The sequence below is a fragment of the Pogona vitticeps genome, chromosome 2 (genome assembly GCF_051106095.1).
Source record: "Pogona vitticeps strain Pit_001003342236 chromosome 2, PviZW2.1, whole genome shotgun sequence".
NCBI lineage: Eukaryota > Metazoa > Chordata > Lepidosauria > Squamata > Agamidae > Pogona > Pogona vitticeps.
The window spans coordinates 260,922,549-260,994,637 of NC_135784.1; the positions used below are offsets into that span (position 1 = coordinate 260,922,549).

Sequence of the window (72,089 nt, forward strand, 5' to 3'; positions counted from 1 at the left end):
GACTTGTTTCCTCCCTCTACTCTCAATTTTGTTTCGCAAATTCCACATAGCATTAATCCACATGGGAAATTAAAGAAAGAAGCTCACTTTGGTTGGATCCTAGAGATTACATATGCTGGAAATGAAACAAAATTGAGTAATCCTACCTGTACCAAAGCAAAGCAAAGCAAAGCAAACAACAACAACAGAATTCTGTGACAGAGACCCAGAAAAGTCTGGGTAGGAATGTTCTGGCAGTGGGTTGGTTTGTTACAGCAATTACATCACCTGATCACTGGAAAAAGAAATGAAGCAGCCAAGGTTCCCTTCTAAGGTGCTTGCCTGCAGACACATGAGCAACTCCACCTCCCTCTGTGCAGCTTTCTTCCTCCTCTGCTCAGCCATTGTTTTCAGTCCCTTTGGTTTCATTCTGGTCATGACAGAATCCCACCTTGGGGGTGGGGACGGAGTCACGCATGCACACGGGGGTGAAGTCATGCACAAGAGAGGTGGAGCCCCACCCAGTGGGGCTGAAAATTAGAAGGTAGGTTGGAAGCAGCCCATCAAACAGCGGGACAAATGCCCATCTGATTACACCTAACTCATGTGGTTCATTAGAAAGTCTATTTTGGCTACATTCTTGAAATGGAAAAGAAGTCTCTTTTAAGTAAGTCAGGCTCAAATATACCTATTTATCTGGGGAAAGCCCCGCTGAACTCAGTAGGATCTCTTTTTAAGTAAACAATATTTTTAAAATATTGCATTCAGCTACCCCTCTATTCTGCTGTAAACCTCCATGAAACCTAATCTCATCTAAGAGATTTTTCAAAGTGGGTATTTGACTGCACTCTTGTAATGACACTTAATTGGGATTTTTTCCCTTTTCTGCCATTTTCAGTCAATTGGAGTCATTATTAATGTGGAGCACAAATGGAGCTGAATTTGAAGAGGCACTCATTTAAACTCTGTTCTCATAATGTCAACAGAGCATAGAGCAATCTTTGTTACTCCTGTGGCTGCTAATCATCCGGATCTGATTAATTGCAGAGACTGATAAAAATCTCTATTTGCTGGACAGATAATGGCTTTGTCTCATTGCTTGCCTTTGAAAAAGAAAAATAACCAACCCACCAAAACAATAGAAATAACATCTGCTGAGTTCTCTTGATTTATCTCGGTAGGGAAAATATTTGAGGCAAGCGCAGTTAGAAATGTTGTGAGGTGGGTGTGAGTCTGACTGTGAGCATAATAAATCACAGGGGGGATTTTACTTCAGAAAAGGTGTGTAAAATGTAAGCAGCATTGCCCCTTTAAAACTGCATTTAAATGTGCACTCTTGTCACAATGGGATACTAATTGTAGGCAATGCCATTTATTTACACCTTTCACATTATTTCCTACTTTTTAAAAGTATTTTCCTCCTTTGCCCTGCTTTTCCAAAGCACCCAATATGCCCTCAGATAGATGGAGGGACAAGCTGTAGCATCATGCTAGAGCTGATTATTCAGCAAGTGACAAGTGACCAGTTTCCTTCCTGCAGGGATGGCATGATTTATCTCACCAGTGATTTTAGCCATTGGCAGCCTAAACACAGGATGCTCTGAATGTTAAGGCAGGTTGTTGCCTGAGATGCATAGCAAAGTTATATTGCACATAGATCAGAAACATATCTGCCACTATTACCGTTCTTACTGTGCTTCACTATGCTGATTTTATGCTGTAGGCTGCCCTGATATCTAAATAAGATTAGGGTGGTATGTTTCTCTTTAACAGTAATCAGTGTTCAAAAGACTTTCACAGAGATGATGCAACAAACCTGTTTTCTGCAGCTCCAGAGGATAGGAACCCAAACTAGTGAATTCAAGTTCCAAGAAAAGAAATTTCAACTAAACATGAGGAAGTACATGTGAGGGTTCAAGAGTAACCTCAGGCTGGTTGGACACAAACACAGGATGCTCAGTTTTTTGAAAAACAGAACTGGGGGTTATTGAAACATCAAAGAAAGAAGTATCAACATTAAACTTGTCATTGTTCTTTTCTCTCGTCGCCAACGGGTCAAACGAGGATGTCCATAAATCTTATAAAAAAGGATTGTAACTTGGGTCATACCAGGGTCCTTTAGAGAAGGGGTTAGTCTCACCCTGGTCCTTAGTGTCAATGTCCACTTCAATCAAGGGTAGTTTCTCTTCATCTCCCCTCTCCTGGTCATAGGGGTCATTTCCCTCTGCATAGGGGTCTGGTCCCAGGGTCCGGTAAATACCTCCTCTGGCAAACCTCCTCCAGATGCCATGCTCTTCTTTCTTGCTCCTCTCTTTCAACCACCTGCTTTTCTTCCCTCAAGCATCTCCACCACTCTCAGGCTTCGGATTCCCCCCAATAAGACGGTTTAGGGGGCAAACCCCATCCACGCCTATAATCAGCCTCCTCTCGAGGCACTCTCACTTTTTCACATCTACCTGTCCAGGGATCCTCTACCCATATTAATTCCCAACCCCTGGGTATGTTGTCCAGCTCTCCTTTTATACCTCCATGTCCCACCTCTACCAACGGTCGCACCCCCACCCTTGTTCCCGCCTTTTCTATTCCTGTCTGGGTGGCCACCGACAGTCTTGTCAAACCCTGTTCCAAGTCACAGGTGTCTATACCCTGGTGCATGACCACGACACGGGTAGCCGTAGATTCTGTTTGGGTCTCCTTTTCTCTCTTAAAGGAGGACGACACTCTGGCGAGCGTTTCTATAGCCTTGCCTTGGGTCTTACTGTATATACCCCCCTTCCAAGAGGGTCGTCCTCTCCTTTTCACTCTTAGCCCAAGGCCCCTGCCGAGAGAAATAATCTACGTTAGCCTCGCCTCGGGTCTCACAATACTTTGCCCCCTTACCCCGGAATAATGATGTGAGACAAGTATTATGGGATAAACATGGGCCACACTTTATTGAATAATCATTATTTCCCAAAATAAAAGGGGAGGTCCTGCCATAGTGTGGAACCAGGTTTTGCACAGAGGTCTCAACAGACCCCTTACCAAACAAATGGGTGAGTCCATGGCCCCAAGTTCTGGCAGTTGTGAAGACAGCGAGAGCCCGGTTGGCCCAAATGTTACTACCCCTGGACCTCGAGCCACCTTCTCTTTGATGACTGTTAGTCTGGGTGTGGCCCCAGGACATCTCCCCTCTCAAGCACTGTAATTGCACAATCCGCAGCACTGGGAGGTCAGATGAGCTATACATTACCTGTGACTGTGATGAGACTCACCGAAACCTGTTCTATCTGCACTACTCACCACAGCATAGGGAATAGCACCACTAAGTCCCATGCCCGCCAACCAGCTTTTCAAGCTCCAGCAGCAGCAAACCCCCCCTGGATGTCTGTAACAAAAATATCGAAGCCTCTGTCCGAGAAGTACACTTCGTCATGCCAAAACAGCTCAGGGCTATCAGCATGTGTCTCCCGGTGAACAATCACTGATCCAAGGCCATTGCATACTTCCCTGTTAACACTTATCCATGCAGTGTTAACTTGCTGAACATGGCGTAACGCCCTCCCTGTGAGCTGAGGGATGAGTGTGGACCATAAAATGTTCAAAGCAGGGTACGTTGCCCTCAGCCATCTGAGGTCACTTATCACATCCAAGATCAAGGCCTTTTCACTATACCTGGCCAGATCATTACCTCCCAAATGTATTACCAACACATCTGGGGTTTGCAATCCAAATGCAGCCGCTCTGCAAAATTGGTCCCATTGCACTCTTCTCATAACTTTGCTCCTCATCCTCACCCTGACACTGAGGTCACTGTTGATACATCTGATTCTCTTCTGAATGGCCCCATGGCCTGTCGATCAGCTTCTAAAGCAGCAAAGCAAGATATTAAATTTTCCGCCACGGCCTTAAGCTTAGCTCTCCTATGGCTCTTGGCCTCCCTGACCGAATGGTGCAGTTGAGGCTTGTTATGTTGTGAAATGCTTTGTGCCAGTCTTTTGGCCTCTAAAGCTGAAATCTTGTCCTGCAGCTGTTGCCAAATAGGCCAAATCTCCTCATCTGAGGATGACTGAGGAGGCAAAACTTGAGGAGCTGCATAGCAGGCTGCTTGCCTTTCTTATTGCCTTGGCCCTTTCTGGAAGCCATTCTAACTGTGCAGACTCCCCTTTAAGTGTCTAGCCTCCCCAATTGATTTGTGCCCATTACCTAAGCTCAGCTCAAGCTTAATACTACCAAGTAACTGTATTAACACCCCAAATAAGTGTCAGTCAATAGGTCAGTTAATAATGTAGAAAATTAATGTCAGGAATTCATCTAAAGCCCTTTTGCTGAGCCTCTCCCAGCTGCTGCCAAAGTTAAACTAAGGTCCTTCACTATCCCCTTCCTTTAATGACTTAAGCTTACCAATCTTCTTCTTCTTCTTAATTAATCTACCTCTGGGTAGTGTGGGCAGCATATAAATTGAATAAATAAATAAATAAATAAATAAATAAATAAATAAATAAATAAATAAATAAATAAATAAAATTTATTTATTTATTTATTTATTTATTTATTTATTTATTTATTTATTTATTTATTTATTTATTTATTTATTTATTTATTTATTTATTTATTTATATAGATTACAACCCACTGGGTTAATTCAGTGAATGGCAGTGAATGGTCCTTCCCTGGATTTTTTTTCCCACCACTGCTTGGAAGTTCCACTTTAAAGGAATTTGCTGCTTCAACCATTACTTCTCAGAGTTTTCATTATTATTGTTCAGATTATGGAAGTAACATTTTGATAAATGTTGCATTGTTTTTAGTAGAAAATACAATGGGGGGAATTTTCTGCTTCACTCTAATGCCAATTCTAGTATCATATAGGGATATATTTATAAAAAAGAAAAAAGATGAAACCGGAGAATACATCTTATAATTGAGAAGAACATAGCTCAGATTCTGGAAAATTCCTGTCAATTTGTTTTTCAAAATACTCTAAAATGCTGTGTGACAGTAATTTTGGATGTAACTAGGTGTTATTCATGACACCTAAGTAAACTGAGTGTTGCTGTTTGTAGCTTAACCCTACCCCACCCCTTCATATTTACTGGTTACATTATTTGCCCACAAGTAGCTAATTGCTGGTAACTACATTAGTTGCAACAGGTTTCTTCCAAGCCTGAGGCTTGAAACAGAGATTGGGTGGCTATCTGTTAGAGATCTATTAGCTGTGGATTCCTGCACTGGCAGGAGATTGGCTTCAATGACCCTTGGGATCCCTTCTAGCTTTATCATATGATGCAATTTTCTTCCACTATATGGGAAGAAAGAAAATAATGTTCTTCCTTGGTTGCAAAATCAGAGAGAAGAAAACTCAAAAGTGATATGACAAAACTGATGCTAATTATCTTAAGCATATCTATAATATATACTTAATAACATAGCTCTGCCAGTGTTAGTCTGTTGCACCAAAAACAACATAGACTTTTGTAGAAGCTTAAGACTAATATGTTTTATTTGGCATAAGTCTTCTGGACTGCACCTCATGCATGTGATGAAGTGGGCTGTAATCCAAGGCTTATGTCAAAGAGAACTTGTTAACCTTAAGGTGCCACAAGACTCTTTCTTTTAATGACATGAGATTTTATTCAATAAAAATGCCTAAAGCCAGATCTTTAACATTCAGCCAATTGAATACTTGCAAAACCAAATTGTCTGGCTTGTTGTTGGTTCCTTTGAACCTGTTAAGAATTAAATACAGCTATCGAGTGCCAAACTTAGCATTGCATGGCAATACTATATATAGAGAGGAAAGCAAACAAATTTGCTGGTCAGTTTAAACTGGCAGGATGTACAGTGTGGCTGTGCAAAGGCCAAACGGGGCAATTCTGTAAGCATTGCATTTCTGAAATCCTCATTTATCTATTTGAGATTTGTAGGCAGGTCACAAATGCAGCTGAATGGAGTGAACTCTAGGGATTGTTGGAATGACCTTGGGGATCATTCCAAGGCTTGTTCCCGCCCCTCCTGATCCATAGATTGGTGAATAAATGTCATTATTTAGGCACTAGCTGTGCTGCAAATACAAAGATAAATCATGCTTCTATTTTAGTAGCTACAAGGTATCATAAACTTGCCTTGGAAGTCAGTGTCTGAAATCCTGTTGTTTAGCCTGTATATCGCAATTAGAGTAGGCCACTGAATTTAGTGGGGATTTTCTAAGTCACCTCCTCCATATGTTCCATTAATTCAATTGAATGACTCTAGGTTACTACATCAAGCAACAGGATTTCAACCATTGTTTTTTAGAACATCAGATGAGACAATAATCTTACCAAAAATAGTCTTCTCCATGGTGTGGGGAAGAGACCAAAGATGCACCTTTTCGGTATGCCTAAAGCATACCTGTTTAGACTAACATTATTAGATGTCACTAGAAGCATGAATACAACATACCTGAAAAGATGTATACAACTTCAGAGCATCACATCTAGGCACAGGATCACCTGTTTAATACATGTTTTACCTGATATATTGACTGTGCTGTCCTGCCCTGTGTATACTGGATTTTGCACATGTACACCTTCTTAAACGTTATACCTGTATGTATATGATGTGAACTTGGGTGAAGTGTGAACTCAGATGATACCCCCATCCAGCATCAGGACTCATCCAGGATTTGTGCTGTTGCCGCAATGGCAAGAGAAAAAAAGAGAACCATGTTCAACCCAGCCATTGTGCCTGCTGAGAAAGATGTTTGAGCAGCATTCAGGAATGCTATATGCCCAAGGCACAGGCATGCATCTCCACTACCAGGAGGAAGCAAGAGGGCAGAAAAGAAAGAATGCATGGATGGGGATGGAAATTCTACAAGAGAAACAGAAATCCAAAGAGAGAGGGAGGAAAGGAGAGTGGAGGGGAAGCACAGAGGGAGTAGAACAAGGAGGAAGGTGGGAAGAAGTGTGGAAGCATCTAGGGACAGTAAGTGGGGTCTTTCCAAGGAGAAAAAGGGGGTGTCTCCCTGGATCTAAGCAATCTCTTGTAATGGGCTAAACCATTGTATTGACAATGCCTTAGAATGGTGGGTGAAACCCCTTTTCATGGAAGAAGTCTTTGCTGCTTGGAGAAATTAGTATCTCACTTGGCTCACCAAAATCCTTCCCCTTCACGGTCCCTTCCAGAGACAACAGTGTTAGACTTATCTTTGTCTGATGGTTTTCTGAGTGTGGGACATGGTAATCAAAACAAAAATATTCAGTCACAGAGAAAGCCCAAAGGATAAGAAACTGGTAACCTAAGTAGGAAACCATGCCTTGCTGAGATCAAAGAGACCCAGGAAACCTTGTAAGGGATTTCAGGGATGGGGAGCATGGAACAGTGTCAGGCCATCTCAAGGCACAAGTAAGAAAGACAGCAGGGTAGCTCGTCTAGGCTATAGAAGTTGCACTTGCTCAAAGAATAATAGGTATACTGCAACCCCAAGTCACAAATGCAATTTACTTTCCTCCCAACCCAACAGGCAATCCTACAAGAGACAGTGATATCAGCAGCATAACAGGTACATCTGCTGGACAGAAATAATCCATAACTGGAATAATAGTAAGATGATGCTACCATTTAAGTTTCTCATTATGTAACCTGTGATGGAGTTGAAGCAATGTGGGATATGTAGTCAGAGAAATGTAAGGTGAAGTCAGACAGGTTCTGTGAGGAGATGATTTGACAGACATTGGAATGTGTTTTTCTAAGTGCTATGAGAGGATTTTCTGAAGACTGGTATAGCGTGGTTCGAGATAAATCTGAAGGTTGGAGAAAGAGGCCCATGGAAGACTCAACATTCTGAGGAAATTGGAGAAGAGATAAAACACCTGGATTTTCATGGGAATTGAGGGTGGAGGAAGGTGTTACAGCCCCTTGAGGCTAATTGGTTAACAGACAGGAAGTGTCAAGAAGAAGGGATGAGGTAGAGAATGTAGAAAATGGATGATAGGTTATGTGGGAGAAGTTTGATTCCATGATGATGGGAGAGAAAAATAACTTGATGGTTTGAGCATGTGGCTTGAAGGAGAGAGAATGTAAGTAAAGAGAAAGAAGGAGGTGGAGCTAGCCCACCTTAGCTCAGCTGAGTAATTTTTTTTTATTTTAATGGGGATTAGTTATTTTGTTTAACTGTAATAATCTTTGAATATGTTCTTTATGCTAAAGCTTGAGCAATATAAACTGATTCTATGAAACTATTTTTCTAATAAAAAATAATTATAAAAAATTCTTACAAAAGTGCTGGTCTCTTCAATAGCAGGGTCTGGCTAAATCCAGGGTGTGGAGAGGACTGCAAACTAGCTATCATTAAGAGTCCTACCTAACTGAGCTGTTGTGAGTTCTAAGCCCATGTGTTTGTACTTGCAAAGTACTGGGTAAAAGTAAAGTGTTCTTTTAAGGTCAGACTTGTTCAAGGGGCTTATGCTACGCACTGCTGAGGTCTTGGGACTTGCCTCAGTGCAAAGGTGGCAGATAAGTGGCTTGTCGAAGTCTCTGACCGAGTGCTAAGCACTCCTTATGGAAGCTTGGGCACCACATAACCAACATAGCCTCACTCTGTGAAATCTGGGGAACTGAAATGACAGCTCCAAGACTCACTGGTGGACATCCAGTGCTTGCAGCAGAGGTACATATAGTGCCAGTACAACATAAGCTTAGTAGGGCCCACTAAAATAGGCCACAACCTAACAGTGAACATTGGACTGGAGCCTTCACCCCCCCCCCAAAAAAAACACCCCCACACCCAACCCTGGAGTTAGTTCCTATATTAGGTAGCTGCTTTCGTAGTGTAACCAGCACAGTATGGTTTCATTGAGAGAAAAAAGAAGATTCCCACCAAATCAAGATAATTTAAAAAAAAACACCTCTTTGCAGATTTTATGCTAAATACTCCATGACTCAGTAGAGAGCCTCACCTCCACACACTGGAAAAGTAAAGCAAAAAGTAAAAACGACAGGTATGTTTTAAGAAATGCACTGTCTTTTTCCAGTCAGATAGAAGTTGAAATCTAGGAGGGTCTGTATTCTTTTCATTACTATTATCCCCCCCCCCATCCTTTTAAAAAGGTAACGAGTCTATTTTGCCACTGGATAATAAATCAAAAGTTTAATAGCCAGAGCACATGCTACCAAGATGTTTTCATCCTCGGTCTGGCTGCCAAAAGGTAAAGAACAACTGTAAAATTTACAGTCTGATCTAAAGCCTCTTGAGTGCAGATGTGTGCTAATAGATTCCAAATGGAGAGAGGGCTACAATCCCCTCCTGATTGATAGGGAGTGTAAGGAATCTTTATTTTTCAACGTGTCTTTCCTCTGACTTTGAACGCACTAATGCTACACTTTTGTCCTCACTTCTGCCTCCTTCTGTTTTTATTATTTTTAGGCTGGACATGATTGGGTTTACCCAAGTTACAGCATCTTGAAAAAAGCATACTATTTGGTTCATGAATCCTATCACCATTTTAATTGTTATTCCAATAAACCGTGTAAGGGAAAAAAATGCACTGTTGAAGGGAGAGATTGAGAGAGAATGATCATGGAAAGAGGTAGTTATTTTTGCTTCTCCTGTTTTGGGGCCCAAGAACAAGACACTAAATGGATTCTGTCCTCAACTGTGAGATGGTGAGTATCAGTCAGTTTCCACAACTGTGAGAATGTTGTTGTTTTCAAATAGTGTAGCTAAGCTGTTTTCTGTTGCCTTGTTGCATGAAGGGTTAAAACACAAAACCATCTGATGGGTTGTTTGCTTCATTTTGATCAATCAGCTGGTACTTCTGTACTTTGCTTCACAAAGGAAAAAGACTTACTTTTTTTGCGAAACTTGTGAACACCGTGAACAGCAACAACAAAACACTCAGCTCGTTCTCTGCTGGTTGTGAAAGGTCTTGCTGGGTCGGGAATCACCAAAATCTCCTCAGGAGGAAGTCCTTTATTGATATTTTCTTCAAATCTTTAGGTGTGGTTGAGAACTATTTGACCGCTCCACTATGGTGCTGAGTCACCATGGCGAGAGGCTTTGCTCTCCTGCCCAGAAAGCGGCGTCATGACGCTACTTTACGAGGAGAGGAGGGATGGAGCATTTAATAAGGCATGGTTCCTCTGGCTCAGCCTCTTTGCCGTTTTTCTTGCAAACCCATCCACCCATCCTAAATTAATAATGAGATTAGCTGGTTGCCTGTTGGAGCCGGATGAGAATGTTTGGCTTGTATCCTAGATTGTTGGATGCAGGTGCATTTTCGCTCATCCCATTGTTAACTGATGGGTGAGCTTCAGAATAAAACTTCTTAATTTAGTTAAAGTCATTGATCACAGCCTCGGGTGGTGTGTGAAGACAAGAGCTGGGGTCGCGGTTAGCATGTGGTGCGAGAATTATGCCATCTCTCTGTCAGGTAGACCCAATTGGACATCTGAGGAGAGGTGGTTTTACATAGGGTAGCTTCCCGGACAGTAGCCCACTTAGGATCACGAGACTCAGTGGGCTGAGAAGGTGGGCTACTGTTAGCACAAAGCACCTAAGGCATGCTGTCAGCATGATCCAGAAATAGGAACTCACCATGTTCTACTGAATTGTCCGGAGGTCTAGGCTACTCCATTCTGTGAAGGAGACTGCACTACAGTCAGCCCCCCTTGTATTTGGGAGATTAGTTTTAAATAGTTAATAAAGTTGTAGCCCAAGTTTTAGCCTAGTGACCTGTGTCTTGCCTCTTTATTTCTGGGCTTGGAGGGCAATGTATTATAAACAAATGTTTATCAACTGAAAAGTGGCAAAAATTTCCATGGAGTTTATTAAAATCAGAACGTTCTTCTTTAGCAGTGAATTCCACTTCATTCAATGGGGGGGAACTTCTAGGTAAGCATCCACAGGACTCGAGCCTGTATATGTTTCAGCCCTTATGAAGCATGAGAATTCAAAGAGTTCTTCAGACATAATGTGACCACCTCTACTTGGTGGATCACCTTTAAACTGCCCTTACTTTTACTAGGTTTGCCATAAGCCCAAATCATAAGAGTCCAAGCAGTTTTAAGCTTGAAACATGAAAATTAGATCTTTGTTAAAACATAACAACAGATGAAACTACATAGATTTCAACTTAAGTTTACATTGACGTACATGCCTGCTTTCGCACATCAGACCTTCTCCCTTGTAGATACAAGGTAATTGTTTACTAGTTACAGCTTACTCTAAAATCCAATCTCCCTCCTTGGAAAACAATTTAACCCTCCCTTCTCACTCTCTCTCATTTTCCTTTTATATCCTGCAGGCACTTCTTGATTGGTTCTCCTCCTGCACTCTTTCAGCCAACCAGGTAGACTTGGTGAGGGATCTGTCACATATATCTATAGACATTTTGGAGCTCTCTGGAACGGTTGACTATTTCCCTGCTATTAGAGGTACTTGCGTCTTCCAAATTATTTTCAAACCACTCCCCAGTTCCAAAAATCAATTTGTTGTATGGCAGGTGGACTTACTGCCCCTAGAAAATAAGCTAAAACTCTCCTTAGGCTTATGCAGGAGGTAGTTTTATTGCATTTCTGGCAGAGCTTTTTTTTTTTTTTTTTTTTTGAAATGCTGATTTGGTACACCTGGCATCAGTTAACCATGATGGACCTCACCAAAGCCTGTGTTTCTACGCCAAATGGCAGCTGGAAAGCTAGGAGGAGCAAGGCTGGTGACTTGCTCCAAAATAAAATACATGGAATCTGCTTCTTTGTTGGTACACAATTCTCACACTTTGGTTTAACGGTTTCTGGGTCAAACTGCACATTGCATGAACAGAGGAAACACAAAGAGCTACTTTTTCCATAAATAATTTGGGATATACCTGTAAACAAATCTGCGTGTTTCATATCAGAAGAGCACTTACATCTGCTTCCGAGGATCAGGGTTTTTTGGAAAAATTCCACAGGACTTTTTCCAAAACTCTGATAGTACCAGGGGCTTATTTTATATTTCAGGGGTGAAAAACTGGTCATTTAAATCTGTTTTTCTGTTTAGTCAGATGTCAGTCTGTTGCAGTGAGAACAAGGAGTCATTCTTTTTTGCTTGAAAAATACCTTTAAACTTTCTTTTAACCTCACCCCAATGGCAAAATGAGCAGATGTTTCACAAAAGTTCATGGTTTACCACGTACCTTTTCTTTATCAAAAGAAAAATGTAAATGGGAAATTGCTGAAATGCAGGGAAGTTTGTTTTATTTCATTCTGTAGGAGTGACTGTGTTTTAGAAGGGCTGTCATTTGGTATGTGTCAATCAAAACACACCTAAGGTAAGACATTACTCCATACTGGTATGAACAATTAATTATGCTTTTTGAGAAATGGCATTTAATGTTACCACTTTTATTTTGAAGGAAAAGCAGGTGCAGGTCTGCATTCCCAATCCAGTTTAAAGTGTAGCATCCTTCCTTTAAAAGAGCGTAATTGGTGGAATACTGACGTTCCTCTGATGAGGAATATGTTTTTTCCCCCCATCAGAGTAAAAATGGCAGTATTAAACATGCTTTTAAAAAGTTTGATGTAATGTGTAGTTTGAGATACTCAGTGTGGTATAGTGGATAGAGTGATAGACTAAGACTAAGGGGGCCTGGGTTTAAAACCCTGCTTAACCATGGAAACCCACTAGGGATGTGGAACTGATAACACCACTTCTTGAGTATCTTACTTCCTTGAAAAGCTGTTTGAGGGTCACTCTGAGTCAGTTTTGACTTGACAGCACATGTCAACACCATATAGCCCTCAAAATCAAAACGTGACCTCTACAATATTGTTAAGAAAAAATGCCTTGTTTGTTTTTATCTTTCTTTTGTCTTATCTTTCTTTTGCTTGCTTTTATAGGTGAACATTTTTTTTCTGATTTTAACCCATTCATTTGAAGCAACAGCGCAATATACTGAATTTATGGTATTATTAATATGAACTGACAATTATCATAATCCAATAGTTAAACCCAACTCGAGTAGACTGTTGAATGAAATTGAATTGTTAAATCTGCACTTATGTAAATCCTATAGATTCATTAGGGCTACAAGTTCAGGCGAATGCTCGTATCAAACCCTTTAGATCAACTTAACAACCTACTTCACACTGATTTTCATTTCATTTTTTGCCGTTTGTCCAGGAGCAGAATTTGGGTAAAACTATAAGTCTCTGCCTTACATCTCCCACATACAGCCTCTAAGAAGCAGCTCTGAAGGAATTATGATAGTTTAATTTTATGATATTTCATGTAATGGAATGGGGATGGAGGACTGTTTCTTCATTCTCTTACCCTCCGATTCTTCTTCCTATGATTGATAAAATTCCTCTTTAGAAATGCTTTTGGATGGCAGAGAGGAAAAGTCAGGAAAAGCAGGGAAATTTTTTCCATTGCACTAGCAGAAGTTTCTTTGAAAAATACTGCATTTAAGCCATTAGAAATATGTTTAATTTCACACTGGCAAACCAAAGCTGAATATATTTACATGCATATGTATTTATTTTCAAATACTCTATACTGCTATTCATTTAGATTTTTCACAGTGGTTCACAAAAATTAAAAGCATGTCCAAAATGCAGCAGGGCGTAAACTGAATCAAATAAATTGAATGTGACCTACCATTATTTAGTAGTTTGTTTGAAAGCACAATGGCTTTTTTTAAAGACAAAAAAAAAAAAACAGTTCCCAGATTGATATGTGGATCAATTAAAAACATGATGCAACAGAAAAGGAAGAAGGTGGTTTTGGCGGAAGAAAACAGGCATAGGGACTGGTTTTTAGAGTTGCAGATATAAGAGTGGGATGACAGATCTTTTTTTGAGAGGAAAGAAACTGAAAAGAACTAGTCTCTCTGAATAGCCAATGCTGGAGTTGCTGCCAAGCCCAGGCTTCAGCAGCGAGGCTCACCCTTTGCCTCCCCCCCCCCCACGGATAGCACGAGACCTTAAGGTCTCACAAGAGTTGCTGAGGAGAGGGGGAGAATGCCAAGTTACTTAAGGGTATTCCCCCCCCCTCTAGCCACCCTCTTCCTTTTCTGGCATTGGGAAAGAAGGAGCTCTGCTTATCGAACAGCTTCATTGCTGAGGCTCAAGTGTTCCTGGAGGAAGGGAGGGTAATATTGGCTCCCTCCCAGGGTTCTGTTCTGTTCTGTTCTGTTCTGTTCTGTTCTGTTCTGTTCTGTTCTATTTATTTATTTATTTATTTATTTATTTATTTATTTATTTATTTATTTATTTATTTATTTATTTATTTATTTATTTATTTATTTATTGTTAAAATATTTTAGAATAATTAAATCATGTTTTGGGAGGACTGTGAAGTGCCAGTGGGACATGTTATAATAATAATAATAATAATAATAATAATAATAATAATAATAATAATAATAATAATAATAATAATAATAATAATAATAATAATAATAATAATAATAATAATAATAATAATAATAATAATAATAATACATATAGTTAACAAAATCATAGGCTGGGGTTGTGGAGCTGGCTGTAGGTTTCAGGGCCCTAATGGCGGAGGCTTGGCTCCAGTCTTTTTGAGCAGCAGTTGGGCATGAGTGGGCTTGGTGTGACTCCCAGGCCTTGAGCATTATCAATTTAAATTCTCTTTGTTCTCAGTGGTTTTGAGTGTTTAGAATCCCCTACATTAAAGATTCTTTTAAAGGGCTGGGGTTTTGGGAAGAAATTTAGGGGGATAATAGACCAATTATATGTGGAGAATACTTCTGCAGTAATAGTTAATGATGGGATGATAGAAAAGATAGCTATAGGCCAAGGCACTAGACAAGGTTGCCCTCTTTCTCCAGTTCTGTTTTGTTTGATTATTGAAATGTTACCGAATGTAATAAGGATTGACTATTTATTTATTTATTTATTTATTTATTTATTTATTTATTTATTTGAAGGTATGGGAGAAAATAATAAAATAAAGATTAATTTATTTGCTGATGATTCCCTATTGACAGTGAAAAATCCACTAGAAAGTATAGATAGAATTAAAACTTATTTGTAAAAAATTTGAAAAATAACTGGATTATGCATAAATTGGCAAAAATCTGAAATAATGGTGTTTAATCATAATAAATTAGAACAAGAAATGTTTGCTGATAAATATGACTTTAAGATATGTAAATCAGTTAAACATTTAGGTATTGACTTAGTAAAAGATATTCAAAAAATAAATGAACATAATTATAATAAATTAAAAGAGGAAATTAAAAAGCAATTACAGGAATACAATAATTTAAAACTTTCCTGGTTTGGAAGGATTGCACTGATAAAAATGAAAATTTTACCAAAAATAATTTTTTATTTAGAATGTTACCAATACAGTTAACAGAGAATAATTTTACATTTTGGCAAGGAATGATTAACAAATATTATAATGAAGGGAAGAGAACCAGAATAAATAAAAAGTATTGGTATAAAGCAACAAAAAGGGTCGTATAGGTTTACCAAATACAGTGGTGCCTCACGTAGTGATGTTAATCCGTTCTGGAAAAAAACATTGCTAAGTGATTTAATCGCTAAGCGATATTAAAAAGCCCATAGGAACGTATTAAAATGTGTTTAATACGTTCCTATGGGCTAAAAACGTACCTTAAAGCAAAATTCCTCCATAGTGGTGGCCATTTTGGGTTTCTCTAAAGTGATGCAAAACAGCGGTGGCCATTTTGTTTTTGCGGTGGCCATTTTGGAACTGCCGATCAGCTGTTTAAAAAAGTTCGCTTTGCCATGATCGCTTCCCCGCGATCATCGCAAAGCAAATTTTAGCCATGGGGACATCGCTAAGCGATCGCTCCAGCGATGGCCAAAAGTCCATCGCAAAGCGATTTCATCACTCAACGGAGCAATCGCTAAGCGAGGCACCACTGTATAAAGAATTATTATTTAGCTAATCAATTGAGGTTTATTGGTGAAATTATATACAATCCAGAAAGATTAATTTGGTAGAAAATGGAATCATCATAATTACAGGTAGATATCGAAAAATGCTTATTTGGTATGGTCAAGAAATATAAAATAAGTGAAATTAATAACCCATTTTTAAAGACAGTGTTAAACATCTGGTATAAATATAGAAATAATTTATGTCCATTTAACTCTCTACTAGAATTAGTGACTGAATTAGAGAATTTTCCTGTCAATATAAAAGTGTATGTGGAATTATTTAAAGAAAGTGATTAGACTGAAAGACTGGTTGCATAAAATGAGATTGAAAGATCAAATGAAACAAATCCTTCAGAATAAGAATATTTCATGATTATATGCAGTTAGAAAGATGGATTAATGAATGGGTAAAGAAATATAACAAAGGTAGAGAATACACAAAGTATGAACAATTTCTGTTATCATATGAAGATATTCAGATGACTGATTCAATAAAGGGTACAGTGAGTAAAATTTATGGATTCCTGCTTGTCTTAGAAGAGGAAGAAAGTGAGAAAGAAGGATTGAAGTTATTGTGGGAACAAGACTTTGGAAAAAGAATAAATAAGGAAGAATGTAGGAAGATGTGGAAAATGAGGGTTTTAAGATGTATGTCAGTGAGAATAAGAGAAATTTTTAAAAAATTGGGCTTAAGATGGTATTTAACACTGACAAAATTAAATAAAATTAATGCTAGTCTGTTGGAAATGTGAGAAGGAAATTGGTACATACTTTAATATGTGGTGGGATTGTGAAAAAGTACAAAAATTTTGGAAATTAATCTTTAAATAATGCCTTAAATGACATATGTGAAAAAGATATAGAATTTAAGCCTGAGATTGCTTTGTTATCAATATATGAGAATGTGTAATATGATAAAATGACTAAAGAATTGATTACAAATTTATTAACAGCAGCTAGACTAATAATAGTTAGGCAATGGAAATCAAAATCTGAATTTCGAAAGGACGGATGGTATAATGAAATATGGAAGATAGCTATAAATGATAAGCTAACTTGTAATTTAAAGGTTAAGAAAGGAGAGTTGAAAAAGAATAACTTTTATGATATATGGGGTAGATTTTTGGAATATCTGTTAACAAGAGGAAGAGGGAAAGCTCCAAATCAAGAATCAATGCAGTTCTGGAGAAGGAGACAATAAAAGAAGAAGAATAGATGGAGGAAAAAGAAGATTATTATGGTGGTGGGGAACACAGTCAATTTGTATTTTTGTTTATGTATTTTATGTTTATGTTTATGCTATAGTGAAAATAAAATAAAATATTTTTTTTTAAAAAGGAGCAGGATAGCAATACTATTGCAGAAGCAAAAGATGTCTCTGCAGGAACTCCAAGAGACTGTCTGGCACCGAAACTTTGCTTGTAGAGTGGTAACACCTGGGCGTGCATTTCTGCGACGACTATGCAATGCCATGAAGGGTCTGCAGCAACCAGTGCATAGGACCAGGGTCACACACAGAATGAAAGAAGATCTATTAGTATGGAGTCAGTTTTTGGCAGAGTTTAATGGGATGTCCTTTTGGAGAGGCGAAATTGGGCTGAAAGTTCATTTGGATGCAGTAGGTTCTCTAAGGTTCGGAATTGCTTTAGACGAAGGTGATGTGCTGGCATGTGGCCCGATGAATAGCATCAGAAGGGCATTACTAGGGATTTAACATTCTTAGAATTCTTCCCAATAGTGGGTGCGCTTTGGCTGTGGGCAGAAGAGTGGTCAAACTGAGTGGTACGATTTTGGTGTGATAATCAGGTGGTTGTTTATATTATAAACTACCTTACGTCACATTCAGAATGGGCAATGACATTAGTCAGGGCATTTACACTACAGGCACTGCAGCTTAACATACTAGTGCATGCCCGGCATGTACCAGGTTTAGAAATAGGATAGCTAATGCATTCTTGTGCCAACAGATCAAGCTGTTCAGGGAGCCAGACCCAGGAGCCAAGGTTCTACCCCCTGAGGTCTGGCAAATTGGCGCAAAGATGCAACAAGAGCGATAGGCTTGGCTCGGGCACCAAGAACACGGAAGGGATACTCGGCCGTGAGTATAGAGTTACAGGAATTTAGGCAAATGGTCAACCTAGAGCTGGCTTGGCCGGCACCAGTTGAGCATTTACAACAATTTGTCGTGCATTTAAATAGAAAGGGACTGGCACCTGGAACTATACAGGGCAGGTTGCTGGCATTAGCTTTCTACACTAAGGTTAATGGCTACCGAGATTGCACAGGGGATTACCATATAAGAAAGACGATTGAAGGATAGTCCAAAGAAAGGGGTAGAGTCCAAGACACCAGGGCCTCCATATTGCCTGTGTTGTTAGAGTGCATTTGCAGGCAGTGGGAGCTCTTGTGTAGGGACAAATATGAGATGGTCCTATTTAAAGCAGCATCATTAATGACATTAGTTGCATCCAGAAAGACGGACAAGGCTAGGCTAGCCCTGCAATGGCAGGACATTACGGTTGAAGAAAGGAAGGTGCAAATTAGCATTGGGCAGGGTAAGTGTCAAAGGTATGAGTTTTGGCACACAATCCTTCAGAACTGATGCAGCTTATATCGTGGCAGCCCTGGGATTTAGCTTGGAGGAAATTAAGCATTTGGGTAGGTGATCTTCATCCACTTACCGCAGATATATAAGAACACTCCCTGACATCTAGGCAGGGGCCTGGTCTTGTTATATTTTCACAGGTCCCATAGGGTCGATGAGACAAAGGCACATTGTGATTATCGGCCACAGCTATGTATACTGGGCAGAGCATTATGCAGCTTCATCCTCATGGGGGAGTGGCCTGGGTCTCAGAGGCAGAGGACATGTTGTATGGAAAAGGCTGTGTGGCATGCCGTGGAGCCAGCAGAACAGGGTGGCAGCCTTTGGCCAGTCTCCACCGGATGTGTTGATGGTACACCTTGGCGGCAATGCTGGTAAGACGTTGATCCTGGATGTTATACGTGACCTGAAATGGTTGAAAGCCAGACATATCCTGTGATCCACGATCATCCCTCAATTGGCATGGAGGGATGCCGGGTTTTTCCCTCAACGTTAACACGGCACACAAGCGTGTTAACTGTGAGGTCTGCAGAGCGGTCTGCAGCAACCTTGGACTGGTGATTGGTCACCAGAGGATCCGACTGGATAGGCCTGAGTTTTTTCGGAACGATGGTGTACATCCATCTGAACAATGTTTCATGCTATGAACATTGTATGGCCGTTGACCATCCCTCAGCTGGTATGGAGAAATGCAAGGCAATTTTTGGCCCGCTAATGTTGCGTGAAGTAATGTTAGCAGGGTAGTCTGCAAAGTGAATCCAGTTGCCTGGGATCGGTGATTGGTCACCAGATTATCCAGATGGATATGCCTGTTTTTTTCGGAACAACAGCATACATCCATCCAATAGGGGGGCCTGCTTGCTGAGCTTGATATGCTCGATAGCAGACATGGGACTTAGCTGAGCTGGTTCCTATGCTGTGGCGGGTAGTGTGGGAAAAAAAAACAGGTTTTTTAATGGTGGGTCCCACTGTAAAATCAGGTAAGCTAACAGCCCATCAGACCTCCCAGCGCTGTGGATCATGCGATTACAGTGCTTGGGGGGAAAGATACGCTAGGCCACTACCGGATCAACAGTCATCAAGTAAGGACAGCTTGAGGTCTGGGGGTGGTCAAATTGCAGCGGGTTGTGTTCTTGATGTCTTTAAGACCGCAACAACTTGGTTTAACCCATACTATTTGTCTCGCGTCTTTATTCCGGTGTTGGGAGGGCAATGGCTTCATTGCTATCCTCTCTCTCTCTTCTGCTGCAACTTAATGGAATGGCTACTGCTATATATTGACCTCAAGGGAGAGCCAATGAGCAGTCTGAAGGCATGGTGGAGAGTACAGCACTAAAGAGTATAGCCATGCTCCTGATATCACTGCATCTGATCAAGAACATATTATAAGGTTCTTGTTCTGACATTTAAAGCATTACATTTTTTCTTGCCCGAGCTATTTAGCGGAACTGGTGGGGTGGCATATTCCTCATAGGAGGAGCAACATATCCACTGCAATTCCCTCTTGTAAATGGAACAAGGAACAGTTAGTTCACTGGCTATTTATAACTCACCCCATACCAGTTTGAAACAGGGAGCATCATCTACATTGTACAACAAGAACAAGAACACACACACACACATTTGAGATGAAAATATCCAATAAAATCAAAACAGTACATTATGAAGAGTCTAAATTATCTCATGCCAGCTTATCCTCAGGGACTAACTATTGATGAAACCAATAAATAAATAAATAAATAAAAATCTCCTAGCATGTATATAGAGTACTTGGCCTTGGACAATGAGAATCTCCATGGTAACAGACCTCCACAGATGTGTGGCGTGCAGCCATCAAGGACACTACTTCTTGGTGTACTAGTCATTTGAGTATAATCGAGAAAACTCCATTTTTAAAAATACCTCCATATAGCTTTGGGGGAAAGTCTATAGCGCCTTTGTTAGTACCTCTGAATTTAGAGGGACCAATCATCAGTACATTTTGTATATTTTAGCCATATAATATGTTTTATGAACTGGTTGTACATTGTTTAAATTGCATTTTGTATATTTTAGCCATATAATATGTTTTATGAGCTGGTCATCCAACTCTAATAAATACTCATTCAATATGTAGTCCTATATTCCTATCAGTCTTCTGTTAGATGTATAACAATTCCAAATAGAAGATTATATTCACATTAGGACAACTTGTTCCCTTCCATTATGTGGGTGAATCTGCTATCCATGCCCCTGCACACCACTTATATATGCACTAATCCTTCCACTGGCTATTTTTTTTAATGAGAATGAAAAGGAGTCTTATGTGCTTAGAGCTCCTCTACCCCTTCCTAAACCTCCTCTTATAATGATGGGTCAATTGGACCTGCAGTTACTCTGAGAACCTATCCACACTGGCATATAGTTATGGTATATTGTTCTCATATATCACTGTTTGGCATGGGGGGAAAAAGCCTTGTCCACTTGTGTTTCTAGTTAAAATGATCCATCCTTCCCCTTTAAGAGCTGGCCCATATTTTTCTGGCACAGAACTAGGATGTGCAATCTTTGGGGGATGATTCATTAAGATGCAGAATAGTTCTTTGTTCTGCCTTCCTTGATGAGGGCCAAGAGCTGGAATAGATTACATTGAAGATAAGGAGTTTTTAAGCACCAGTCAGATTATACCAAATTTCACAATGTAGACAGGCCATGAGGCTGCCTGTCTAAACAGTAGTAGTACTATGACCATAGGCTAGATTATATTGTATTTATGATGGAGCAAAGGGTAGCTGTCCTCCATCCTTTGACGTATGCATTCACAAGGAATAGTTGAAGTAGTTCTTGCTGGAATATTGACTCTGATCTCCTTTATCAATATGTTATGGTTGCCTCAATATGTATATAAAGTATATACTCCAGCCTATACTTCCAATACTTTACTGTTGGAATTATTTTAGCATGGGAAAAATGACCCTCAAGTTATTTGAATTCAGAATGTCCCAATTGGGATATTTCAATATGCAGGGTGTGAGGAGACATTCCTTTTGTGAAATGAATTGTTGTCTAGAGACTAATTCACCACACAAATTCTTCCCCCTGTTTATACCTTGCAATGACACATTTTTCACAAAATCAATACCCAGTATAGATATTTTACAACTGCTTGGAAGCTAAACATCTTAATCTGATCATGGCAGAGAGCAACAGGAGTTTCAGTGTAGATTAATATTCATTAACTCTATTTTATGACTACAGTCTGGGAGAGACAATACATCCTATGAAAACTATTAATTCCAGATAGTCTCATTGGTTGCACTAATATTTTGGTTGGCAAAAAGAAAGTATTTTTCACTGAATCGATTCCAGAAATGGAAAGACAATACTCATACTACTGTAGAAGGAAGCTACTATTTACAGAGAGGCAATGCAGTCACGAGCTGAGCACCAGAAACCATTGGCGGTACATAAGCTGCAGCTATAGGACTCCAATCTGGGAGGTAAAATATGGCTAGCACATGGAATGTGGGACATATACTGTCGTGCCCCACTTAACGATTGCCCCGCATTACGACAAATCTGCTTTACGACAATGTTTTTGCGATTGCAATTGAGATTGCAAAACAATGTTTTAAATTTTTTTTTTTCACTTTGTGAAGATCGGTTCCCTGCTTCGGGAACCGATTCTTTGCATTATGACGATCAAAACAGCTGATCATCGGGTTTTCAAAATGGCCACTGAGTGCTAGAAATGGCTCCCCGCTGTGCTTAGGGACAGATTTCTCGCTATACAGCCACCAGAAATGACCGCCATATGGAGGATCTTTGCTGGACTGTGAGTTTTTAGCCCATTAGAACACATTAACTGCGTTTTAATGTGTTTCAATGGGTTTTTTATTTTTGCTTTACAACGTTTTTGCTCTACAGCGATTTCACTGGAAAGAATTAACATTGCTAAGCAAGGCACCACTGTACAAGCATCCAGTTTCCTTCATTAATGGCCATTGATGTTCCAGAGGCCCCATTTCTCCCAGTGGTGGGTTCACCAGCGAGGTCCCCTTTGCTGCTTGGAACTCTTTGCCGCACCCTCCGGAGTAGCGCAAGACAGTTGGCCTGTGTGAGTGCTCTGGGAAGGCGGGACTGATTTGCATTAAAAGAGAGCCCTGCCCCTGATTCGGCCTCTTTCAAGGCTCTCAGCCCACTCACCCACCTTGTTTTCAGTGTGAGTTTTCTGGTCACCATTTGGGGGCGGATAGGAATTTTTGATCCGCTACTTGCTTGGATGGTAGTTGCGTCGAGTTTTCACCTATCCCACACTGATCAAGATGAGGCTGTTTTATGGGTGTTGTTGTTAAGTTTGGTCATGCTGGTGTGTAGTTTGGAAGGAAGTTGGATTGGTGAGTCCTAGTAAGAGCACAGGAAGGTTATAGCACATCGACCTTCCAGCGCTGCGGATCTTAAGATTACAGGGTGCGGGGGGGATGGTGCCCTGGGGCCTCTCATGGACCAAGGGCCACCAAACGTGTGGGAGCTTGAGGCCTGGGTGAGGTCAGTGCCAAGCCAGTTGGGGTTGCGTTGTCTTGGCGATCATGCAGGCTTGGGGCAGAGGACTTGCCCGTATTGGCAAATGGTTCTCGGAGACCCAGTTATTTCTTTCTGCACTACTGCAGCACCCTCTTCTTTGTTATAGTTTAATAAAGTGTGGCCCTGGTTTAACCCAACTATCTTGTCTCGCATCATTATTCCAGATGGGGTGACAATAAGGGACTCAAAGTGGCACATGGATTATTAGCAGTGTGTGTATGTGTGTGTGTGTGTATGAAAGAGAGAGAGAGAGAGAGAGACCCCATTTCTCCCAATAGAGGACTCAGGGTGGCTCCAAATATTAAAAAGAATAGAATTAAAAGCACAATACATTAAGCATTAAAAATGTTGAACTATAAAACTGATTAAAATATACTGAATAATTAAAAACAGGTAAAACATTAACAATGTTTAGAGTGGTCCATTGGTCCAGATAGGCGGGGTATAAATCAAATTAACAACAACAACAACAGCAGCAGCAGCAGCAGCAGCAGCAGCAACAACAACAACAACAACAACAACAACAACAACAACTATCTTAAGTAAAAAAGATCTAGGGGCTGAATTGTGATTATTGGAAGCTCGCCTGAAAAGATGGGTCTTCAGCTGTCAGCAGAAAGATAAAAGGGAGGGGGCCAACCTGGCCTTCTGAGGGAGAGCATTCCATAACCTGGGAGTAGCCATAGGGAAGGCCCTCTCTCATGTCCCCATCAACTGTGTCTGCACTGGCAATGGGACCAAGATGAGGGCTTCCTCTGATGATCTTAAGCCCCAAGAAGGCTCCTATGGGAATCTACAGCTCTTCAGGTAGCCTGGACCTAAGCTGTATAGGGCTTTATAGGTTAAAACTAGAACTTTGAATTGGATCCAGAAACAGGTAGTCAGTGCGGTTGTTAAACCGTATTGGATCATGCTAATAATCCATGTACCACATGCTCCTTATAGATGGCCCCAGTCAGCAGTCTGGCTGCTACATTTTGAATGAGCTGAAGTTCCCAAACCATCTTCAAAGGCAGCCCCATGTAGAGTGCATTATATGTGGAGCGCATTTGCCAATATTTGCAATACAGTATTTGACATGGAAAGAACTTGAGAGTTGGGGGGAGTGGACAGATGTATATGAGAGAAACATTCATCAATTTTTTAAAAAATTATCTTAAAAACCTGGTTTGAATCCATGTAAATTTGGCCATGTTAATGCTGAGCTGGGGTTGTCACTTCTTTATTTTGAGACATTCAACATCTATAGCCCCATCCAGTTGTAACTTACCTGGTAGCCAGCAATATACTTATAGAGGAATGCTAGCCCCTTCATTCTATCATCACTTTTTCCATGTGGAGTAATGTGTTTGAAGAAGACAGGTTCCTGCTTATGTGTAGGTTTTCCATGGGAGCAAGAGCCCCAATTATTTAAGTTTCTAAATCATATGAAGAGCCCACATGTGAACGTGACCTTTCTTCTTTTCAGATATGTTACTTTCTGTGAAGAGAAGGCAACAACAGAGAGGTGAGGCAATAGGAGAAGTTCATGTCAGTTCCTTTTTGAAGAATGTATCAGAAAGTTTGCAATTTTTCTCCTCTTTCTGATGGAAAGACTTTGAGGTTTAAATAATTAAAATGTGGAAAAAGCAAAATTGGCAGATTCGCTGTTATATTCTCGTGTCCTTTGGATTTTTAGGCTAGAAACGTTTCAAAGAACAGAACCTGGATACCTGTAACCTCAGTCATCTTCTCAAAGGATGTTGAATAAGGGGCTTCTGAAAATGCAGAGACTAGATAAGTGAATTTCATCGCCTGTTACAGTGTTTATCTAGACATTTTGATGGAAGTTTATTCAGAAGATGTCAAGGTTATCACACTCTTGGCCTCAAAATGTTTCAAAATATTTCCAACATGTCAAAATGCATCTGTAGCTTTAGGACATGGCATTTCTTGTCTTTAGTATCTTGAAGATCATTATGTTGTATCTGACAGGATCATGCTCTTTGTAATTTACACCAATGACCTGTTCGCAGGGTGAAGAGCTGTTTCCATCTATTCAGCACTTTCTCCCCAGATGCCTTCATTGCTTTATTACAGGCTTCATTGTACTGGTCCCTGGAGAAAATTGGGCTGATTTTACTCATGTTTTCCACACTGTGCCAGAGAACGACAGCATACAGATCCTTAATGCACTGTTTTGCCTTCGCCTTTTGCTGTTGTTTATACTTTTGCATCAGAGAGCAAATTTCAGTTCACGTTCAAAAATGTGTAAAATGATAATGCTGCTGTCTTTTAATAAATCAGTTGTCAGAAAAATGTGTTAATAAGAAACAATCCTAGTGTCACCATAGATAGAGATAGAGATGTATGTTCATATATACGTACAGTATGTGCACATATGCCCATGCACAGACATACCAACACGCATATAAAAACATACAAACACACATTTTTCTCTTGGTGACAAGCAGTATGTGAATGTATCTGGATCTCAGAAAGGATGCTCTGACCACTATTATTTTATATGTTTCATTGCTGTTGCTACATCAATGTTCTTTTCATTTCTAGATGGCTTTGCAGCTCAAAGAATGAATTATTATGTTGAATGAGACAAATATTTTGCTGGCTGTAAATTCCAACAGCAAAGATTTGCAAATACTACCAAGGGATACTGCTGTTTGTATCTGTATGAGCTAAAATTACATTAATAATTAATCTGCCATGCTTATCACAACTCCTAACCTTTGACTTCATTTTTAGGGCTCTTTTTCTCTTGCCTAAGTTTCTACCCTGAGTTAGTTTAGGCAAGCTCTGGCCTGAAGTTACTGGCACAAAGAGGTAGGCTTCCATGGATCCTAAATGACTGCCTATGTCTCTTCAGGAAAATAGAGGTGGAGGGGGACAGGGCTGCAGCTTGAGAATCCTAAACAAATAGTCATGGAATACCTTATTACTTTGAATGAATTCAGATCTCCAGGGCTTGATGAAATGCACCCAAGAATATTGAAATAAGTGACTGAAGAACTCTCAGAACCACTGTCTATTATTTTATTAAGCATGAAGGATGGGTGAAGTGCCAGATGATCAGGGAAAAGGAAACCAGACCCTAGGAGGAAAGAGTTAGGCATAATTAGCCTTGAGAAAAGAAGACTAAGGAGAGATATAAAGGAACTCTTCAAATACTTGAGGAGGCGCAGGATCACTCCAGACTGCCGAAGATGTAATTCTGGACTCAGGTTATAGGAAGCCAGATTTGGGTTGAATATCAGGAAAAATGTCACAACTGTTAGAGCAGTATGACAATGGAACCAATTACCTCAGGAAGCAGTGAGAGCTCCAACGCCGGAGGCTTTAAAATGAAGTTAGACAACCATCTGTTGGATGGTTGTCTATATATTCTGATTTGGATTTTTGCATAGAGCAGGGAGTTAGACTTGATACACCCTTCCAACTCCATTATTCTTTTATTCTCTTGGTGGGCGCTTAGTACATGTTTTCTAGTGCTATTAAGGATGTACATAAATCAACCCTTGGGGGGAAAAATTTATGGGGCAGGAAATTATGGTTTACTTTTGTGTATTGGGCAAATGTCCAATATTCACATCATATATTTAATTCTGGGGAACTGAGGTAAATTCTTCTAATCCTCTGAGTGCTGAAATATATGAGTGTTTATCTGAATCTAAGCCTGATTATTTTGATGTTCATATGAACTCAGAATGCACCATTTCTTTTAAAAGAGTAAACAAAAATGGTGTCTAAATTATGTTTCTTTCCATTTCAGGCTGCACTGCAACGGGAGTCTTCTAGAACAGAACGGGAGTCTTAAAGAACAGGAGTCTTATAGAACAGAAAAACTCCCTTTCCAATGGAAAATGAATACAGAAGGCTTCTAAGCTAGCCTTACACTGTCGGATGTTGAAAAAAAAATTCTTGGATGGAGGGCCATTGAACTAGTCTATTAAGGACTAGGCCTAATTTGAGCAATGAAACCAGAAGTTTAAGAAGAGGAGAGTGCAAAAACGGTCTGAAGCTCAACATCAAAAAAGAACTAAGGTCATGGCCACTGGTCCCATCACCTCCTGGCAAATAGAAGGGGAAGATATGGAGGCAGTGACAGATTTTACTTTCTTGGGCTCCATGATCACTGCAGATGGTGACAGCAGCCATGAAATTAAAAGATGCCTGCTTCTTAGGAGGAAAGCATTGGCAAACCTCGACAGCATCTTAAAAAGCAGAGAAATCAACTTGCTGAGAAAGGTCTGCATAGTCAAAGCTATGGTTTTTTTCCAGTAGTGATATATGGAAGTGAGAGCTGGACCATAAAGAAAGCTGACTGCTGAAGAATTGATGCTTTTGAATTGTGGTGCTGGAGGAGACTCTTTAGAGTCCCCTGGACTGCAAGGAGAACAAACCTATCCACTCTAAAGGAAATCAACCCTGAGTGCTCACTGGAAGGACAGATCCTTTAGCTGAGGCTCCAATACTTTGGCTATCTCATGAGAAGAGAAGACTCCCTGGAAAAGACACTGATGTTTGGAAAGAGTGAAGGCAAGAGGAGAAGGGGACGACAGAGTACGAGATGGTTGGACAGTGTCATTGAAGCTACCAGCATGAATTTGACCAAACTCCGGGAGTCAGTGGAAGACAGGAGGGCCTGGTGTGCTCTGATCCATGGGGTCATGAAAAGTTGGACACGACTAAATGACTAAACAACAACAGTCAACAATTTTGACTTGATGTTTTTTCCAAGCAATAACATGTAGATGGTACTGTTCCAAGAGATGACATGATTGGTATCTTCAAGTATTGAGGAACTGTAACGTAGATGGCAGAGCAAGTTGTTATGTATCATTGCAGAGGGTAGAACCTGCTCTGATGGGTTTAAATAAGAATAAATTAGATTTTAACTCAGTGTTAAGAAAATAATGATTTTTTTATTTTTTGTTTTTTGTTTCTCTGTCTGTCAATCTAACATTGGATGGCCACATCTGTGGCAATCAATCTTTCTGTAGCTATCAGTTTTCTTCATTGGCAAGTCATTGGAGCACATACCATCTTGCATGTTTCTTGTGAGACAGATTTAGAACAAAGGCTGAGATGCAGACAGCTTTTGAATACCAGAATGTGGTTCTCCAGTTGAAACAGAAGTTTAATTCAGATCATCTGCATCCAAAGCTAAAATTAGGTCTACAAGATCACATGGATCTTCGTGACAGGATGACATTCAGGGTTAGGGTTAAGGCTATAACTTCAGCAACAACATATACTGTACCGGTTTAGAGGAGATTCACATGTATGCAGACTTAATGCTTGACTATTGCTACATCTGGTATTTACAGATGTGAATGGACCATCATAGTACTTTGCAGTAGAACCAATCTCTTACATTTATCAGTCATCATGTGTAGGTCTGAAAAGGCAGCACCCAGTTCACCAACATATTTGAAGGGGATAACTTGTAGGTGGGGGCCTATGATTTTTGTTTGTTTGTTCTATTTTGGTTTGTTGCAGCAGAGAGCAAGGAGAGTTTTGATGGCGTGGCACTCCAGAAAGGAAAAACAATGTTAGTGGCGAACACAACTTCCATATCTCTCCTGTTACATCATTTCAGCTATCTCCTCAAACCTTCCACACTTTATTTTGCTTCAGGGGTTCAGTGAAAAACCTCCCCAAATATAACCTAAACCCACAAAATCTGCAAAAGTACATAGGATAACTTAACATATAGTTCTTCATAGTAGGCGGCTGCACAAACCAACCAATCTGGCTTAATGACAACTCTAACATTTGGATAGATGTCATTGTATTTTCCAGCAAAACAATAATTTCTAATAGCCATTTCAAAAGCAAGCCAAAGTTATCAGTGCTCAACAGCTACATCTGAAAACTTGGATTGTATTAAATTGTTTACCTTTCCACCTGAACTATTATTGAGATTGCATGCTATGCCATAAATTAGCCACAGTTTCTAAGTTGCTGATTCATTTACACGGGTGAAAGGTGAATGCTCAATGATTTCCACCACAGTTAACATAAACATTGACCTGATCAACTGCAGTGCTCTTTCTGTGCTATAACATAGTCACAGATTTATCATTCTTGCCTTAGCTTTGCTCCAGGCACCTGATTAAAAAGCCCAGACCAATGTTTGCTTTCATCTCCTTGCTTTGATTTTCACTTTGGAGCACTTTACCAGGACTGCACTTCTGCCCACTCCTGCTGCTAACATGCTTTCTGGCATTTATTGTCTGAGTTTGCTTCTCGGTGTGGCAGCAACATCTAACTGCATAATATACCTTCTGCATGCAAGGATAATCCAAATCTTCATCATCACTCCACTTCACTAGGCATGGTTCTTACACCACTGCGGATATAATGGGAAAGAAAGCAATCATACAGGCCCCCGGGATTTTCATGTTGCCTCAAAAGCCTAATAAAAATCACCATATGTTTCTTCTATCTGCTGTGAACCCAGTTTCACTCCCTAAATACATGCAAGATGCTGAAGGCTTAGTGTGATGATGTCAGCTAGATGAATAGTTTGTAGGAGCTGCTGCCATGGGTTACTCATGGTTTGTTTTATCCCACGTGGGGTCTAACACTAGCACTGGAATGCTGATTTTTTAAAAAAGTGGAGAGAAAGAGAGAGAGAATGGCTTTTGTGTAGTCAGAATCAATTTATACCTCTTGCTGATAGGAGAACATTGCTTATTCCTAAAGGAGGGTGCTTCGTGTCTAGGAACAGAAAGTGGGACCATCCATCTTAAAGCCCTTTAATATTCATAATCTTTGAGGTACCTGATATTTAAATTTTAATTATGGGCCCTTAAATTCTTTCTGACGTATGGCCACCCTTTACACGGGTTTCTAGTAGACATAGGGATGAATAATAATAATAAAAAAGATCGCGATATTTATAAAAAAATCGCTGATTCACTGACTATTCATCCCTTCATATTTGTCATAGAATATGAAGGGATGAATATTTTCCCCATTTTTATTTGTTCCCCCATAGGAACATAGGCTAGCCATCCCTCTCTTCCTATGGCCTTCCCATTCTTCCTATGAACCCACCAATCAGCTGTCTGACAGTCAGCCAGACACCCCACAGTCAGCCACCCCCACAGCCTATACTCCAACCCCTTCCCTTCCCTTCCCTACCCAAGCCACTGCCACCATCCATCACCACTCACTGCGGTGGCCTCTGCAGCCATGGACTGCAGTAAGGGACACTGGCTGCCCTTTGCAAAGATGGTAGCTGTGGCTTCTTTTAGGGTAGGTAAGTTGCAGCCACCATCTTTGAAAAGGGCAGCCTGGATTCCCTTAGCCTGCCTTTTGCAAAGATGGCAGTTGCATCTTCTCCAGGCTGCCCTTTGCAAAGATGGCGGCTGCATCTTCTCTTATGTAGGAAAGCTGCAGCCACCATCTTTGCAACGGGCAGCCTAGATTCCCTTAAGGCAAGCCATAGCAGCATAGGCCATCACAGCAAGTGGTGCTGGATGGTGACTGTGGAGGCTGCCATGGCACAGGCCTCCGTGGATGGTGGGGGAGGTGGTGGCAGCACTAGCAGTGGTGGCAGTGGTGCAGACTGCAGCACCTAAGTAGGGAGGTGACAGGGGTAGTGGAAAGGGGGCAGGCTGTGGGGTGGAGGGGTCAGCTTGTTTTAGAAAGCTTCTGGCTGTCTAACCCCCCATGAACCAATGAAAAAATTCATGTTTCATCGGTTCATGGGGAGGCGATTCGTGCTTCATGCTTCGTCAACTTTGACGGATCACAAAGCAGGACGACTTGCCAAAATCGTGATTCGTCCCCATCTCTAGTTTCTAGGTATAAAGTAGAAATAATTCAGAAATAATTCACCATTGCCTTCTTTTGGAGGCATTCTGGGACTGTGTAGATTGTCCAGGGCTATACAGGTTGGCTTTCCCTCCAGGATATACAGATTAAACTAAAATCTGGCTCCACTGCCAGATTGTTTAATTCATTGAGCTATCCAGCTAATCAGAAGTGAATAAAAGGCAATTACTCATTTTATTAGCACACTGTTCTATTAAAAGTGCCTTCAAGAGTTTGGTTCTGTCACACCATCTAGACATGTATCAGAATGAAATGGCAACAAGGAGGAAGAATCCTCATATTTTAGAATAATAATTGCATGTTGTCAAATTATTTCTGACTAATGGTGACACTTCTAGATATAAAGTACTCAGGAAAGGTTTGTCAGTTTCCCCTTCTGGTAGCCCTCAGGGACCATGAAACTGGCTCAGGCCTGCACTTAATTCTATCAGCTATACATGCTTCGGGCGATACATGGCTGGTTCCTCTCCTGTGAGGCAACATGGGAATCTGAACATCCATCACCTGGCTTTACACTCAGGGACTTCAATTCTCTGAGCTATATTTTTTCTATAAGAGGGATGGTTATTTAATCTCATAATAGAGACAATAATCTCTTCACACTAACCAGGCTCCCTATCCCATCACTCTCAGGGCTTCTGCTGGGGTAGGTGTTTGGCTCTGTCCTTCTGTGCTGGACACAGGGTACAATTTGGTTGTCTTATGTTCATTGTGTTTTGGGGACAATTCACTCCCATTGGGTGACCACCTGACTCCAGCCACAAAAGAATGTATATGGAAAGGTGTTTTTTTTTTTTTTTTTTTTGGATGTATTTGAGCTGCTGAACTGAAAGGTAGACACCAAGAAAATGGAAAAAGAAGATGAAGTGGATAAAGAGAGATGCCAATGTCAGAAGCTGGAATGCGCTGAGGCCAATTGGTTGCCGGGCTTTCTCATTTATTTTGGCATCATAGTTAAGGCACAACCCTGGAGGGTGCAGTCTTTGGTCTTCATTTATAGGGTTTATGTGGATTTCCCAGGACACACATGGATTTTCTAAGATAAAATTTTTCATATGAGGGTGTCAATCCACCCAAATATGAAGTGGGACAAGCCACACCCTGGCCTTTGGTTGGAAATAATGATACCAGCCCAGCCAGTGCAAGGCAATAGGTTTGACAGTGGCCACCTTATTAGAATGGATGGGCTAGCTGATCTACCCTATTCAATGGTGGGACAGGTGGTTCAACCCCACCTGCTCTGCTGGGAAATTAATTCACAGGGCTCCTGTTTCAGGAAAGCATGCCACTATAGGAATGAATGCTCCATCCACAGGGGATATCATGGAAGATCAAAATGCTTCAAAGGGCATCCCCCAAAGGGGGTAACAAGGAGGCCCTTAGTGGTAGGAAACCTGATAGCTCCACCACTGCTAGAGGCCCAGCCCCATTAGAGTGGCTGTCCTCACCAAAAAATTGAATAGATACCCAATGAAGGGGGTGCAGCATAACTGTTTGATGGTTTTCAATTTGCTTTCCGTATTCCAGTGTTAGGTGAGCACAGAGCTGCTTTTGCCAAGAATTTAAAGTCTGTACAGCGAATGGAAGATATTGTTTGGGCAAAGATAGTGAAGGAAGTCAGTGAGGGAAGAGTTTTAGGCCCCTTTACCCAGCCACTGGTCCCTCAACTTAGGGTATCATGTTTGGGGCTGGTGCCTAAAAAAGTCCCAGGTGAATTCAGGCTGATTCACCACCTTTCTTGTCCAGAAGGTGAATCAGTGAACAATGGTATCCACAGGAGCTTTGCTCAGTATGGTATGCCTCATTTGATGATGCAGTTTGTATGGTGCGCTCTTGTGGCATAGGGGCAGAGATGGCAAAATGCGATGTTAAATCTGCATTTCGCCTTTTCCCGATGCACCCAGATGATTTTGAATTGCTTGGCTTTGCATTTGAAGGAGTCTTTTTCATGGATAATGCCCTGCCTATGGGTTGCTCTGTGTCCTCTGCTGTGTTTGAGCATTTCAGCTTCTTTTTGGTGTGGGAGCTATGACACAGGGCTTGATAATAGCATTGCTGATGCTCTGTCCTGTCAACAGATTGAGCGCTTCAGGGAGTTGGCTCTGGGAGCTTGCAAGCAGCCCGAGGTTCTTCCAGGTGAGGTATGGCTAACTGGAAATGGGAAGATGAGCAAGTGATAGGGTTGGCACTTGCATCGCATACTCGCCGGGGTTACGCTGCCACGAGTGAGGAGTTTTGGGTTTTCCGGGAGGAAGAAGGCCTTCCACAGGCATGGTTGGTGCCTGTTGAGGACCCACAGCAGTTTGGGGTGTATTTGTTCAGAAAGGGATTAGCACCAACCTCTGTTTGGGGAAAAATGTCAGCTTTGGTCTTTCCAGTCAAGGTTTTGGGGGTCACTGACGGGACAGCTGATTTCAGGACATGTAAAATGATCAAGGGGTGGAGTAAGGAAAGGGTTGGAAAGCCATATGATAGGTTACTAATGACTCCAGCCATTTGGTACAACTTAGCCAAACATGGAGAAGCGTATGTAGGGACAGTTATGAAGCTGCCGTTTTCAGAGGCAGCTGCAGGCTCCTGGCAAGGTGGCAGATGGATGCACAAAAGTAGCAGCCTGGCTTCCTGGAGCTGGCTGTTGCCTCTGCAGTTGCACCTGCTGCCCAGCAGATAGGCGGGCACACCTGCGAAGGCAGTGGGCTCAGCAACAAGACCTGGTAGGCAGAGGCAACGGGGGCAGTGACAAGGAGGCCATCGTATTTTACTAAAGGAAAATAAAGAACCAAGTAAAATAAAAGTTCAGTGCTTTGTTTTGCTTTGGCAAAATGGGATTTCTGAACCAGGTTTGTCAGTTTTTCTGGTTCATGGTTTGGTCCTTGCCCATGTCTACATAAGATTATATAAAGTGCACACACCAGTTTTCTCTAAGTTCCTTTTGAAGTAATCCTGCTCAGAGAAGGTGGCAAGTTCATACTGAACAAGTAGAGAAAATGCAGCTTTTTGTTTGTCTACCGAGCTTTAAATAATCGCTATGTGCAAAATAATTGCTTCCATAGTTTCTATAGTCCACACAGAAATATAATTTGCCCTCATTATTTCTCTATCAGCAATATAAAGGAGGGAAAAAACAACAACAAAAGAAAATGTGCTACTAGAGACTAAACAGAAAAAAGGAGACGGAATATCAGATGTTGAAGTTCAAACTGCAGGCAGAATATTTGCCCCAGGAAAATATAAGTTATTGGTGTGATACATTTCTATTTAACCCATTCTTGGACAAAAATCAAACATTATGCATCACATTATGGATGAATGGTTTAAATGCATATGCTGCTTGCAATAGATGAATTAATACAGACAATTAATAACCCACAAAATCTTTAGGAAACTTAGACATTTATGGTCTCCTTTCTGAATGAAATCAGACATATGTTTCTTTGATGATCTATGGGTGACAGCACCCTCTATTCCATTATTCTCCTGAGGCGGAGCATGATTGCTGCCACTGTCTGGCCCTTATTTGTATTATATTATATATATATGTCTTTACCAAGTGAATGCCCTAAATATTCCATGCAAATTTAGCTCCATTGCACTACAGTGTTGCTGCTATCTTCCCAGGGATCTTCCCTCTCATCCCTCTATCACTGTGATAATATTCAGAGAGCAATTAATCACCCGTAAAGGCCAAAATTTAGGTTCTACGTTTGGATGCTTTACTATCGTGTATGCCTTTGGCTTGGAGTTGTGGTAGATGGATTAATGATCTGTTGACCATATATTGCCATCAGTTATTTTTAGGGTTGTGCAAAATCTGTCAGTCTTGTTCTTTTTGTATTTTTCAGTATCCTACCAGCATTCTCATTTTGTCCTGCCTCTGTATCATAACAGTTTTATTCCCAGATGGAAATGTGTAGGCATTTCAGTATATATTCACCCTCATCAGACATGTGCACATTTTTCTCATGTGCACACTTTTCTAATGTACACATTCCAACACCCATTTCCCCCATTTATTGAGGCACTTTTGTGTCCATTTTCCAAATGTACACAAAGCACAAAGTTCTGTGTACATTTTCCCCTCAAAATGTATTAAAAGCTTCAGAAACAGAGAGATTTCTAAGGAAAGCTGAGTAACATGAACATTTTCATAGAGGAATGGAAACCAAATTCATTTTTTTTCCTGTTCCTAGTCATTTTATAGAACACTGAAGAAGATGGTTTCCACTTTTACTGTCCTTCTGTAAACAGAAAGACCTTTATCTTTAGGCAGCCTTCCCTTTAGTGACTGTCCGAGAGGGGTTTTTTAATGGATTGTTATGCTTTGTTGCTTTGAATGTGTTTTAGGTATTGATCTTGTTTACCATTTTAGAGTGGTAATCATTTTAAAATATTCGTATACTTGCTGTTTTTACCTTTTAAACAATGCCTTTTACTGATGTAAGCCACCTTAGGTCCTTTTTAAGGAGAAAAGTGGGGTTAAAATATTTTAAATAGATAAACAAAATAATAAATATTTGTTACTATCAGAACTTCATAAATGTCTATTGTTGGAACAGGGGGGATTTTGAATATTTGCATTCCCCTATGTTTAAAATTGTATGCACTCAGCTTTCAGGAAAGATGCAGAAAGGAACAGCATAAGGAGTTATTTTTCTTCACATCATAAGAGTGTGTAAAGGTTCCACAATCTTGTCATAATTAATGCAGATCTAAGAAGTTATCACAACACTAGTTCAAGGTGTCATAAAAGTTCAGCTAAATGACAAGGGCCTCAATTGCCCACCAAATTATTATCACACCAAGATAATAAGGGCTGGGCTCTGGAGATGCCTCTTAAGTGACAGAATGCAGCACTTATCACAAATGCTATGAGTTATTTAATGGATGGGTTGAACATTACAGTAAAATTCCATTGGGCTTCGGAAAAAGCTGAAACAATTACTATTATGTAGTGAGTGTCTTTAAATCAAAAACCTCATCTGTGAAGTATTCTGTTCCCAAACATATTGCCATATTTAAATGTGGCATCCACTTAGTCAAAACACAGCAGAAAAGCAGTGCTGACTGTTATGGCTTGCAAAACTTTGTAGAGCTGGATTATTTCAGTATTAAATGCACTAATATACACACACATGTATCACACTATGTGAAAAAAAATACATGTACATGGCAAAGACAATAATCCAGCTGTGAATCCTTCTCTCAGCATCACCCTTGACTCTGCTCATTTTTGCTCCTTTTCTTCTCTTTCTCAAATGTATATGTCTTTTTTTCCCCATCATGAAGATCATTTTGTGGATGGAGTGGCACTCCTTACCAGCCATCACACGCATCCCAATCCTTTATTTCAAGGAATTGGGGGAAATTTTACAATTTGGAGTATAATTGTGGGTATCTGTACTTGTTCATCTGAGAGGGCCCATCTTCTCCTTTGCCACAAGAAGTACAAAGCTGCCTTACTTAAGATGTGCACAGAGCTAGGAAAATTTACTTTGGGAACAGTTTCCAGAAGTCAATCACCAAGATGGCAGTGTCCATGCTGGTTATGGGTTTCTGGTAGCTATAGTCCCCAGATGTAACTTCTATCATCTCAGCATGTGGGCTGCTGCTCAGGCAACTAATTACACATCAGCTCTAGGAATGTTCTACTGATAAGTAGTTCTGCTGAAACTGGTCTCAGTATGCCGCCTGGAATCCTTACCTATACTGCTTTGAGTACTCTAGAGCAAAGCACAGTATAAGTGTGATAAATCACCCCCTTAATCATAAAAGGTCCTGTGGAATGCAAGTGCACCAAGAAGTCAAACAAGATGTGAAAGCTAAAGATAAAAAGATGGGCAACTTAGGTTTCAATCTTCAGCCACTTTAGATGGAATAGTGCAAATGTACTCTCTGAGGGCAAAGTGACATGGATGGTAGCAGATCTGTAATTGAATCAGGAAATGCATTTTTCTCTCCTTAAAAGTAGAAGCATGGGAGGGCCTGCATACTTTCTCATCCACAGCTCTGGAGGGGGCAGTTTGCCTTGAAGAATCAGGATTTTCCATTCCACTTGTCCTCTGAGCCCAATCCAAATTTGGTTCCACTTTGGCTGCTGTTAAGAAAAGAACAAGGGGAGGAAAAAGCTTAGAGAAAGCCAATCATGGAGCTCCTACATGGCTTGCACTTTGTCCTTAAGCTGCAGTACCCAAAGCATTATCTCTCCTAGCACACTCCATGCATGTTTACAGAGAAGTAAGTCCCCCTGAATTCAGTGAGACTTATTCCAAGGAAAGTGTGTAAGATTGCAGGCTTAATTGACATAATACCATTTATTTATATAAATGGTATTATGTCAATTAAGCCTGCAATCTTACACACTTTCCTTGGAATTCTGAATACTCATATTTTCTTAATTTTGTATCCATAAATTGGTATCTTTGGACAGAAGTCTTGTTTGCTTAACTTTTACACACTGGCACCGAAATATGTGTTAGTCTTATTGTAGCATGAGTAATCTTTGTTGATTGACTTGCATTTCAGGCAGTCATAAGAATAACCTATTCTACTCACCTTGTGTAATACATATGGAAATTAAATGGATTGGAGACATATGTCTTAATGCCAGAGGCTCCGACTGCTTTACAGTTAACTCTAATCGTAATGGGAAAAGAGAGCATATACCTAGTTAGCGTGTTATGTGTCTTTAAAAGAATTTCATAACCAAGAGCAAACTACAATCCACTATAGCAGTATAATGTCACACATTTCTTTCCTTTTGATTGTTAGATTTGCTAAATGATGGGTTTTTTTGTAATTTTTTCCTTTTTGGTAATATAGCATTATGCCAAAATGGAAACGCATAGCACGTTCCTGTAATTCTTTAACAACTAGATCTGGATTCAGGTTTGATTTCAATATTTTATTAAACATCAGGCTAGCAGAAGTACGCGTGGTTTTTATTTCTGGATTCCCATTCCATGTCTCACGTCATGGCAAAAAGGAGATACATATACTCTTTAAGTCTTGCTGAATCCAGTGCGTTAGCTTCCAGGTAAGTAGTTTCAGTTTTACAGTGGTATGTTGTGTATGCTTCCTGTAACCTAAGTGTCATTGAGTTCATGAATTCTTCTCACTAGCAAATGTGTTTAGAATTGCTGTCTTGCAGTTACAAGAATGGTAATACTGCTTTCATGCTGTTCATCTGAGCAGCTGGGGGTGAGACCCATTTACCCTTCCCCTTACGAAGGACACAGACCAATGATGCCCAACACAAGCAATACTATTACATTGCCTATGTCAGGAGTAGGGAAAGGAGGCTTTATATAGCCTGCCCTGCCCTGATGCTGGCCTCTGGAATTCATGGTGGCCAAAGAGAAGTCGGCAGAGACTTATCACATGGTAACTGATAGCCTACAAAGATGGAAACTGTCCCTTGGGGAATTGGGTGGTGGCAGACAGCAGGTCTTTTTCTGAGAAAATTATTTGATGGATGGGCCATCCCTTTCTTAGGGGTTAAGGTGGATTGGGTCGTGAACATTATAGACTCTTCACTGAGGGGGGGGAGTTCTTCCCTTCCATGTAAAATAAACTATCATCTGACCCATTATCAAACACCCACAGTTGGTGACGGAGGATCTTAATAACTTTCATCAAATCACCAACATTCCTTTTATGGGCAAGGTGATCAAGCAGGTGGTGGCTAACCAGTTTCAGACATACCCATAGGAGTAGGATTGTCTGACCCATTCCAGTCTGGATTCAGATTGCAAAGGGGTACTGAGATGACCCTGGTCACACTGCATGGTGACCTTTTAAGGGGTCATTGTACCCTGCTGGTTCTCCTTGATCTCTCAGTGGTTTTTGACCATGATTTTCTTCTGAACAGGCTCTCAGAGATTGGGGTCAGGGGCCTAGCATTAAGCTGGCTCTGGTTCTTCCACAAGGACCTTGTCCAGAGAGTTCAGCTTGGGAGTGAGTTGGCGGTCCCTAGGACCCTCAATTATGGGGTGCCCCAGGGATCTTCAATATCATCTTTAACATCTATGTCAAGCTGCTGGGGAACGTCATCAGGAGATTTGGAGTAAGGTGTTAACAGCAATGCTGATGACGCACATCCTTTATCACTTCCTCTGTAATGGAAACTATCCAGACACTTGAGTGATCCCTGGCTTCAGTACTGGAATGGACTAGTGTGAACAGGCTCAAACTTAATCTGGACTATAATGAGATTCTTTTCCTGGGCAGGGGCTCTGAAAGGTTGGGGGGGGATCGTTCCTAGACTGGATGGAGTTGCCCTCCTGTTTAGGGATCAAGTATGTAATTTGGGCATTTTTGTGGATTTCATGGGATTCCCAGATCGCAGCTGCAGCCATATAGGCTTTTAATCCATTTAGGTTTATTGACCAACTAGGTTATCACCCAGCTAGGTTAGGAGCAATTTTGTTTGAGGCCAAGTCATAGGGTGGGGTGGAGGATGCCACCAGGGATTTTCACTTTTGTAGGAAGACAGAGGAGTTGAAAAGAGATTTGCAGGGCATTATAATTGTGGGATGTGCACCACTGGACTGCAATATACAGTACCAGTTGTATTATGGAGGTCCAAGGCAGACCAATGGAGATAAGAGGAACTCATCTGGCAAAGCTCTTGGGGTGAGAAGGGATTACGCACAGTGAGAGCATTAGAGACATTTTTGTTACGGCAAGGCACTGTGACAGGTCCCTTATTAATTCATGAGGATGGTCTCCCATTGATACAGTTACCTCTCAAACAGTGGGGTATATGGGCTTGAAGGGATTCAAATTTGGGACTCATTATTTCAGGATTAGAGTAACATCAACAGCACGGGCAAAGCCTGATGAGATCAAGGAAATAAGGAGATGAAGGTCATAGCAGTATAGGATGCTGTTGTCACTGAGTAGAGCTTTTCTTTTTTTATTGGTCTTTATACAAGTAGGGGTAATGGTGATGGCCAAAGCATAATTTCTGGGCAGCAAAGTGAGACAGTGTAGCTTCCTGATAGTCCAGATTGCAATGGAGAGGGTGCAGGGTATGAGATGGGGAAATTTGTACCAGACCTTTTTCAGGCACAGGTAGGTTTCAGTCCACAGGCGCTGGTGATTTACTTGGCAGGCAATTATCTGGGCATTTGGAAGAGTAAAGAGTTAATTTTGACTGCATGAGGGACCTGTGTGAGATTAAAAGTAGATGACCCAAGATGACCATTTTGTAGCTAGATTCATTCATTCATTCATTCATTCATTCATTCATTCATTCATTCATTCATTCATTCATTCATTCATTCATTCATTCATTCATTCACTTAAATTTATATCTCACCCATCTAGTGGCAGACCACTACTATGGGTGGCTACAAAGGAAATAAATGCAAGTACACAAAAGATTAAAACAATAAAGAAAAAGAAAAACAGAAAACCCACCCAAAAACTCCATTATCTGACAGACACTGCATGGCAGATTTAGAGGGGTGATGATGATACCTATGCCCTAGATTAGGGGCCTCCAAACCTTTGACTGTGAGGGCCACACTGGATATTTTCATTGATTTTGAGGGCCGAAAAAACAGGAACGAACATGTGTGCACACCCGCGTGCACCCACACACACATCTTGCACACACACATGCACACGAGCACACATGCACTTTGAGTGGATGTCTCAAACTGATCTACTGCTGAAATGTGGTGTTCCAGGTCCTGGCAGATGGCCTTAACTTTGTTTTTTAAAAAAACAGTGCAAACTAGTCACAGGTGATACTACTGGGAGGACTGTCACCCTGACCAGTCCCAGATAAAATGCGGACAATGTGGAATAATTCTGCTTGTTGGTTCTGAGTCCCACTTATCTGGGCAGTGTAGAAAGTTCTTTACACAGCTTTCACTGATGCTAAGTAGGCACTGGATGTGATTTTTGAGGCTGTTAATTTAGATACCATCAGGTCCTGCCTCCAAATGCTCTCTAGCCATCTTCTGTATTCCTAATGAAGAAAAAAAAAAGTCAGTTTCTGAGATTTTCCCTTCCTTGGTGCAACTATGTGAATGGTAGTGAACACGAGAGGGGGCCTTGTATGCCATCTTGTCTGGTGCCATGGTGTTGTCAACATTCAGGCTGCCCTTTGCTATGTAAAGCCTGGCATTCTTTTTCCTGCCGGCAATCTGGGCAAAATATTGTGCAGAAATATCAGGATACTTCCTGATGTTTGGAATAGTGGGTACAGAAACACAAAGCCCACATTCATATACTGCTGGAATTCAATGTATAATATGCGAAGATTTCATTGCCCTGGCACTAGAATGGAACCTCTTAATGAATTTTAACTTGTCAGTCTTTCATTCTAGTCTCCCTTTGAAGCTCCATTCCTCTTCAGTGGTGACCTTAAGGTCAATGACAGTATGTCCTGGAAGATTGAAGTGTTCTTTTTCTGGTTTCTTAGCACTGCAATTTCTAATGTCAGATCTGTGTCTGTTTAATGTATGTATGTGAATGAGTACTGTATGTTGATATCAGCCTTTTTTGCCTGTGTAAAATGCAGAAGAGTATTGCAGGGAGGCGAAGATCTATATCAAATGAAAGATGAGCAAGGAAAATTTATTAGTAACATTGTAGGATCCTGTATTTGTGTTGGCAAAGTGCATATGAAGATAGAGTTAGCACTTGAGTTTGCATAGTCTATTTTTCAATCCTTATATAGTCTGTTGTTGGGTAGTGAACAGCTATTTTAGTTTTGGGGATTTTTTGTAAGCAAAAGCCAAATAGTTAATATCCCCCCCCCCCAAATGAAGAGACTTTTAATGAACTTTTTCTTCCTATAGGCTTTTTTTTTTTTTTTTTTTGCAAACAGATGTACACCATGTTTATAGAAAGGAAAGCTGTATCTGGAATAGTGTATGGATGCTATCTAGTTTTATAATAAATGAGGACTGCAACAAATACCCTATTTTGTAAGTGTTATAATTTATGGAGAAGCTCTTTCTTTAATCATAGAATCATAGGGTTGGAAGAGACCACAGGAACCATCGAGTACAACCCCCTGCCATGGAGGAACTCCATCAAAGCACTCCTGACAGATCGCCGTCCAGCCTCTGCTTTAAAAACTCCAAAGAAGGAGACTCCATCACACTCTGAGGCAGCATATTCCACTGCCAACCAACTCTGACTGTCAGGAAGTTCAGTTTGAAACCATTGCTCCTTGTCCTAGTGTCTGGAGCTGTGGAAATCAAACCTGTCCCTTCCTTGACATGACATCCCTTCAGATATTTAAACATGGCTATCATGTCCCCTCTTAACATTCTTTTTGTAAACATTGTCAGCTCCCTAAGCCCCTCCTCATAGGACACAGCTTCCAGACCTTTGACCATTTTGGTTGCCCTCCTCTGGACACTTTGCAGGTTGTCAACATCCTTCTTGAATTGAGGTGCCCTGTAATGGACACAATACTCCAGGTGAGGTCTGACCAAAGCAGAATAGAGTGGTACTATTGCTTCCCTTGATCTAGACACTATACTCCTATTGATGCAACCAAGAATTGCATTGGCTTTCTTGGCAGCCGCATCACTCTGCTGACTCATGTTCAGTTTGTGGTCTACCAAGACTCCTGTGGGTTGGTACCAGCCCACATCAGCTGGCTTCTTTCCTTTCGAGTTAGTTAGCCTGTACCAGGGACAAGGATGAGCTTTTCCAACTTCTTTTGTTACACTTGTTACACTTGGGAACTCATAGTGACAAAGTATGAGAACCCTTGGCTGAAATCCAATCATGAATGATAAAGATTAATTCCATCCTTCCAGAATAAGTTTTAAGAGGCTATGGGCATAGTAGAGCAACCTAATGGCATACAAAATAAAATGGAACAGAACTGTATTATATTTGATCTATAGTATATTTTGTAGAAACATGAATTGGAAGTTATTATAGCGGCATGACATTTTCATTATAAACCCCTATTTTCAGTGCTTCATAATTCAACAAGAGGCATTTGCTCGAGGGTAAAGCAACATAGGAATTTTCAGAGTGGCAGAAAAGAATGTCTATGTATGCATGTTTTTATGCATGAAATATAGAAGGAGGGGAAGAAGAAGGAATGTGTGATTGTAGGCCACATTTGATTGAATTTATTCTGCATGTGTCCCACAACATCAGCAAACTATATGAAAGAGGTGGGAAAATCCCAATATGGTTCAAACATTTACATGGAAGACACTATTTTTCCTACTGCTGCTAGCTATGTTTGTGAGGTTGGATCTGAGATAAATTAATTAAAATCAGTGGATTAAATTGGTAACTAAAATTGGCAAGATAAATCAATTGTGCTTTAGAATAATAGAGGAAACTATGGGCCATCTAGTCCAAAGTGATAATCTACAGTTAGTGAATTCTTAACACATTCCCTCCACATTTATTTATTTATTTATTTATTTATTTATTTATTTATTTATTTATTTATTTATTTATTTACTTACTTACTTACTTACTTACTTACTTACTTACTTACTTACTTACTTACTTACTTACTTACTTACCACCCCATTAGTGCTAACACAAGTCTAAAAACCAGAAGCCTAAAAACATCTTGAAGTCCTTCAATGAGTAACAGGCCAAGATTAAGGATGCACTTCTCACTTGCCTCTTTCTCATGTGTGAAAATAAGGATCCCGATTTTGTTCTTTTTGCCTGTGACAGAGATATTGTACCGGTGAAAAGCCTTTTACCTCCAAAAATGTTTTTTTTTTAAAAATGGACTTTCCCTGAAATTTTTGTATGAATGTTTTTCCAGTAATACACTAGCACTATCATCATTCAGGAAGGATAGGGAAGAAGGAAGAGAGGTTGTTGAATAACTAAATAACAACTGATGCAATTGAATAACAAAAGAAGCAAGAAGCAAACAACAGCAGAGGAAATGAAGTCTTGCACTCCTCAGTGGTGATGGAATGCAGCCAACTCTGTGCTGTTCCAGTGAGATGAACTGGGTTAAAGGCCTTTTCAGAGCAATCTTGTAACCGATTCACTTTAACCTTCACCACATTTCTAAAAACAATACAGGAACTTTATTACCGAAACCAGGTACCGTATTTTTATTTCTCGCTCCATAAGACTCACTTCCCCCCCCAAATAGAGGGGGAGAAAGTACGTGCATCTTATGGAGTAAATACAGTAAAAAAAAGAGGGTTCAGCCACCACCACCCAGAAGCCTCCCACTGCCATGCTGGGAGGCCTCTGAACTGGCACCAGAGACTGCTTGCTGTTTGGACCTCAGCATTCTGCACTGCTGGCTTTCCAGGATCTGCTTCCTGCAACCTACCTGGAAAACCAGCAAGGCCAATAGCAGTAGGCAATGAAAATAGGAAAGGACCAAAGGGAAAAAAAGTGATTCTAGAAAAACCAGGAGAAACCACAAACACAGTTCCCCACTTAGGCAGTTGATTTTACCACATTTGGGGAAATCATAGGGGTCAGCACATCCAAAGTACAATAGATGAGCCTTACCCTGGGAAAACCACTTTTACAATAATGGTATCTCCCCTGCCAGGGATGAGTTGGAATGGCCCCTGAAAATTCTTTCCCTTTCTGTGCCCTATCCCCCAAAGGCATGGTGACCCCCCCAGGCTGCACCTCCTGATGAGAGCAGGGCTGCACAGCCCCAGTCCTGAAAGAGGCCAAGAGACCTATTCAGTGTTTTGGGGTGCCCACAGTACCCCCATCAGGGGCTGGAATGTTAATCCCACAATCCTCCAGTGCACAGATATTAGCATACCTAATATGCGGGGAAGGCAGGGAAAGCAGGGAAATTCAAACTTTCAGTTAGTGAAGAGGTTGCTTGTCTGCTTCCTTGCTAGTCCAAGCAGTTAGATTGCTGGGAGAGAGACCTGGGATTGCCTGGTATTGTCATTTTAAATTGTAAAATGTAGTTCAAAAGCTGCTTGTTTTGGGTTAAACCATGCTTGGGTGAAAAGGTGTTCCGTTTGAGTTGAAACCTGCTTGTGTAGAAATGTGCATGCTTGCCTTAAAAATCTTCTTGTTTTTCTTTAAAAGCTGCTTGTTTTGGGTTAAACCCTGCTTGGGTGAGAAGGTGCTCTGTTTGAGTTGAAACCTGCTTGCCTGGGAAGCGTTTCAGACCAGCGCTGATCAGCTGTTAGGTGGGGAGAGGGGAGGAGGCAGGAGCAGAGAAGAGCACAAAATGGCTGCCGGCTGCCTGCTGGCTTTTAGCTGTTTGGGGCTCTTTTTTGACTGTTCTGGGATCTACCAAGGCACTGTGAAGAGCAAGGCTCAGTCTACAGTACCTTGTAAGTGACTTTCTTTTAAGTTTTTAAAAGTTTCTGAACTTTTTTCCCATAAGAATGCATTAATTAATTTTCAATGCATTCTTATGAGAAATTTGGATTCAACTTGCAAACTTTTCAACTAGTTCTGGGCATCTAATAGAGAACGTATTTCCAAAGGGTGTTGTAGCAAGGAAACTAACTGTGCCTCGTGACTTCTAACTGGATTACAGTACCTGCTTCCTGATTTCAGCTACTATAGTTTGTATTCAGGTTTGTTTTTTTTTTTTTTTGGCTCGTCAAGAACATGGCTGTTGTGCCTTGCATGCTATAAATGTTCAATTATGTCAGAAACCCAAGATTTGGTCTTATGCTGAGCAGGTGCTACTGCTGGTGAATGGGTTAAGCTTTGCAATGCTGTTCTTTTGCATAACCTAAAGTAAATAAGGAAAACCAGCTGTTAAATAGTTTAATTCCACTATTTATCCTCCACACAACTAAAAGGGACCTCTCAATGCAGTGCCAAATCAGACAAACCATTTCTAACTTAATATAGGCTTCAGTTGTAGATGCACAGAGTTGCACAACAATCTCATCTGTCATTGAGACATTTCTATAAGCATGGGGGGGAGGTGGATGAAAGGAAATGTAAAATATAGGTAGTGTGGTATAGGTCTTATCACTGGCTGATAATGGTCTATATGTACTTGAATTAAATTTATGGTACACAGATTTATGGTACATAAACTAGAGTACACAAAGCTTTACATCTCTCCATTTGTTAATGACAGTGGTAATGGTTCTTAATGCCACTGTTGACTGCTGTTCACTTTACATGGTTCAAATGTTATTCTGTTATAGTTTATTAAATATTTTATTTCACTGTTTGGTTCAGAATATATTTTCCCTGTTTTTCTCCTCTAAAAATTATGTTTGTCTTAAGGTCCGGTGCGTCTTATGGAGCAAAAATACGGTATTTCTTTGCATCTCTAAAACCTGGAGGGCTTTAGAAAGTTGTAGAAGCACCTACAATCCATGTGATATAAAGATCCCAGGAGGAAACGTAAGCAAAGGAAAAGAATATGGTAAGGAAATTTCAGACAGCTTTCTTCTCTAAATTATGAAAACACAATTATCCAACATACTTGGAAAAAGGCATCAGCACAGGAGTAGTCATTTGTCATAATGATGTACAGAGACATTTGATTCTATATCCTCTGAAGTGAAAGCTGATGTTTCACATTTCAAATTGTTTCCTTGATTTTGCAGTTTCTAAAGTAAGTACTGTATAGTTTAACCACAGGTCCTACAGCTTTAACATCTAGCCAGGAATATTTTTGTACAATTTCTGTTTTTTGCTCCATGCACCAAGCTCTGTATTGCTCAAACCAAGAAGTCCTAAAATAACCTAAAAGAAAGGGGAAGTGGGGGAGGAGGAGGAAAACCCCCAAACCTTATCTATGTATTTGGGGTTACACCTTTAACTGTGCTGCCCAGTCAGTATTCTTTGCTCTGCCTTGTCTTTATAATTTGATTTGTTGATGACTGATAAGGTCCACCCCTTCCATGCCCCTCTGCCCCCCCCTGCAGGCAAAGCGTGGCTTTCAGAAGCCTCCCAGGTGCTTTTCCACTGCTGAACAAGCCCTGGGAGGCTTCTGAAAGTGGCACTTTGCTGCCCCTTCCACCCACCCCCACCCTGGCAAAGCACCGCTTCAGAGGCTTCCCCGGTGCATTTCCACTGCCTGTTTACCTGCTGGGAATGCCCAGAGAAGCCTCTGACACCTTGCACCGATCAGCTGTGAGGCAGGGAGGGGGGTGGGAGCAGAGAAGAGCACACACACACGTCGCCCCTCCAAGCAAAGCACCACTTTCAGAAGCCTCACTGGGCTTCATCTTGCAAAACGGCCATAAGAAGCATCATCTTGTGAGGCACAAAACCCCTCGCTGGACCCAATTGTCCAGTGAGTTTTTCATCCTTCAAGGCAATCGTCTTGTGGGGCACCACTGTATATCATACAAGGAGTTGTGTTTGGAACAAATAAAAGGGGTTTGTTTGGGATAAATATATAAATAAGAAAACATGAAGGATAATTTATGAGGTACTGTATATACTCGAGTATAAGGTGACCTGAATATAAGCAGAGGCACCCAATTTTACTGTACCACAAAAACCTGCAAAAACTTATTGACTCAAGTATAAGCCAAGGGTGAAAAATGCAGCAGCAAATTTCAAAAATAAAAATAGATACCAATAAAATTACATTAATTGAGGCATCAGTAGGTTAAACTGCCCTTCTGAGCTGCGAGACTCATTTCACTTCATCGGACCACCCACAGAGGCTGCTGTAGATGAGCGGGGGAGTCCGGAGAACACCCGCACTACAGGGGAGAACATGTAATTTTGACACTGACTCGAGTATAAGCTGAAGGGGTGCTTTTTCAGCAAAAACAAATGTGCTGAAAAACTAGGCTTGTACTTGAGTATATACAATACTTTAACTGAAGGAAAAAATAGCTTTACTTTTATGTTCATCTATTGCATTCATGCACACTTCACCCCATACCACTCTTCTTCATCCAAAATCAAGACTAACTTCCCACAGACTCTACACAACAGATCATCTGAATTGACTCTCTAGGAACAAGCTGTCTAACTGCCTAACTGCCACTTAACATCATATTCCTTCACATTCCAAACACACCATCCAATCATCATTCAGCATTGCTTCCAACATTCCATCACTCACCTGCCAATCCTTCTATCACCCATCCTATGCCTGCATACCAATCATGCATCTATTACTGTACACCATGCAAGTCTGTTATTACTATTTAAATATCAATACCTATATATAAACACAGCTGGGTAGAATGGGCAGAAATGTCATAGGGTGAAATTGCATTTTTTTTTAAACATTCATGCAGCTGTGTCTTCTCCAGAGCTCAAAGCAAAGGTGGGAGAGAAGATCATGAATTGGATTTTTCACATTCATTCTATTAATAACATTCAATGTAGTAACATGCTGTAGATGTGCATGTCTGTTTACCGTCAATGAAATTGTTACAATTTTCCCCTTTCAATTACATTCCAATACTAGTGGAATTAGCTTAGTATTGAATAAATTAATATATGACCATTAACATTATGGTCTATTGACCTATAATAAGACATATTTGTTTTCTAGGTTAGCCCTTTAGGCACAGTGAAATAGCTGCCTTTGGTGACAGGTGCTGGAAGTCAAGGGGTGTCAGCTCAGTGTGGTAGAGATGTGGCTACCACATGGTCTGCTTTGTATCCCTTAACTTAGCCAGCTGTACTCACACATGTGACAGGACAATCTCCAATTGATAGTGATATCTTCTGATTCTGAACTGGTGGAGACATTTTGTTTTCGTGTGAGACCACAAAATGTTTTTGAAAATCAGATATATATGGAGTATCTATCTATTAATCCTAATTTTTCATGTAATTAATTTGGGGGGGGGGGTTTACATAAAACATGTACGGTAGACTTGACATTATTGTATTGAACTTGTTGAAAATTAGTCTTTGTCAATTACATCTTATTTAGGAAGATTGCACGACAGAAAAAAGACAAAATGAGGAAAAAGCCAATCTCTCTTTATCTCCCCTCACATAAGGTAAAAAAATCTGGGAAAGTTCTATTTCAAAAACCTGAATTAAGCAGGGTAGAACAGATATTTCACTAATTCTTTTTGAGAATGTGATGCACTTTATGGCCATGAGAAGAGCAAGACTTTCTTTAAATATGAGTTCTATCAACTCTCGTGCTCATACAAAGGCTTTGTGTAAGAAAAGGTTCTGCCCTTTCTTTAGAGAAAGGGACAGTTCTGGGCATGAATCTAATCTCATCAAGCAACTTGTGCACCTCATGAGGTCTGACAGTGGCTGTTTTCTGGGCTGAGAAAAAGAGTTGAAGTGGTGGCTGTAGACTGCTAAATATACTGGACTATACAAAAGACAATGATTTGCTCCCTCTCCCTCCCAAACGTTCAACTTCTGGTTGGGCCAGGCCTACTAATAGGCAAAGTGAGGCAGCAGTGTCAGACAGGAGATTCTGGATTGTGTGAAAGGACAGGAAATTGTTAATGATTTAATCTGTTACTATTACAATGCTAGTGGTAAGGAGAGGGGGAAGTCATTGCAAAATTTTCTGTCTTGTGCCAAAACAACTTGGCTGCCTTTTAGTAATATGTACCATGACAGAGGGCAGAGGGACGTGGTGGCACTGCAGGTTAAACCACAGAAGCCTCTGTGTTGTAAGGTCTGTAGTTCTTCAGCTGCAAGATCGAATCCACGTGACGGAGGGAGCGCCCGTTGCTTGTCCCAGCTCCCGCCAACCTAGCGGTTCAAAAGCATGCAAATGCAAGTAGATAAATAGGGACCACTTCGGTGGGAAGGTAACAGCATTCTGTGTCTAAGTCGCACTGGCCACGTGACCACAGAAGATTGTCTTTAGACAAAATGCTGGCTCTATGGCTTGGAAACGGGGATGAGCACTGCCCCCTAGAGTTGAACACGACTGGACAAAAATTGTCAAGGGGAACCTTTACCTTTACCTTTACCATGACTAGAGATGGGGGGGGGTATTCATATACAAATACCCCCACACAGGTGGCAATAATGAGGGTCCAGACCCCGGGGGCCAGACCATCCACTCACAATTCTGCCTCTGCCACTGGCTCCGTGATCCTTCCTATCACTCCTGAGCTCACGATCGGCTCACCATTCATGGCAGGAAGCGGGACAACAAGCCTCCCTGCCAGGTTGAAGAGTGGCTCGCTGATCGTATGCAAATACAAATGCCCCCATCTCTACCCGTGACCAAGGAGAGCGTAATTCCTTTCTCTCACTATTCTAAACCTCTTCTGAGCACTTCTGATTTTGGCATGTATACACTAGTTGTTCCAAAATGTTATATGTTAGTAGAGGAGTTTAGTGCATATTTCAGTAGATCTGACAGTTAAGGAGTTGATGGGACTGATAGCTACGTACTGTCCTGCAGCCTATCAGAAACTCTTATAAAATGTTTGCAAATGATCAGGATTCTACAGATGCACCCCAGTATTTGCCAGGCTAAATGGCCTGACAGCAGGAGCTGAGAAATCCCTATGATCTCATCTTACAGAGGAATTGGATATTCCATGTCACAATCAGTTTTCTTCCTGTAATTCACCAAAGCATCATGGCAGCAACAACACTCAGTCCATCCTTTCTGTGATTCACTTCCATAAAGTCCTGCTAGCAGAGATATTATGGGAAGGCATTAAATGTAAAGAGCAGAGAAGGCAGTGAAATATCTTTTTCATAGGAACGTAGGAAGAAACCTTTTACGGAATCAAACTATTGGTCTCTCTAGCTTAGGGTGTGACTACACAGTGAGGGAAAGGCAACCTAACTTGCATTCTTTCAATGTGCAGTCCACACTGGACCATTCAGTTCTGTCCAATATAATACATAAGCACTGCTACATAAGCAAAGTAAGGGAAAATACCTTCTACAGTAGGACTCTCTTATTCACATGATCACTATCCACTGATTTACTTATCCACGGTCTGAAAATATTTACAAAATTGGAAAAAATCTAGAAAAATCTATTCTTACATATATTATCAGAAGAGGCCACTAGAGGGAGCCAGAGACCATGTTATGGTTATTTGTTAGTGAATAATACATTGCATGATTTCTGCCACCCTCTAGTGGCCAGCTCTGGTAATGCATGAAAATATGTTTTCTGATTTTCCCCCTGATCACTATTATCTGCAATTTTCAGTATCCACAGGGGGCTTGGAACCAATCCCTAGTGGATATAGGGGTCCTACTGTACTTGCATTTCTATTTGAAGTGCCTGTAGGTGGTGGTGTTTAAAGGAACTGCCTTAGGAAAACTTTCTTACCTACATATTCATTTCCATATCTTTTCTTGTTGGCAGAGTTCCTGAAACTGTTAAAAAAGAAATAAATGAATAAACAGGAAAGGGGAAGGGAAGTGGATTTTTTTTAAAAAAGAAGAGGTGATTTAGGGGAGGAGAGGAAAAAAAGCTACTTTGTAAGCAAAAAGGCCTGGACCAATTTGATTCAGGTCTTTGCATCATAAGGACAGTGAAAATTTCTTTGAATTCACTTTTTTAATAAGCAGAGCAAATTCCAAGGTATTTAGCAGTGTAGTCGAGCTCTTGGTGTTTAACTCTAACTGGCAGTGACATTTCAGGACTTCAGACTTTCCTAGTTCTGTCTCAATATCCTTGGTATTACCTGAATCTCTTCCATCCAAGTACTAACCAAGCACAATCCTGCTTAGCTGCCCAAATTCCTTAAGATCAGACTTCAGAGTGGTAAAGCTATTTTCCTTTCTCTGTAGGATTTCTCTTTCATCTTTCTAGATCAAGAGCAAAGACCAAAGTCCAGCTGAAATGCATGCAGGACTTCCTCTTCGCCGACGGTGCAGGTGTTGTTGCCCATTCTGCTGAAGAGCTCCAACAACTTATAAATTGTCTCAGTAAGGCCTGCCAAGATTTTGGACTAACAATCAGCCTGAAGAAAACACAAGTCATGGGCCAGGGCATAGACTCACCTCCCCTATTACTATCTCTACACAAGAATTGGAGGTTGTTCACAATTTCGTGTACCTTGACTCAATGATCTCTGACACCCTCTCTCTAGACATCGAGCTGGATAAATGCATTGGCAAAGCAGCTACCATGTTCTCTAGACTCACAAAGAGAGTATGGCTTAACAAAAAGCTGATGGCATATACCAAGATCCAGGTCTATAGCCGCCTAGAGTGGTCGTAAGACCAGATGGGTGGAGTATAAATAAAATAAATAAAATAAAATAGAGCTTGTGTCCTGAGTAAACTCCTGTATTGCAGGGAGTCCTGGACCCTTTGTGCACGGCAGGAGAGGAAGCTGAACACATTCCATATGCATTGTTTCCTACACATTTTTGGTATCACCTGGCAGGACAAAGTTCCAAATAGAGTAGTCCTAGAATGAGCTGGAATTTTTAGCATGTATACATTACTGAAACAGCAATATTGGCTTGGGCATGTTGTGAGAATGGCTGATGGTCGGATTCCAAAATATCTCCTGTATGGAGAATTAGTGAAGGGAAAGTGCCCTAGAGGGAAACCACACCGGTGATACAAGGATATCTGCAAGCGGGATCTGAATGTCTTAGGAATGGACCTCAACATATGGGAAACCTTGACATCTGAGTATTCAGCCTGGAGGCAGGCGGTGCAGCATGGCCTCTCCCAATTTGAAGAGACCCTTGTCCAGCAGGCTGAGGCAAAGAGGCAGTCCCGAAAGCAGCAAAATCAGGGAGCGGGACAGGGGACAGATTATATTTGTCTTCAGTGTGGACGGGATTGTCACTCTCGAATTGGCCTTCTCAATGACACTAGACTCTGTTCCAAGACCCCCATACAGAGCACGTTACTATAGTCTCTCGAGACTGAAGGATGCCTACAGTTACAGGATTCCTCCATTCCCTTACTCATTAAGACATTAATTATTATTTTCCTAGGCTGCTCTTCTTACCTAACTCCTTAATCCCCCCTTTTTAGCTGACATCATCATTTTTGTAATCAACATCATTTTAGAACTGCAGAGATGGAAGGAGCCCTATGGATCATTGAGTCCAGCTCCTGTTAAGAAGGCACAGTGGGAAACTGAACTCCCAACCTCTGGTTTCACATCTGCAGGCTGCTTTGGAGATTCTGCTGTTTATTCCATTTCTGAACTTACTTGGGTAGAAATTCTTTTCATCTGATTTCTCTCTATCAAGAAGATGCAAGCAAAGTTATCTGCCAGTCAGACTGTATTTCTTTTTAACATTCTGCTTGCAAGCCATCCCCACTGCTACAGGCACGTAGCAGGGAATTGTATTACCTGGAAAGGCACTTCCATTGAAATAGTAATAGAGAATTAAAAAACATGTTTTGGCTTGAAGCACATTATTGTTGATTTACTGCTCAATAAATACAACAAGCATCCACTGAGACTCACAGGCCAATGAAGAGAACCAACACAAAGATAGCCCTGTGATTAGATGCTTGCCTAATTATTAACTGGGGCTGATTAGAGATGTTCAATATGGCTTCCATGCAGTGGTTTTATTCCTTATAGAGGTGCTTTAGAGTCCAGAAAGCTGCTTCAGATGAGGTAAGACAGGCAGCCTTTGGGAAAGCATTAGAATGTAAAATGATCAAGCAAAGACATTCCGAGTAGTTGCTACGTGCAATTCTAAATCACCCAATAATGACACATAACAACCTTGGAAACCACATTTATTTCAGGATTCTCCTACTGCAGAAAAACAACAGCAGCATTTGATCCATTTGTTTTTGATGATACTTTCTTATGAACAATAAATATTGCACAGCAACGTCTGGATCTTAGATTAAATTTTCCTGTAAGTACCATCTGACTATGCCTTTCTCGCTTTGTCAGCTACACACAAATTAACATACAAAGGGATATACGCATGTGGTGGAGGGACCCTGATACTGAAATCTTTGATTTCCTAACAAGTCCCAATTACTAAATACTCCCAGGACATGCGTAGAGTGATAATCCAAGTGAAAAAGACTAGCTGTGCTCTGATCCTAACTGAAATGGGTTTCTTCATAATAACAATGGTGGAGCTATTTGCAGTTGGTTAAGCTAATGCTTTGGATGTCAGTTAGAAGAACTCTTATTTTGTGATTCAGGACTTGTGAGTAGATGGACAACGAGTTCATTTAGGAAAGAAATTGAAAACTCTGAAAGAAAGAGGAGCGGCAAGGAGGAAAAAGCTCGTAAAGTGGAAAAACCCAATGTGTCCACTTATTTCTTGCTTTCTTGCTTTCTTGCTTTCAAGTTTCCCAGAAAATTAAAAGAGAACCAGGCTGTAATCAGTCAAACTAACAAAAGTTCATTTTCTTGCAGAATGTAGTGGGGGACTGATCAACAATGGGTTGTTGATGTAAAATGGTCATTCCAGTCTTGCCTCACTCTGAAAATTGGTTGCACCATTGTTTAAGTTTTTCACCTATGTTTTTGTTATTTATGTTGTATTTAGTTTTGTGTAGTTTGTTTTAACTGTCTTTAAACCACCCAGAATAGTGCTCCTGCACTAATGGGGTGGTATATAAATCAGAGAGGGCGGGGGACTGTTTTCACTTTGTCCAGAGTAAGAAGGAGGTCATGGCTACAGCTTCCAAACTTTTATACTGCTGCATCAAGAAAGACGTCCAGTGTTTGTAATTTAACAATTATAACAATCACTCTATCCAATAGCCCCAATCCACGAACACTAAAATAAAAGGTTAAAAATTCCAACCGCACGGAGGCCTCCCCCTTGGGGTAATGTGCAGTCAAATCAATTAAAGTTAAAACAAGTCCTATTAAATTGATCCAGGAACTAAAGCAGCTTAAAATAATCAAAGAACAAGGTCAATCAAACCATGGGAGGGAGCCGATGCTACCCTACCAATCCTGAACTCGCAATGCAAAGATCACCAATCAGAAAAGCAGCTTGAGCAATGTCAAGAGGAAGATGGGGGGGGGGAACAGCCCTTAAATAACTTAACGTTCCCCCCTCTCCCACTGGATTGCTCATGCAGGACTACAAGGTCTCACTGCCTCTGGAGAAGGAGGCAAAGATGAGCCACGTTGCTGAAGCAGGCTCAGCCGTGGCTCAACGAGTGCATAGTCACTGTGTCTGGCTGCTTTTGAATGATCCTGAAGTGTTCCTTCAGTTATTTCTCAGCTGGTTTGCCCAAGCATAACAATGCTTTTTATATGTCACATACTGGATTGTAAAGGAATTAAATGTAAGAAACATTCTTGCTGCTTAAGCACTTCTCTTTAAACTTCCTCACTCACTTCTCTTCTTTGCCTAATTTAGGACTAAATTATTTGTGGCTTCAGCACGCAATTTGCTGTTGTGCATCTCTTCTTTCAACTAAAAATACCAGGCATGGGGCAGGAAGAAAGAGGACTAGGGCCATGAAACTGAAGAAGAGAGTTAAGACAAAGATTCTTCACACAGATATGCTATTGGTTCTCAAAGGAGATCTTCCAATGGCATTTGTCAACGTCTGCTGCTTTGGTGTTTGTATGTGTGTTTTGTCACAACTGATACTTGGGAAGAAAGGGCCAAAATGCCTCTGCACACCATCAATGGTGTCAGTCTTGTCTGGGATCTCCTGTATTTGCCATTCATAATTTTAAAAAAAGAATTACAACTATACCAGATTATACCATTCAAATCACATATATAGCATAACCTTTATTCTCACTTTATGCTTGCATCTGCCTCTTTGAGGACAGAAACCTTCTGACTTACATGGGAAAACTTCTATGTTATATCTGAAGTTTTTCCACAAGCAGTGGATATGGTATGACCAATGTGGGATAATATGAACTGACTTGTGTGTGTGTGTGTTTGTTTGTTTGATGGGGGTGTTAATGGTGTGACTGAAGGACACATCAGAAGAAGTATGTTAAACAACAAAAACAACAGCCTTGTCACATAGCCATATGACTCTTGAAACTTCACCTTTATATTCACTTTTGAGTCTCCCACTCTATTGAGTTACAAAAGTCCTTAAAGAAGAAACTATGAACTACAAATTCAAGATGTCAGATTTAGAACAGAGAAGGGAAGCCAAGGACATGAGCTCATGCCCTGCCCTTTCATCTCTCCATGTTGATGGAGAAGGTCTCAGGGTGATCAAAAGCCCTGCACTATCAGGGCATCTGATGATATGGGGTGGTGGTGGCAGGCATGCTTAGCTAAATGGAATTAAAGGGCTTCTTCAGAATTTTTCTGGTGTGAAATGTAGGGAGTAGACAGGGTGGGAAGATCCCAGTCGTAGGACGGATGTTTTAATGTCCTGGAACTGCACAGCTGTGTTTGCCTTCCCGGTTCCAGAGGACGTGAGACAGCTCCGGTCACGTGCTAAAGAGAGGGAGGGCAAGAGGCTACTTAAAGGGACACTCGCCCTTGGAGCGCCCTCTTTCCTGCTCAGGCACCCACCCGCCCACCCTCTTTCTAGTGTGATATTGGAAGTTGTGTTTTGCTCAAGTTCTTCTCATTTAAAGAATGACTCGGCAACCAACTGGTTCTTGCTTGAAAACTGTGCTATAAAGAATTATTGCTGAAGACGTAGCTCCATTGACAGATGACAGGTTTCCTTATTTATATGTTTGAGGAATACAAAGACTGCATACAAGGCACAAGCTCAATATATGAGGTCCATCCTTCCTTCCTTCCTTCCTTCCTTCCTTCCTACATAAGGATGTAGATCCTTACTTTTCTTGTTCTTCGAAGAACAAGGAATCTCAAAAGAATCCCCCTTGCCTCCCATCAAGGATAATGTATTTTGAGGGACCTCAAGAAGGGAAGAGAATGAGAACCACTTTTTGTGCAAATTAAGCACAAAATGCTTTGATGTGATTTTTAACGCAAATTATACAAAAGGACCATAGCTTCCAATTTTATTGCATGGGCTTTTATGGGTCAGAAGCAGGGATTGTTCAAATTTGTCTAACAATCAGCTAGTGATTATTAAACAAATGTGTATGTGAACCTTTGCTTTGCGTTGCTTCTAAAAGATTTGGGGCACTACTTTTGTACAGAATCAGGTCACACAAATTATGGGAATCCAGACAAGATTTTAAAATAGTATTCCTTGTCTTATGGTTGCCTGTAAACAAGAAACCTTGCAAGACTTCATATTTCTCATTGCAGTGTCCCATCAAAACTTCCTGAATATTATTTATATCCTCAGTCTCACTTTTCCTCGGATGAGCTCAATGCAGCATACATGGATTTTTCTCCAGACCGCTTCCACCAATCTGTGATAGAGAGGTAAAGGGTCACTTTGTATGTTTTATAGTGTAGCGGGACTTGAGCCTGGGTGCCTCACATCCTAGCCCAACTCTCTCTAACCGCTATACAAAACCACTTATTGCTAGTCAGGACTTAGGAAAACCCCTGTCTAAATCCATTGAGAACCACTGCATTTGTTATCACCACTTAGCCTCTATCTGCATATTTCTAAACAAGATAGATATTATATCAATACATTATAATGACCCCAGATCTCTATTATCTAAAGAAAATTAAACCTAGGAACGCTACTCCTCGCTACTGAAGGAAGATGAGACCATGGAACAATACAATTATTACTTACCTGCAAAGAATTTGATTTGATTTTTGCTCTTGGGCTGGAAGATTATGCAGACTCACCAACTTCAATCTAAAATTTAATGGCCTGCCTTATTTTTTATCCACCTGTCATTAATAGCCAAGCTTACTGTTCGGTTTTTATGTCTCATGTTACAATTGTTTGTTCAGTACGTGACGCTGAGGAATTATGACTTCTTCAGTTGATTTGCCGTCTCAGTCATTGCGCTTGATCTCCAGAGATTTATGCAAGCAGACATATTTTTATTCTATTTGTTGTAGCCCAAATGCTTTTCCTCTTTGATAGCTGCTAGTGTTAAGTAGCAGCTCACTCTCCACAAAAATGTATTATAGCTGGGGCTAGACTTTCCGTTGCTTCAGTTTTCTTGCAATCAGTTTTGTGCTAGTTTTAATGGGAATTTGATGCTTGAGGCTTTTAAAAATACGTCTATGTTTAACAGCCACATTATGCAGATATTTTCACACATGGAAAAAAGACTTTACAACTCATTTGCGTGGATATGTTTGCATTAGAAACTCACCCGCCTCAGAATGAGAGCTTTGGATATGAATTCCTTATACAAAAATCTCCATTGTGCACTGTAACAAAATAAACCATAAAATACCACCAAACTAAGATAATGGAATAACTATTATGTGGAGTACTGTTACCGATATGGTACTCTGTGTTTACAATGGTTCATTTCTGTAGATGCAGTTTCTGAAGATTTAGCATTTCTGGAAATGTAGATTAAGGTTCAGTTGGCAAGGAGTGGATATGGTAGGGCAAGAATAGGGCTTTTGGCCTTGCCTTTCCAGATCTCAAAATCCTGAAGTCTAATGGCCTAATTTTGTGAGAGAAGAATTAACAAGTTTTGCATTGTTTTTGCTAGAAATGGTAGCCATGGAAAGAAATTATACTTTGAAGGTTGCAATGAATAAATGTGCAAAAAGAACCTAATTCAAGTAACCTGGGCAGAGAAAATGGATGCCCTGCCTAAATTTTCCATGAAGCAGACATTACAAATAGAGACTAAACAACAAGGATCTGATCATGGGTAAAAGAAAGATCTGTCACTGCAAGATAAGGTCTATCAATGATGTGAAATATTTGAAAAGGGGGAAAAAAATAACTAATGGGCAAAAGAGAAAGGACAAGAGTTTCAAACAGACACAACTTTTTTCTGTTACAATTCCTTCTCTAAAACACATTGATTGTGGAGCACAAGGTAAAACATGCCTTGGGACTATCAAATGATTTGGTCCTTCTCCTCCCACCTCCTCCCTCCCAGGTGTTTCCAGGTGTTGTGTGTTTCCAAATCCTGAATCCCATAGGATCTTTCATCTGGGACTAGTTTCAGTTAAGGTGGCTTTGGAAATAATTGCAAGAAGTGGAGCAAAGAGCTCTTACTCAGCTTGAATGTCATCAACATCTAATATACTTCCTTACTCTATAAACATCCAGGACCAGAGAGCTTTGAATTCCTCTAGTGACTGAATGATATTCAACACAAAGATGTGAGTTTTTCTGAAGTTGCTCAATATAACAAACTGACGGGAATTGGACAAGAAGAAGCATTTTTACACAGTGAGGAATGAACTCCTTCTGATAAGAATTTGTTCTTAAAGAATTCTATGTGAGTTTTTCTTACTGCACAGTGAAGAAAAAAGGGCTTTTAATGACAATGATGTTTGATTTTCCTGGCATGCTTATTGTGTACAAAATAGTGTCAGGGGTATATTTTGGGTGTGCAGTTTAAAAAAAAAGTGATTGGTACTGGGTGACATCCAACTTTACAGCATCTGCTCACACAAATTTATTTTTCCAGTACACCCCCACCCCCACCCCCGATTTACATCCCAAATCTGCTCCAGAAGGGGATTTTTTTCCCATCAACTGTGTCAGTTCTGCAAGCAGGCAGACACAGTTGGATACAACATATTGTATTAATCTTCAGAGAAGTGTACAAGAAATAAATTCTCTGTGCATGCTACAGTGCAGCTTATATTGGTTTGAGATCTCTCTGCTGATCATTAGCATCCGATATCTCTAGGCTTGGTTGCAAATGAACTGTGCAGGTTAAAGCAAAAGGAAAAAGTGTGGCTTTGTTGAGGCATTGGAATAATAGTTTATACTGCAAAGATTCCTAGATAAATATATACAATTTATTTACCCTGAAACTTTGCTTCTTCATCTGATTAGGAAAAGAAAAGATGCTGATATCAAAATGAAAGACTTTTAGTGCTGCATCTATGGCAATAGAGAACATATCTTTATGGTGGCAATAATGCTGAGCTATGATAAAGCCACACAACACATAATGAATACAAATGAAAGGTAATAGTTAGCTAAATAATTTGTGTTCCATAGATGTATGAAACCCTAATTTAAAAACTCAGCAGAACCAAAGGAGATATCAATGTGAAATAACCTAGAGCAAGAAAGAATAAGTTTGATGAATTGGGCTATATTAAAGAGGTTTCGCTGCTTTTCACCTCTCAGCAACAGAAAAGATAGAACTTTCATGTTAAGAGAGTAATATTTTTATCCTCAGAAAAATGAAAAATTAGAGCCTGTTCCTGGAGGGGAGAACTTTACATTAAAAACCGTTGGCTCCTTTAGAGACAATTTCAACATAAAGGCTTTCATGCCAAGCTAAGGGAAAGAAATCTGAAAGTTCATTTTGCTTGGCACTCAAGGGAGGAAAAGAAAGATGAAACACTTATGGCCCTCAGTATTTCTGTCACTTTTCATTTAGTGACATAAAAGTTTGATTGGCCTTGCCTACTCATCTAATGTGACAGGTAGGGTAATTAAAAATATTGCATGCCATTTTTATGTTTAACCCATTTCCATGTTGAAAGTTTATCTAGAGAGCATTTCTACTCAGTATTCCTAATCACTCCTCAGTGTTGACACACAGTCTGAGCTATTAAAGTTTTTCTGTGGTTTTCTGTGGTAACGGGTAGATATTTTCATAGACTGGAACCCCACTTTCCCTCCCATCAGAATCAATAGCTGTTATGCCACTTTTCAAAGGGGGACAAACACATATTTTGTGTAAATGATTAATGAGTCCAGCACCTAAGATGCACACACTTAGCTTCTTTTGCTCTTTATGATTGTCACTTGTGCTTTTTTAAAAATTTACTTAAAAAAAGAGAGAAAGAGTGAAACAATATGCCTGCCTTACTGAGGATCAAAAGAGCTATTTTAGGCATGCTCTACAGTTTAGCTTTCTTTGCTGGAATTGCTGGTTCCCCCCCCCCCCCCAGTGTTTGAATGCAAAACACTAACCGGCAAAGCAAGAACTGTCACCCTGTTTGGAAATTCTCCTCAGTTTCAAAGGGCCTTTACTGCAAGGCTTGGTGTCTTTTGTATTGTGCCACCTCATGAGATCAAGGGAAAGTATGACACCACAAAATTCCCCAACATGATTGCCTCAAAAAGGTAAAAAAGAAAAAGTAATGATCAAACCAGTAAATTGTGTTGCAAAATGAATATTTATTACCCCATTATGTGTCAAAAGTAACACATAAGTTACATTGGTTCTTTCAACATGTTTCTGGGTAGCGAAATACTTTGGTCCACCTCTGCTTTAGAACCACGCCTTTCCTGTTTCCCTTTTTTTGGTGAATCTTCTACCCTTTGTACGTCAAATTTTTATTTTACCTATCATGTTGTCTTCCACTTTTTGTACGTAGAACAATCTGATTTTTAAAATCTAATAAAGTTGTGAGGGCTATTGCAAAGATGTGGTGGCATGACCAACAAGATATGCCAGCAGCCGATCAAAACATTCGGGGCGGGGGGAGGAGGCACATAGGAGTTTTAAAACTGTAGAAAAACCTGGAACCTACTGAGGAATGTTCTTGTTGCTTCAGTCTTTTTTCTTGTGGGCGAGATTATGGTGTGCCAACCTACTTTTGCCCTCCATCTTGGATGCCTCATGGCCTTCATTTTGGATTCTTTGCCTTTATATATATATTATTATTATTCTTGCTGCTAAGCAATCTGCCATGTCTCCTTGGCATTGTTTTTTGGAAATCCCCACCACCACCAAAATTTATTTGCTTGCTTGCTTTTCTTGGTTTTTGAAAGATTGCCTGCACTTTTTAACCCCCCCCCCCTTTTTGTGTGTGTGTGGAGGGTAACTTTGTTTCCAAGTTTGTTTGATTTTCTCTTTTTAAAAAATGTATTTACTTAATTTGTTGGGTATTTATTGTGTTAATAATAATCATGGTGAAGTCAGTTCTGACTTATGGCGATCCTTTTCAGGATTTTCCTGAATACTCAGAAGTGGTTTACTATTCCCTTCTTTTGGGAGTACCGTGAGACTGTGCAGTTTGCCCAAGGCCACACAGGTTGGCTGTACTCCCAGAAGGCACAGTGGGGAATCAAACTCCGAACCTCAGGCATCACATGCAGAAACCTAAACCTCTGGGCTATACCCAAATCACTGAGCTATCCAGTTATATGTTAAAGATGTATATTTTGGTTGAGTTTTTGCGGATTTTCCTTTCCCATGTATTGTTGCCATCTGGAGGTGATTGGTTATTGCCTTGGCTTTGCTTTTTAAGAGTAATTTGAGGGTCCTTTAAGGTTTTAGGCTGCCAGAAAATACAAATTGGAAATCCAAAAGAAGGAGGCTTTCCCTTTTGTGTAAAACTGATCCGGAGATTGCAGCGGGTCCAGAATGTGGAAGCCAGACTGGTGGCTGGTGTGAGCAAGTTTCATCATATCTCCTCAGTACTAGCTACGTTGCACTGACTACATGTTATAACTTTGATCAGATTCAAGGTCTTGATGTTCATTAGACATGGGGATTAATTAAAAAAACAGATTGCAATATTTGTTAGAAATCACTGATTCGTTAAATATTCATCCCTCCATATTTGTGGGTCCCAGAGATATGAAATGGATATGAAATGATGAATATTCTCCCATTTTTATTCATCCCCCATATGAAGAGAGGGAAGGGTAGCCTTCCCTCACTTCCTATGGCATTCCCATTCTGCCTACCAGCCCGCCAATCAACTGATCAGCAAGGTGATAGGCAGTCACCCACCCACCCACTACAGCCTATCCCCACCCCTTCCTCTCCCTACCTTAGCCACCACCCCTGCCACCCCCGCCCCTGCCCTCCCAGGATAAAATGAGATTAATTTCTAAATTTGTTATACCTTCGTGGCGCAGTGGTTAAAACGCTGTAAGGTAAAGGTAAAGGTTCCCCTTGACAATTTTTGTCCAGTCGTGTTCGACTCTAGGGGGTGGTGCTCATCCCCATTTCCAAGCCATAAAGCCAGCGTTTGTCCAAAGACAATCTTCCATGATCACATGGCCAGTGCGACTTAGACACGGAACGCTGTTACCTTCCCACCGAAGTGGTCCCTATTAATCTACTTGCATTTGCATGCTTTCGAACCGCTAGGTTGGTGGGAGCGGGGACAAGCGACGGGAGCTCACTCCGTCGCATGGATTCGATCTTACAACTGCTTGGTCTTCTGACCCTGCAGCACAGGCTTCTGCGGTTTAGCCCACAGCGCTCGCAGCGTCTGTGAAGGAATTCAACTTCAGAATCAGGGGGTAAGGCCATACCAAAACGCTGTACTGCAGCTAAAACTGTGTTCACGACCTGGGGTTCAAATCCCAGGTAGCCGGCTCAAGGTTGACTCAGCCTTCTATCCTTCTGAGGTCAGTAAAATGAGTACCCAGCTTGCTGGGGGGGCAATGTGTAGCCTGTATAATTAAATTGTAAACCGCCCGGAGAGTGCTTGTAGCGCTATGGGGTGGTATATAAGTCCAATAAATAAATAAATAAATAAATAAATAAATAAATAAATAAATAATTGATGTGCTCTGTTGTAATTGTCAGTTTTATACACAGTTCTGATCTATAACTCTAAACCATAAGCTTTCATAGTTGTGTGGGTTAACATTTTAGTCAATAGGCAATTCGATGCTGTAGGTGGCTTTTGATTATACAGTCCTTGTAGGCCTTACTGGTCTACCTGATTCACTTGTCTAATCTACCAGATGTCCCTTTCAACCAGCTTTACTATTCCTTTGGTTTTCCCATATTCTTCAATACGGCTTATATTCCATATCTTGTCACTAATGGAAACCAAGGAAATTTATAACATTTTCCATTTTAAACAAATAGTTTCATGTCAGGCTTCCTAGCAGCAAGCAATGTGTCGTGTATATGCAGTCTGACTGGACGCAAATTCTCCAGCTGTGTTTATTAGTAGGTAACAGTTTGTTATGTTGTCAAGTGCCAAATTGAATTATGACTGGGGCCTTTGATATAAAGATAAAATGATGGCTTTTAAATCTAGGACATAGCGATCAATGATCTCATTCACTATGCATTTTCTTCTACTTTTTAAAAAGCACAATTTAGATAATATTTGAAAACATGTTTATGCATTTCTCTTTCTATTCTCTACAGACAAATTAACAAACTGGGAGACTGAAAGCCCATTTGCTGCCAGCTTAAAGGTGGCAACTGTCTTTCAGCTTCTGATTCAGATACATTTGTGGGGGGGGGGTTCTATATCCTCCTTGGGGGTAGGCTGAGCCATAAGCAAAGAATTATTTTAACTCAAATCTCTCACTGCCAATAAGGAAGAGTCTGCGAAGGAATTCAACTTCAGAATCAGGGGGTAAGGCCATACCAAAACTGGAAAGCCATCAAATTATGCTGGGGGAGTGCTTTTTTTGGGGGGGGTTTCAACTACAGAATCTTAGAGTGGGACCCAAGGAGGGCTGGATTAAGTTCTGAGGTTTTCTACCCACAGTGGCTGTGCCGTACATACAAGAATCTACTTTACACTCAATTGGATAATTGCTCCTTTTCCTCCAGTATTATTCATATGGATTATGGATTCATAGAATCATAGGATAATGAAGTTCAAGGAGCCTATAAAGCCATCGAGTCCCATCCCCCCCTGCTCAATGTAGGAATAGAAATCAAAGGATATCTGTCAGGTGGTTATCTAAATTTCTCTTGGATGCTTCCAGTGTTGGAGCACTCACCACCTCTCGAGGTCATTGGTTCCATTGTCATACTGCTCTAATAGTCAGGAAGTCTTTCATGATATTCAACCAAAATCTGGTTTTCTGTAACTTCATCCCATTGTTTCATGTCCTGCACTTGAGAATGATTAAGAACAGATCCTGCCCTTCCTCTGTATGACAGCCTTTCAGGTATTTGAAAAGTATTGTGGCTTCCCTCAGTCTTCTTTTCTCAAGGCTAAACATCCCCTGTTCTTCCAGTCTTTCCTCACAGGGCTTGGTTGCCAACCCCCTGATAATCCTTGTTGCCCCCACACCCGAACTTGTTCCAATTCGCAGTCATTGCTTTCTGTCAGAGAGTGGCTTTTCACAGCTCTTTGTCTGACATTCTTTGAACAATGCTAGAGATTGAACATGCCCCGTTCTGTAAGCAAAATATATCTTATTCTACTGAGTTACACTTCTCCCTCAAACAGAGCTCTCGCAAACATTACAGCTGAGTCTGAGTGGGGCATGTATGTTCTTCCGCCTATATCACATCTCCATCTGAAATTTCCTCAGACCCTCATATTAAATATGAAGGCCAAATGTGAGTGCTGTAAGTAGGTTCAGTTGAATGTACCTTCAGTTTTTGCTGCAGAACCTCATGTTCAGACACATGAAGACCTGAGAGATCACTGTGTGGTGTGATTAATTTACATGCATGCCCCATACCCGCCACTGATAATAGCCCTATTTCGATTCAGGGTTAATGCCTGAATAGGGTTGTTGTGCACTGGGGGTTTTGGCAAAAGCCAAAAAGGAATGTTTTCCAAATGCCTGTGATGTCATGACAGAAACTTTTTCAAAAGGTTAATTTTTCTCTCTCTCCCAATTGCTTTGTTTGTATAAACTTCACATCAAAATGCTAATTCAAATCTAACACAAAGGGTATCCTTATTCATACATGAAGAACCTAATTAGCGAACTCTCTCGCTTGCTTGACTTCTCAATATCTGTTCTGCGTTATTCTTGGAATGTTGTCTTTTCTAATAACCTTTCTCTGCTCCTTTGTCTCCTTTATATTCGTATGATGTCTCCGTCTGAACTAGCTTCAGCCATTCTCATTACTGGCTGGTGAAGTGATTCCTCAGCCTTTGTGATAAGGACAACATCATCAGCATACCTGAGATTACAGCATCTGCTTCCCTTCATTTAAATTCCACCATTGTAACAACCAAGATCAACATGCCTGACCATTCTGGTATAAATTCTTAGCAGATGCAAGGCCACCAACCCGCCATGTCTAACTCTTTTCCAGAGGCTAAATCACTCACCCTTTCCTCCATCCTTTTTATTATCAGAGCTGTTACTTCCATATGACATTAAAAACTAAACAACAGGTGACCATATTTTAAAAATAATAAGTTGCAGATTGTTTTAAGGATTTTGTGCATCTCTCTAAGGTTTCAACACAGGTGGTGGTTTTATATTCTTCTTCCTTTTTGCCTAATTAATATCAGATTTATATATTACTTTAAAAAAGCCTTATGTATTTTCTCAAGCATAGATCAGTTGCTGAACACATTTTGGTTTTGAGATGACTGTGCAATTCAGGCTTCATATTTATTTATCAAGATGTTTTTTATTTATCATGTTTTTAACATCCTTTTCTTAGAGGATTAACTAACAGTTGTCTGCAGTGCAATTAAAACATATAGAAAAAAAGATAGTTATATTACCATTAAAATAAATAACAAGGCACTGACAATTAAACTGCAAACACAGCCACCATAATGAAAACACAAGGGAAAATGTGTAAAACTTCAGGAAGTCAGACACTTGCAGGATGCCCTGAGACAGAAGGAGCTTATTAATGTAAAATGCGCCACTCTTTGCTCTTACAGAAGGAACTTTTTATAAAGCTAGAATATAAAATACGGTCTTCTCTGCAGAAGTCACTGCTCTCACATCTAAAGAATCTTGTGTTTGTATTCTCGAAGGCTTTCATGGCTGGGATCTGATGGTTGTTGCGGGTTTTTTGGGTTCTTTGGCCAGGTTTTGAAGGTTGTTCTTCCTGACATTTTGCCAGTCTCTGTGGCTGGCATCTTCTGAGGACTGGAGTAGGAACTCTGTCTATGCTCTGTTGCTGTTTGTTGGATAGTTGAGTATTTATAGCTGTGGGAACAGCTTTTGTCTTTTTTCAGGAGACAGGGTGATCAGCATGTTTTCTGTTGTGAAAAGGGGGAGAGATTATCTGTTACTGTGATTGATGAGTGTTGTTAGCTGGTCTTTTTTGTGCAATGATCCCTGGTCCTTGTAGCTGGGTTGAGTTCACTGACCTTTTGCAGGCTGTATTTTTCAGTGCTGGGGGCCAGGCTTTGTTGAGTTTTAAACTTTCTTCTTTTTTGTTGAAGCTGTGTTGGTGTTTGTGGATTTCAATGGCTTCCCTGTGCAGTCTAACATAATGATAGCTGGTGTTGTCCAATACTTCAGTATTCTGAAATAGAATTTTTTGTCCAGCTTGTTTTAGAGCATGTTCAGCTACTGCTGATTTTTCTGGTTGTTTTAGTCTGCAGTGTCTCTCATGTTCTTTGATTATGGTGTGAATGCTGCGTTTTGTGGTTCCAATATATACCTGTCCACTGGGGCACGCAGGTCGGAAGGGCTCCTCCATGCGAGAGAAAGAAAGAAAGAGAGAGAGAGAGAGAGAGAGAGAGAGAGAGAGAGAGAGAGAGAGAGAGAGAGAGAGAGAGACCCACACCATAATGAAGAAGTCTGAAGAAGTGAACTTGTCCACAAAAGTTTAAAACATGGTAATTAATCTTTAATTTTATACCTATTTTAGTACTTTTTGTAATAAAATATTTAGGAAGAATGCAAATTCTGAAGGTTGTCTGTGTTCTGATCCATACATTAGTGCAGGAACTGAAGATCAGGTTGGTTTATTTTAAAATGTAGAGCCAATGATATAATCATAAGTCTTGGGAATCTATGGGAAAAATAAAGCCCTGGATTTTGGAAATACTAGCTTGGAGACACAAAGAATGAAGAATTCTCTGCTCCTCCACCACCACAATGCAGCCCCCACACCTCTTCCCCAAATATCTCAAAATAACTGGAAATATTTTGGACCTGGAATGAAGATTTATAGGGGGAAATAAGTAGGAATAATTGATGAATTTTGTGTGAACTGAGCTCTTGTATAAGAACAAATTTGTTCTCTTTTCAGCCTATTTAAATGCAAAACCATCATTTTACTTTTACTGGCATATAGCCTGATTTGCAGTTAGGGGTTTAAATCTTGACTTCCTAACATGGCAAATGAAAAGGGGGAAAATCCATAATATTATTTTTCCTCAGTGCAAGATGGTAAGAATTTTTTGGTTGATCTCAATTAGATTTTGTACTGCTTCCAAGTGATTTCTTGGGATGGGGGGAGTGCATTATTGGAAAATGTGATAATACCATTTTGCGTTAACTAACAAACTTGGTAGCAATTGATAGGATGAGAATTGTCTTTTAGCTGTATATTGTATTCCTGAGTTGCATTCATTTTTATTGGCCCTATTTATTTATTTATTTATTTATTTGTTTGTTTGTTTGTTTGTTTGTTTGTTTGTGTGGCATTCAGCTCTGCTCTCACCTGTCCGTCACAGCTAGGCAGGGGAACCTCAGCCAATGAGATGACGGAGGGTGGTGCAGAGGTGGGAGGAGCTGGGTTATATAAGGTGTGTGTGATGTGTGAGAGGAGGAGATTGAGTTTGAGAGATGAGAGTTGAGAGAGATTGATGGAATGAGTGAGAAAGAGCCTGTCAGTGAGGGAAAAGTCTGTGTGAGCGAGTGTCTGAGAAACAGTTATTGACTAATTGATTTAATACCAGTGATTTACCCTTTTATTTTTGTGTAATCAATAAACATTTTTATTTGTTTGAAAGAAACACTTGTCCTTTTGATTTTAAGGATAGGTTGGTGGCAGCAGTTTTGGTGAAAGGTAGTGAGCACTCTTAGAGGCCTGGATGGGTAAAGGCTTGAGAGTGGCCTGCTACAGTTTGTTTGTTTGTTTGTTTGTTTGTTTGTTTGTTTGTTTGTTTGTTTGTTTGTTTGTTTGTTTACAATATTTTCACCCTGTCTTTCTCCTTAAGGACCCAAGGCAGCTTACATTATTGAAAGGCAATATTTAAAGCTAAAAACAATGAGTATACAATGGTGGTTTACAATAGTAAATGACAATATTTAAAGCTGAGAACAATGAGTGTAAAGAGGCAGTTTACATCATTAAAAACAATATTAAAGCTGGAACAATAAGTATACAAATATTAAAAAGGAGCAAACAAAATCCTGCTCTGAGAGATGGTATACACAAGTAGTAGTAAAGAGCCAGTCAGAGCAGTAATGCAGTAACAATTCATCCATAAGTCACCCTCATGTAGCCAGTCTCTGAGAAAAAGCTTGCCTAAAGAGAAAGGTCTTTGCCTGCTTGCAGAGGAAGAGTAAAGATGGAGGCAGTCTAATCTCTGCTGGGATGGAGTTTCAAAATCTGGGAGCAGCAACAGAGAAGCCCCTCTCCTGTGTCCCCACCAAATGCACATGTGGAGGCTTCTACTGATTATTTTATCAACTGAGCCACCTTATAAAGATATTTGAGATAGATTAAAACCAGCACTTAGAATTGTGCACATAAACTGATCAGCAGCCAATGAAGCTGCTGTAACAGGGAATTACAGTGGTGCCTCAACTTACGAAATTAATCTATATTGGAACGGTGGCCATAACTCAAAATTTTCGTAAGTCGAAACACCATTTCCCCCTGAAATGCATGGGAACAGGATTAATCCATTCCAGCATTAAAAAAAAATACCAAAAAAAATATTAAAGCACACAGAAAGCCCCATAGGAAAGCGATGGGGCTTTAAAAAAAAATAACAGCCAAAAATAAACAGAGCAAGCCATGAAGGCTGAAAAAAAAACCCCACCCAAAGCAACCCCCCTCATCCAAAACCCACCCTGCAAAACACACCAAGAAGTTTCTAAATAGCAAAAAGCAGCACCTTGCCAGGCAGACTGAAGCTTCCTCTGATGGCACTCACTCCCTGGCAGATGGAGGCCAGCGACAGGCCCAGACTGGTGCATAGGGCAGCTGAGATGGTGGCAGGGGCCCTTACTCATGAGTAGACCCATGCCAGGGATCAGCAGGGAGTGCATGGGGCTTCCTGTGCTCAGCAGCGAACTGGAGCCTCTCCTCTTCTCCTTCCTCCTCCTGCAGACGCTACCTCCAAGCTGTGCACCTGTGTTTTCGGAAATATTCTAGATCAGACACCAAACATCATTTGCAAAAACCAAATTTTTATAGTTGCAATTTTTTTCTTAAAAGTGTCTTACATATTGTTTCTTTGATTTTGACAATGGCATCTTTGTTCAAGAATGAATTTTATCATTTTAGGAATCTGCAAAGGAAAGCACAGATATTTTGTAATAAAATGTGGAAATGGTAATGAACTAAGATTTTTAATCCGTGCAGGTTTTCACTTCTTATGGATAGACACTCTGCAAGGTGTTTAATAACACATCTATTGGCTTTTTCACCATGTTGGTTTCGAGGGTCACATCTAACATCTTTCTGTTGCTTGGCTGGACAATGGCTATACACTGTTGACTTAATACCTTACTGTTATCAAGCATGGATAGCTTACCTATTAAATACCCTTAAACTAAACGCAGCCTTAGAAACATTTTATATGAATTATTTGTAGATTAGAGTCAGTGATGAGATTTTATCCCCTTTTAATGAAAGGAAAATGTCAAAGAGATCTTTCAAAATATTTTTAAGCTAGGTATTAGCAATGTTGTAATAGGATTGACAAGATCACATGCTTTCTCCTGCTCTTATGCAGCATCTTATCTTCTTAACTGAAAAGTGAATAGTTTAGGGTAAACAGCAGTTTGGGGAGCTACATGATGATGTATTTCTTACATGGTGAAGTTCTACCAAGTTGCTGGTAGGTAAGAAACAGTGCTCAGAATTGATTATATGTGCTGTCATAAATACTTGGTCATTACCCATTGTGGTGTTGTGGATAGAGTGATACACTAGGACTCAGGAGACCTGAGTTTAAATCCAGGATTGGTCATAAAATCTCACTGGGAGGTGAAACTGGTGAAACCACTCCTTAAATCTCCCATTTAACTGGAAAGCCAAGGCTTGTATTCTTTATTGTGCAACAATCACATCTCCAAGTGATGTGCTTGTGCTCCACATAGCACAGAAAAGTAGCCTATGCATTCTGTATGTAGACACACAACAATGTTGGATGCTGAAAGCATCCTTGGGTCTTTCAGCAGGGCCATCTGAGCTAGGTGGTGGGACTTCAAGGGGGAAAAGGGGGTCAAGATTCCTCTCTAATATATTGCTAGGACTTAAACAGAGGTCCCGCTAGTGAGTTAGCTATGGCCTCACTCAGAGTTTAGCATCCCAAACCACATTCAAGTGTTATGAAGGATGTACATGATTGGTATCTGCTTCAGGTCAAACCAACTTAGTACATTTGTATAAGAGATGCTCTTTCAAATGGTGAAACACATCTGTTCATCATAGCAAATTAGTTTCTTTATCTTTCTATCTTTTAGTTTGCTTTGTTTTGTGATTGGTCAGTGGAAGATGAACATGGACTTAATTTACAAGCCTGGTTGCTGAGGTAAATGTCACTGAGAAAATGCCATTGTGGGAGGAAAATATGGGTTAGCCAGAGAAAACACCCCTTCCCTTTCCCTTTAATGCTTAGTTAATTTTCAGTAGTTCAAATACTCCTGATTCCTCCTATGTATTTGCTTAATAGATGGTCTGGAATGTATTGGGAACTGACCACCAGTGGAACTGCTGAATTATTCAGTCCTGTGCTGTGCCAAAGAACTATGGGAAGCTGTAGTTGATAATTTTTTTCAGCCACTTTCACCCCAAAGCTTGGAGTTTCTGCTCGCTCTCTCTCCCTTACATAATATGTACTAGGTGCACAAGAATACAAGACCTCTTAGGACTTAAAAAATCCTGTCAGCACAGTCTGACAAACATAGTTAATGACAAATAATTGTTCATATCTGGCGTGCAGTGTCATTTGCTCCTCTGGGTGTCATATTTGCCTTGGAAAAGAAGAAAACTCTAAAGTCTAAATATATACCCATTGTGTTCCATTGCATGAGAATTTTAATTTAGAACATACAGTACTATGATGTAGAGTAGGTTTGTTCAACATGGCTTAAATTTGGTGTGGTCCGATTGACTTCATTTGCATTCTATGGTGTGCGATCAGGGGAGGAAATGTGCGTGCATAAAAACCCCAAAGCAAAACACCACAGCGCTTGGAAAATTCCACAATCCCTGATTCTGAGTGGCTGCTCCTCTTTATTGATTTGTTAAAGCTAAAGATTCCATTCTGTAACAAACACCCTTTTTAGCATTACTGTACACTCTGATACATATTTCATATAATATAGGGAACTCCTATATTATATTAGCAGCCTTGCTATGGGATCCGTGACTCTCCAGTCCTCTATTAAGTTCATAAGACCACAAAAAGCGTACTAATGCGATGAAAGCCCTACAGTGTTATCCACTTTCTGTCATTTTAGTGAATGGAATTTTTATTGCCTTGATGCCAGCACGGCTACAGAACTGCGCAGCTACAGATTGATGTATTCTTTCTTTTTAAAAGAACTTTAACAGCGTAAGTTGTGAAGTAAGAGAAGCCTATTCAGGCTCTCTTAT

The 72,089-nt window shown here is 40.5% G+C and overlaps 1 pseudogene; it reads right to left on the reverse strand.

Annotated features, from left to right (window-relative positions):
- Nucleotides 1–44,255: 44,255 nt before the first annotated feature.
- Nucleotides 44,256–44,410, reverse strand: LOC140705115 (U1 spliceosomal RNA; annotated as a pseudogene).
- Between the last annotated feature and the right edge of the window lie 27,679 nt (nucleotides 44,411–72,089).